The following is a 61,736-nucleotide window of genomic DNA, read 5'->3' as shown; positions in this document are numbered from 1 at the left end:
GTCTTCATGGAATAATACGCCCTTACTTTGAAATAGCATTTGACTTACCAATCCTAATATAAAAAGGAGACATCTTAAAGTCTAGTTTTAGAAGAAAAGTAACTTAGAAGTAAATGTTTTTAATAGGACTAGCATGTGAAGTATAATGATAAGAATGTTGATTCTTGGCTGTGTGACTGGCAGAATCAGTTTTGCTATTTATTAGTACCGTGTGCAAGTTGAGGAAAACCCTCAGGGCATATGGGTACAGCTCAACTTCACTATTCTCAGCATGAGCAATCAAGTATTTCCAGTAATTTCCACAGGTGACACACTGACAATTGGATTTGTGGAGCAGTGACCCAATTCAGTCAGAGTTAAAAAAAACAAACATGTCACAACACAAGCAAAAACAGGAAAATGACAGTGTGTGGCATGCAATCGTGAGGAAAGGGAGAACTTTAGGACTGAAAGGGATGATAAAGAACCCCAAGTTCAGCACCCTCATTTATAGGGGGGAAAAGGATTTGTAAAAACAGGTGCAAGCTTGTCTTTGACCTCATGATTCCCCAGCTGGAAGTGAGATTCCCCAGCTCCCAGCTCTGTGGCCCAAGGGTTACTTGGCTCATGATGGAGTTCACGCTCACCTGCCCCAAGGAGGGAGCCTCTGGGCGTCATTACTGCCTCCGAGGGTGGACCTGCTCCTCCACTGACAGGGTATTGCCTTGAGTAATTATTTCTAAAAATTCATATCTTTTATTTTTCATTCAACTTATAAGAAAACGTGCTCTTTTTTTAAAAAAATAACTCCCTAGGATCACAAATCTAAAAATAAAACATTGTACTTTGTAATAATGCTTTTTATCTTAACCTGCTTTTATCATTTATTATACAATGAGTGTTCTCAGTGCCTCAGGTCGCCGAGTGATGACGCCCTTCCTGCCCTCCTGGCGCTCGCGGGTCGTGCGCTCGCGCTCGCCCTCGGCTCTTGTTCTGCTCTCCGCAGCTCCGGGAGCGAGCAGCGGCCGAGGCAGCTGCGGAAGCGGAGTGGTCGCCGAGCCCGCGGGGGGCGCCGGCTGCACTCCAGGGCAGACGCTCTGCAGTGAGACCGTAAATGCATCCCCCGGTAATGCGCACGGCTCAGTCGGGTTTTCCTCTTCCTCCAGCTGCATGCACGCTGCCTGAATTCCTCGTGTCTTTTCCCTCCCCCTGCAGAAGGAAAATGTGGGTGGTTTTTTCCTCCCTTTTGCATCCCACCCCCTGGTGCTCTAAGTACCACGTACTTAGGCTTCTACGAGTGCCTGGGTGCACTGCGTTGTGGCATCCGTAGGTTGCGCGCTATCCTTTCTACTCCAGAGTTTGGAGTCAGCGACCTCTTGGAAGTCAGGCTGTGGGGAACCTTTTATTTATTTTTGAAAGAGACTGTGGTGTCTCTGCTTTGTGAAGGGGCAAGGGAAGGGTGCGTGTGCTGACCTACAATCCGCTGAGTGCAGGAATGTGCCAGTCTTTTTCCTTGGCGTCTTGCTGAAATGATGCCATAGTATTGAGGTCATGTCAGCACTTGGGGCTTCATTATTGGAGAGAATTCAGGGGATCACAGAAGTGGGAGTGGGGGTGGGGTGGGTGGAGATAGGGGAAGGTTTCTTCTGGGCGGTAGGTCCCCCCTGATGTCAGGGATTAGACCGGTTATTCCTCCTCCACTTCATTAAGTGCCTCCAGGGTGAATGTCAGCCATTGAGTTTACAAGATGTTATCTTCTTTGATTGCTGAGTTGGGATGTCTATGGGAAAATGGGGGCAGTGAAAATGACAAATAGCCTTGAGAGAGGAGGGTCATCTGCATGAATGCTATTTTCGTTTTCATTGAGTCCAAGAATTGTGGAAAAGACCCAGAGTCCAAGGTGTGCTTATCTAAAATTAGCATAACCAATTTTGGACAGAAATCAGCTACAGAAAATCCCCACCTATATTGTGAGATTCCAGTCTTACAGGTGGTACCCTGTATCACAGAAACACAGGCCTCCTTGGATTCGGCAAGTCGCTGTTTTTGCTCAGCCTTTGTACCCACTCATTATCAAGGAAATCGGAGAGCTATTAGAGCCTCCATTTTTGGCATTGATGTGCTTCAACCTCCAAAGGGAAAGTGAACTTGACCCTGTTGGATGGGGATGTTCTTTACAGGTATAGGCATATTGGTGTGTGTCTTGTATTCACTTACTGTCAAACTTTCTTCTGCAGGGTTTTTCAAACACTGTTCCCCAAAGTATTTTTAGGTGAAATCAGGTTTTAGAAAGATGTATGTGTGTGTGGTTTTTTTCTAGCCAAGTTTCTATCTTTCGTACCTCAGAATAATACTGATTCCCCTGCTCCTCCAACCCTCACTCCCAGCAGATGATTAGTCCCCAAGAGCAGTTAAGGATGGTTACAAGAAATGAACAATCTAAACTTTCACCAACTCAGAAAAAAAAAGCACATCTAAGCATGTATTTATTCATTTTAGCATTATGCTACATAAATGTATATGTCACATATTTTTGTGTATGTGTTAGACATTACATAATAGAAATTAACTTTAAAAAATTTTCTTAATGAAGTGGAAATAAAAAATTAAAGAAGTTTTATTGCAAACCCTACAATGTTCATTCCCACGTTCATTGCCTTAATATTTATCTAGTTTCTTATGCTTCTTTTAACAAAGTGTCATAAATTGTGCTTTGCTGCCTCTTCACTGATTCTTATTACAACTTCATGGTTTGATGAAAGTTCTTCTTTTTTTTCCTTAAGAAGACATTGTCACTTCAAAAGGTTAGAAAATGCTTATAAGTTTTGAAGAGCTGTCTGTCAATTTACTGGGCCTTGTTTTGTGTTGTGCGTGTTGTGGTGTGGCATGCCCAGACTCTTGGAGCAGTGTCTAAAACTTGTGATCTGTGACATTATTGTCCCAGAACTTTTGAGTCATAATGTTTTCTTGGAGATTTGGGGTGGTGTGTGGCCAATACAGGAAGTACTAAAAAAAGAGTTAAATAATTGAAAGTTATTTTTATTGGTTCTAAGAAATTTTAAAGACAAGGAGGAAAACTTAGTAAGCAGGACCAGAATTACAGCTTAACATACCCAACTGGTGCCTTTTTAATTACAGCCCTTTTTCCAGAACTTTTAATCCTATTACTTTTATATTTAATAAGGAGACTAGTTAAAGCATAAGCCAAACAGAACTATTACAAATAATGGAGATAAATGGTGGGTATGACCACATGTTTTGCCTAAAGTTAAAATAGTTAAAGAATCTGAATTGTCAGACTCCCCCTGCAGGCTCTCCCAACACCCCTCTTCCTAGTAAGTGGGAGATTTTGAGATGGAAAACAATCTTTGAGGGGATGGAGACAAAACAAACAAACAAACAACAAAAAAGAAACAAAATGCTTAGGTAGGTTTCTCCTGTTTATTCACCTTCTTCACAACCTTTAGCTCAGTGGCAGGTGCCATTTGAATGAGAAATGGTGGACAAGGCTGGGTACAAAATATTTTGGTTGTGAAAGCCTTGATATGTCACCCAGAACTGTGAATTAGGGTTGGGCTCATTTGCCACCCATTTCATAGGGAATTTTCGGAGTCAGTGCCAAGACCATAGGTTTGTTTTATCCTTAACCAGCAATTTAATTTCATCCAAAGTGATGCTGTTCTGAATATGTAGAAAAGTAATGAATATTTGTGTTTCCTTTCACTGTGTAGCCTCAGTCTTATCAAATGAATTTCCCTTAAGTCTTCTATTCCCTTATTCAGCACTTGGTTTTGAGGCTTCCTGAGTACTTCATGCTAAGAAGACATCCCTGACCCTCACCACACACACTGAATTCCAAAGGGATGATACTCTTTTGTACTTTCTCTATCTAATAGATTAGGGGGAGATGAGTGTGTGATTAAATAATATTTGAAGGACAACACTATAAAAAGATGAGCAAAGGATGGGAACAGGCAATCCCCAAAAGAAGAATTACAAATGGTCAATAAACATGGGGAAATATTCTCAACCTCCCTAAGGGTCAGGGAAATGAAAATGAAAAAACAAAGACACTAGCTTTCTGTCTATGCAATCGACCCACTTTTTAAAAGATTGGTAACATCCTTTATTAGATGTTTTAGGGGCAACTCTTTGGTAAGAATATGAATTGTAACATTTAGGGAAAACAGATGGTTTCTGCAAAAGTTTTGTAGGTGCATGACAATATGACCTAGCAGTCCCATGTTTGGAGTCCTGTCATGCAGAAATAAAAACATAAGCATTAAGGATCTGTGTGTGAGGGTGTTTATTGCAGGATTCTTAAAGTAAATAACCTAGAAGCAGCATGAATGTTCTTCAGTAGGATGAATTAAGTAGGGTATAGCCATACTAAGGATTTTTTGCAAGGGATGTTGCCTTGCCTGAGGGTTTCAGCCCCAGGCAAGTTCACTATGGATTTCGTGAGACTGAGAAATAACAATGGGATGTTCTTGGGTAAAAGGGTTTATACCAAGCTTTATTCTCATGGCGAAGTCCAAGCACTAGAATCAGTCTACATCCATCAGTTTGCAGGTCTGTAATCTGCCTCTGCTCAGAGCCCTGAATGGAGCTCTTCGTGTAGTGACTCACTCCATAATAGCTTATTGCCTACAGGTGTGGAAGCAGTAGCCTGGCAGGAGGCCAATTACATCATCAAGTAGTTTAGGGTCAGGTGAGGATCCTGGCCTTGGGCATTTTTCTATGTTCTCCACAGATGTTCATGATACAGTAAATGTAAATAAATCCAGTTGCACAGTATCATATGTAGTGTGATCCTATTCTGATTTTAAAAAAGAAGAAGCTCTATGTGTATGACTTTGGAGAAAAATGGGGAAAGACACACAAGACTCAATATTGTTTAAAATTGGCTGTGGGAAAGGGGTGGTGATTAACTTGCTCCCCATACACCTTGATTGGTTTACTTGCTGAAACATGTAAGCTTTTCTATAAGAAAACACTTTAAAATGTTATTTGGTTAGAAACAGATATGGAATCATTTTGGAAACAAAAGCTGAGCCATATCATGCCTGCTTTCTCTGATGCCTTCTGCAGCAATCTCCATCGTTGGAAACTTTCAGATAATCATCTTCACAAATTCTGAGGTTTGCCAATTTGGAGTAAATTCCTTCCATGTAAAGGATGGCTTCAGGAAAAGCTGTTTACCTCTGTGCCCCCCGAGAGTAGTGAAAATAAGAGATCATGAAAACTCTTAGCAAGCACTCTCCTTTTCCTGGACTTTCATGATCCCATTCTGGGGGAAGACCAATGGCAGACCTTGCAGGGGAGGTGTTTTGGCAAAGTGTGGTCTTCCTCGATATCAGCAGCCTGTTCTCAGACTTCGTTTTCCTATCTGAAGCCCAGAGAGGTGCTGCTTAATGGCTGGGCTGGTGACTGAACCCAGGTTTCCTTCCACACTACCCCCAGCTTAGCTGATTGCCTCATCTGTATCACTTTCAATCCTGCCTCTTACTGTGAGTTTTGAAATTTGATAGAATGTACGAGTTCTTGGTAGTTACCACTAAAACTTAACTTTCAAAAACAGTGGAATCTCCATCCACATTTTTAAAAGTACATACCAAGTGACCTTGTAAATCCTGCTGGGAGACTCAGAATCTTCACCTGTTGGAAGCTGGGGCCCTGCTGTACAATTTGAGACCCCTGGTTGGATTCGAGTGCATCAGAATCACCCAGAAGGCTTGTTAAAACCCAGGTCATTGGGCCAGAATTGAAGATTCTGCAAGTCTTGGGTAGGGACTGACAATCTGCATTTTTACCAAGTTCCCAAGTATGCTGATCATGCTGGTCATGGACTACACTTTAAGAACCACTGGTTTAGAGGAGATAGCTTGCTCAGATTTGCAGTTCTTGTGTGCTTGGCCAGCCAGTACTCTACCCTATCACAAAGGAAAATTAGAAGACCAATCAAGGCACGTTAACTCAATTTTATCTATTTCACCAAGTTGGGAAAAATAAATTAGGATTTGGGTTATACTATGTAACTGTTGTCTGTATCTGGTGTATGTGTTAGGAGATTTAGTGATATTTTATCAATACATGTTTGACCAACAGTGAAAGTCAGTTAGTGGGTATTGTTTTGAATATCTGGAATGGATTCTCTTGGAAAAGCCAAGAGGACTGTTAGAGGTTCTCTGGTTCCTGGTTTTGTTTTTATTTTTGATGCTTCATCATGCATATGTACATATTCAGGATTTGATGTCATCGTCTTGTCAATGGGTTTAGGCCCTGGGCAAGTTCGCTATGGATTCAATGTGACCAAAGAAATTGACAGCAAAATGTTCTCAGGGTGAAAGGGTAATACCTAGCTTTATTTCCAGGTGGCAGGTCAGTCACTAAAATCCCATTCACTCAGAGTGAGTCTGCATGCAACCAGCCAGTCTCGGCCTCTGGGCCTCTCTGCCTGCACAGCTGTCCTGCACAGCTGTCCCACATAGCCGTCCTCTGGGCCTCTCTGCACAGTCGCCCCACAAAGCCGTCCTCTGGGCCTCTGTCCTCAGTGCTGCCACCACTCGAGCCTCTGCTCTGCTCTCCTGCAGCCTTGCAGCCATGCCACCGTGTTGCCCACAGAGCACTGGACAGAGCTCTTTATATAGAGTCAACAGCCCTGTATTGCCCACAGGTGTGCAGTGAGCTAGTCAACCAGGGCCAGGTGAGAATCTTGGCCCCAGGAACTCTCATTTTATCCACATTGATTTCTTTTAATAAAAAGTTGCATACATGTAAAAGTTATTATGAAGAAGATGGTGGCCAGATGATACATGCTGTTTAAATTGCACTGTAATCTGATCATCGGTGCATTTTTGGGGGAAATTAAGTGCAATAGCCATGAATTTCAACAAGGGCTTATTACAGTGTTGCCAGAGAGGCCACATTTCTAACAGTGCTTATTAGTGACACGTAAATGCTTGGCTGTCCTTGGGGACCCTCACTTGTCTGGATGTCCTTAAGGGGCTTGGATGACCCAAAGCTCAAGAAGTTTCCCTGAAAGGCTCCCCTCCCCGCTGATCTCCTAATTCTAAAATTCTTTAGCAGATAAACACTTGTTCTCTTTTTAGCCTCTCAATTATTATACCTTTTATTTGTTTCTAATCATTTCACACCTAAGTTATAGCACAGCAAAATGGGTAGCAGTAGTGAGGTGTATGAAAAAAAGTGAAGTGGAAGAGAAGTTTCATAAAGGAGGTCGTACTTAAGCTGGGCTCACTAGGAGTGCGTCCCTTCTGTGGGGCTCTCTGCTGGGGCTGCACGTTGGCATCATCTGGGCACTCTGATGTGGCTGGGTTGGCAGGACCTGGACACTGTGGGCAAGTTCTGCAGGGAATTCTAATGTGTAGCCAGTGTAGACAACACCATCTACAGTTGTGTGGGTCACTTTGCCTCTTTTTTTGAAGATTTTGTTATCTGGCCCATAGTACCTCCTCCCATCAGGTTTCAGAATTATTTAGTTATTTATTTTTGCCAGAAAGGAACAAACCAAACACTGTTTTTTTCTGGGTAGTGAGATTATAGATGTTCTAAAAATTTTTAATACTTTTTGACATTTTCTGAGTTTTTATGTCTATTTCAGGGTATATTTCTCTTATAATCAGAAAATATTATAAATCTTATTATTGGCTAAATTGTGGTTTGTCAGATATATATTTGCATTTATATTTTTCAAATTATTGGAATCAATATCAAGACACTAACTTCTTTCTAAATGCTACAATAAGTGCAGTGCGCTTTTCCTTCTGTATTCCTTATCTCACTGCTACATGTTTGTTAAAATAATTTGGGGTTATAGATTAGTTTATTATTTTATACTTTTATATTATATATGTTGATTTACAGGAAAGAGAATACAATTTTGTAAACATCTTTAAAAACATTTTTTTTCCTGCTGAATTCTATGTTTTATTAGTTTTCCTGATAATCAGAAGGTTTAAACAGAGCAGAATGGTGCTGTCAACATTTTGGTGACTTGGACACCTATGCAGATTGTCCCCTCAGCTCAATCCCTTGACCAACTCCCAGTCATCCTTTTCTCTACTCTCCCTCAGCCATCTAACCCCACGGTTCTCTCTGGAGCACCCAGAGGCTGTTTGGCAACATCTAGAGACATTTTTCTCTGTCACTGGGAGGGGCTGTGGGAACGATGCAACTGGCACTAGGAGGAATGCTGCCAAAATCCTAGAATGCATGGGGCAGCTCCCAAAGAATTATGTGGCCTAAAATGTCAGCAGTGCCAAGGTTGAGACACTCTGCCCTAGTGTCCTTGAAGTTTTTATCTGTAACTCAAATCCATGGGAGAAATACATCTTCCAGGATAACCCATTACAAAAACATACATGCAGCCAAAAGTGGTCTCCCAAAACAGTATTTACACTTACTAGGTATAATGTGCTCTTAGACCTTTTGTCTCATTATAAAAAATTGCTGATTATGACCCACTAAATTGATTTTACTACTCACTAAACCTGCAACCTGTCATGTGAAAAACATGGTTATAGTCCTCATCATTATCTATATTACCTATAAATATACCTCCACTGAAACCTTGACAAGCATTCCAGGCAGACCCCCACTTCTTCTCTTTCATCTTACTCCCTTCTCCACTTTCCAGTCCCACTCAGCCTTCACCCTACAAAGGGCTCTGACCTGGTGACTCTTCTCATTGTCTATTGTCTCTTTCTTGTCCTCATGACACCCCCACCCCCAGCTCTCAGCTCACCCTGCCTGCAGACTCCCTCAGCTCCCTTGACCCTTTCCCCCTTCATCTCACTGTCTTGAGAAAACCCACCGTCCACCCACCCTGCTCCTGCCTCAGGTTGATGAACATGGCTGGAGAAAACACGCAGCCTTCTGTGTCATCTCCCTTTTGATTTATGACCACAAACCTCAAGGGGTCTCTTGGCACAGCTGGATCCATATGTTTCTGTGCCTAGCCCACCCTTGGCTGATGACTTGGTTTATTTCATTGAGAAAAAGGAAGCAATTAGAAACTAGTTTCATCACTTTCCCGTGGCGAGTCTGCTACCAGCCTGCAATGTAACCACACAGCATCGCATGCCCCTGGGCACTGGAGCCGGGCTCTGTGGGCACACAGGGCTCTCACTCCTGTCTGTATGCCCTGCCCCTTCTGCTTTGTCACTGTTCCCTCTGACAGACGATCCCCATGACAGAAAAGCTATAGTATCTGTCATCCTGAGGAAAGCAGCAGCCAGGACACACCGCAACCCTGAATCCCGTCAGCTGCCCTTAGATTCTGCCTCCCTTGTAGTAAATGCTTCTGAAAGAATTGTCAGGTGTTCTGCTCCACTTCCTCCCTCATCCTGTCCCGAACCCACTCGAGTCCAGCCTTTGCCCCCCTGATTCCCTGAAACCACACTTCCTCACACCAGTGATAATCCAGCAGTCAGTTCTTAGCTGTCATCTCCGGCAGGTTCCCAGCAGCAGTGAGCCCGCTGCCCGCTCTCTGAGGGACACTTCTTGCACCCGCTTTCCGTGCCCCACCCCCACCTGTTCCCCCTCCAGGCCCGAGGCCACTGGGACTCTAGCTCCCCTGTTCTCGGCACCCCAGTTCTCAAGGCACTGGGGGCACTCTCTCCACCTCCCTTCATTTAGGAATTTGCTCCAGTGTCCCCTCCGCATGGGCTGGCATCCCCCAGCCTCTGCCTCAACCTCTTCCTTTTTTATTTTCATATCATTTATCGTTCATAATTCATTTATTGCCTGCGTCATAGCACTACAATATGAGATCCATGAGAAATTATCTCTGGTGCTGTGTCTCCAAGTGTCTAGAACAATGCCCAGCACACAGTGGGTCCTTGGCAAATACACCTTAATGAGTAATTGAAGAAAATCTTGGATGAGGGAGAACTAATCTTGCCCAGGTTGGATCTAAGGAGGAGAATAATGAGGTGCAGAAGTGGTGTCTCATAGGGCAGTAGTTTTGAGGTCATGTGCTGAGAGTTAGAAATTCAAGTACTGAGTGAATGAAGCACTCCCTTGCTGAATACTTGCTGAGTGATAGAAGGTCCCTGCAGGGACAGCTAGATGCAGATGAATGATTGCCCCTCTTACTTTTATCTCTGAAGAGGGGCACTTAAGCAGTCTGTTGGGGACCTGTTGTCACTGGGTTGAAGACAGTAAATTCACTTGTCTGAGGTGTTTACCATTGACCTCAATGTTTCGGTGAATTGTTCTGGTGTGTCACTCATCCCCAGAGTCACGTGACCTCATGGCGCCATGTCCTTTTTTCTCATGCAGTGTTTGAGCCCATGGCAGAGTGAATTCCTGCAGATGGGCAGGCATGTTCCGTGGTTCTCGCAGCAGTGCTCTCTCAGGCACCCAAGGTGGAGAGCCCCGAAGCTTTGTGTGTTTAAATTAAAACCCCTCTCTTCTCTTTCTGTTTGTGTTACTTTAAGACAGCCCATTTAATTACTTAACACCCTTGTCTAGGACCTAGCTTGACATAAGCGAAGATATTTCCTGAGTGTGGCCTGAGGTCATGCATGGCAAATCTATGGGGAGTGTGGGTTATTCCTGGGTTTGAGAGATTCCATTGAGGCCACTTTAAGAGGTTTAGTTTTCTCCTTGAAGGACTCTCTTTTGGGCTCAGCACCTGTCACTCCTGGGCCCTTCCCCACAGGGTTAAAGGGTAACATGTCATTCAAGGGCAGCCTAAGGTACAGGCAAAAAGCATAAAGCACAAAGGTCTAGTCCATACAAGAAGGAAGGGCACATGTCTTTATGGGACATTTTAGGGTGATTCCAGGGAAGTTTATTTTTTAAAAAGGGAGGCCTGAATAGTTCTAGGTCAGTTTTTCCCTTTGTCAGGAAAAGAACTGCGCCTCAGAAAGATGAGACTTACGGGCATCACTTGGCAAAGCTGGACTGGAATCCCACTCTCCTGACCACCGCCATGTACTTTCTCCTTTCGTTGGGATGTCTGGTTGGACCTTGACTTTAATTCATGGCCATGGTTCTTGGTCCTGGGTGTGCATCAGAAATAGGAACACTGGTTCCTAAACCTTGTTGAACTCACTGACTTGGAATCTCTGAGAGTGTGACCCGGATACCTGTGTTGTTGTTTTTTTAAAAAATTTCCCTAGGGTGGCTCCTAGGAGAGGTTGCCCAACAGGGGGCAGCAGCAGCAAGGGCCCTGGGACAGTCATCCTGCAGGGGGAATGTCTGCTGGTCTGCGCACTGGACACACGGACGTGGTTCCTTCCTGCTGCAGGACAACCATGTCAACAGGGTCAGTCCGCTCCTTGTTCTCCCAGAGCCCCTCAAGTTACTGAATAAGACCCTGTAGGGTTCCAGTCTTAATGCATATTGAAAGGGCCTTTTATTTTCTTCGGAGGCATTTTCCCAATGTGTTCTGAGAAGGAAAGCTGCATTCAGTGTGAGAAAATCGTCTCTTGAGGGCCTTTCCCAGGTCCTCTTGATTAGAATCCCTCCGTGTCTGAGCGCTGAGGGTGGCTTGCCAGCTGGTAGCTGGGAGCTGAGCAGGAAAGCTGCTCTGAGAGGAGAATGACAGTTGGCTGTGCAGGGATGGGCTTGGGCAGTTTTGTAAGGGGCATCACTTGGTAAGTCACTTGCCGATGCTTGCTGGTGAGCTTGCAGGTGTCTGGAGCTCTGATTCTGTGACTGTTGCTACAGGCTCTCCATAGCAGAGCTTGAGTGATGTCCTGTTCCCTCCAAGCGGGCGCTAACCTAACAAGTAATTTCTGTGGAGCTTGTATGGAGTTTATATAAATGTACCTGGTGAAGATATTAGAATAAGCCCTATGGAATCTGAGAAGCATCAGGTAGGCACCCACGTGTCCCTCACAAAAGGAACTTTCCTTTTGAATTGGAAGCTGAAGGATTGTGTGAGTTTGTTAGGGCCACCATTATGCAGTACCACAGCCTGGTAGCGTAAACAACAGAGATGTGTTGTCTCAGTTCCAGAAGATAGAAGTCTGAGATCAAAGTGTCAGCAGGCTGGCTCTTTCTGAGGGCTCGGTGGGCTCTGAGGGAAGAATCAGGAAGAGGCCTCCCACCTTGGCTTGCAGATGGCCGTCTTCTCCCTATGTGTGTCTGTTTCTCTGTTCAAAATTTTCCTTTTTGCAAGGACACCAGTTGTACTGGATGGGGCCACCCTGATGGCCTCATTTTAACTTATTACCTCTGTAAAGACTCTGTTTCCAAATAAGGTCACATTCTGAGGTACTGGCAATTAGGGCTCTAGCATATTTTCACTATTCAGATAGACTGTCATTGTAGTATCAACAGGTCAAAGTACACAGTGACAATTCCTCATTAATGTTTGGATGCCTGCTTTCAGTGCGGTCCCCAGAGCAGCAGCTCAGGAGTTCTGAGTCCCACCTTTGAGAGAAAATCCCTGGGGGTGGGGCCAAGAGTACATGCTTTAAAATACACAACGCAGACTTCAACTGACTTATGACTCAGAATATGAATCTGACGTGGAATGCTTGCTGGTGAAGTAGCCTTTTTAGGCTAAGGGGACCCTAGTCCCTAATAGTTATGGAATTCTGCACCTGCCAGTTTTACTGACCTACTTGGCACTTTGCATTTTCCTAAGTCTTGCATATATATTGCCGTCACAACAGCCCTACAAGGCAGTTGGTATTTCTACTTTGAGGAAGTTGATGTGTACAAATGTTTACACACTAAGGCTTACTGGAAAAATTTGACTCAAGCTTAGATTTTCTATTCCATACCATAGGTTTCTTCCATAACACCAGTGATTCTCAAACATTGATACATATAAGAATCTCCTGAGAAGCTCGTTGAAAATACAGATTTGGGACACCCTCTAGAATATTACTGAATCAGAAGCTGAGGTTGCATCCAAGGAGTCTGTGTTGTATTGTTTTCCCGGGAGATTTTGATACACTCCAAAGTATGAGAATGAATACACTCTACCAGAAACATTGTACCAACACTACCAAGTTCCCATCTGATGTTTTTGTCTGCTGGCTGGCATATAGGAAGCCCTAGGAGGCATCATGGAAAGGTGCTCACTGGAATCAGGGGGTGCTTAGAGCCCAAGGGGATCACCTTATATATTATCCCTGCCACCATGCTGAAGGGCAGGGTCTGAGCTCTCTGGCTGCCCAGGCTGTGCTAACTGAACCTCAGCTGGTGGGAAATAAATCTGGCTTGAATGTTCAGTGCTGCACAGATGCACCTTGTGCCACAGTGGGGAAGGAGACAGGAGAGAAGGTGAAAGGGGTGGTCATAAATAAACATTACATCCTTTATCAAAACAAAAGTACAACCAGCAAGAGGACAAAGCAAGAAAATATGTGATAAGTATTGTTATAAAATGTATTTACATTAACTAAAAAGTGCTGGGGCACGCACAGTGCAGAAGAATCATCTGGAGATATTTTAATGCGTGTGCTCTTGGCCCCACCCCCAGAGATTTTCTCTCTAAGGTGGGACTCAGTACTCCTGAGCTGCTGCTCTGGGGACCGCACTGAGAGCAGGCAACCAAACATGAATGAAGAATCATCACTGTGTACTTTGATCTGTTGATACTACAATGACGGTGTATCTGAATAGTGAAAATATTTCTAAGCCGTGGTCTTTAGCCTGTAGATTATAACCCACACTGAAAATCAGTGTCCAAGTTATTTTACCATCTTCATTTTAGTGATTATATAACAAAACACATACTCTTTTAGCTAGGGCTGCATAACTTAGAGTGTAGTCCCTAGTTAGCACCATTAGAGCTACCTGGGATTAAGGTCAAACACTATACCTGCCTTATGCCCAGAGATTCTAATTTGGTAGGTCTGTGTGGAGCCCCAAAATGTGTGGTTTTCATAATCAGAAGGTTCTTAGGTGTACCAAAGTCGGGATGTTCCTGAGCGCAGGCTTGGAAATCAGTTCTTTACACCAGAAGCTATCCACGTAGTAAGGGTGTAAACATTTTAGATTGATTGTTTATGGCAGTAATTACTCTGCTGTAAAGGAACAAAAAACTTTTTCCCATTTTCTTGCTCATAATGCTGTTGTCTAGTCTGATGTTACCACAACCTCATTCTGAAGCAGGGATGAACAGACTGTTAGAGTTCTACTTGAATAATTATCTCTCTCATTCCCCAACCTCCTCCCTTTTTTTACATAAATTTATACAATTCATTGTAAGATAAGTCTTAAAACAAAAGTTATGTGCCTTGACCACGTAAATTCTTTTGGAATGCTGATAATATGTGAAACTTACTATAGATTTTTGGAGTTCATTCAAGGAGGCTTTGTGGTTTTAAGCTGCACAAGTGGTTAAGGATGACCTTTGGTAAAATATTGTTGTGCTCTTGGGCTCTGTGTGCATATTAAAAAGATTGGTAAATGCCTTCATATGAGAGAGGGAGGGCTGGATGGAGGGACTCTCTCCTACTTGTAAAGGGGATTCAGTTGCACTGACCAGTAGATCTTGGTATTCTGTGCTCCATGTCTTAAAGGTATTTCTTCAAATTGATTGTTTTTCCCTCTGGGAGATAAGAGTTTCAGGTCTATGTTCTTCCTTCTGGCAGAATGGGCAACTTCACCTTTAGAAAGAGGAGCTAAAATTAATTTGGTATCATTGGCACATGCATGCCCACGTCACTTTATAAAATATTTTCTTAAAAAGTTTGAGATAAACTATTTTTAAAACTGCAGCAGGAGCTGCTGCATGTGCTTGTCAAAATCAATAGAATCGTACATCTAAAAAGGGTGAAATTTACCATACATATTCATACTTCAATAACCCACTAAAAAAATACATTGGGGAACTTGTCACTTTAGCCATCTATTTTGTGAATTAGTTTGCTATGGAAAGTTTCTTTTTGTGATGGAAATGATTCCCCAGGACCAATTCGTTTCACACTTGTTTGAAAACTGCTCTGTGTGCCTTATCCTGGTGCCTGGTGGGGCAGGAGGAGTGGAACTGGCACAGGGCTACTGAGGGATGGAATTGGCCTTTCAGCCATTCCTCTTGGTCATTTTCTTCTTAGCTCCATATCTAGTCCATAGTGGGAGTTCACAAAGGTTTGGGGAATGAATTAAACCATCATGTTGATGGGGAAATTGAGGTGCAGAGACATTAAGTGGCTTGTCCAGGTGTTGGTAAGGTGGTGGCAGTGGGAGAAGGATCCTTCAGGCCTTCTGACCCCCAAGCAAGGGCCCTACCACTGCCCTTTCTCTAAATTGTGTCTGATAAATTCCTATTATATTACTTGGGAGTGTTTTAAAGCAGGGTGCACCGTATGCTTGTTGCGGTTCTGTTATTGTGGAGGAGCCCTGGCTTTGAAGTCTTCATCAGTCTGGCAAAACTTTTCCTGAGTGTCTGTGTGGTGCAAGGTGGTTACAGCCCAGAGCATGACACACCTGAGACCTGCCCTTGTGGACTGCAGTCTGGGAGGGTGTGTGGGGGGCTGGAGGCATTAAAACAAAGCAGAAGAGGGGTGAGTTGCAAAGGGTCATCCACGTGTGAGAGCCTATTATTCAGTGGCCACCATTCATAGCAGGACCTTGGGCATAGCAGGACCAAGTCACCTAACCTCTATCAGCCTTGGTATCCTCAGTAAAACAGACAAATCAAAGATTTGTTGCCAGGATTCAATGAGATGAATGTAAAGCAGGCTGTTCATGCCTCTGGACACATGGTAGTTAGTGGTGATGTTACAGAGGTTGAGCAAATGAATGCCTGTATTTTTCACCTCTGTGCTGTTGGTGAAAACCAGCCTTACAGACAATCTCAGGATAGGAGTTTATTCATTTCTCATCTCGCTTTGGATCTTCTTAAGCACAACGCAGGATGTATTGGGGGGTCGTGCTGGTTGGTTCTGCTCGCTGACTGATGAGGCTGAGGTGGGAGCAGGGATGTCCAGCCAGGGGCTGAGGTGTGGCTTATAGATGTGCTCAGGCAGTGATGTCGGTAGTGGTTCCTCAGCCCTCAGTGGCTGCAGAGCACAGGCCCTGATCGTTCTCCAAGTGTGCTAACACCTGGAGAAATTTGGGAGAGCCTTCGGCTGTCCAAGTGTGTGCTATGCGACCCCCCGGAGCAGGAGTCAGGTTAATAGATTTAACTGAATAGAGACATGGAAAGGAAACGAGGGCTCTGATAGGCCATGTGGGAGCTTTAAATGAGATATGCAGATGAGCTGACACAGCTTCCTGAACTTCTCTGATAATAAGACTCACCTGATTACTTGTTAAATTTACCATTTACCAGGCTTGCCCTGTCTGGTTCAGGGCCCTGGAATCTGTGCAGTTATCAGTTATCCCATGTGATTCTTACCCAGGGATGTTTGGGAAACACCGGATTTGAACATAAATCTCTTTGTCCTTGCTGTTTCAAGTTGATCTATAGATGAGCAATGCAGCACCGCCTGGAACCTGGAACTCTCCAGGTCCACTCCAACGTACCGAAATCAGCATTTTAATAACATCCTGAGGTCAATGTTGTGGATAAAATGAGAGTTCCTGTGGCTAGAATTCTCACCTGGCCCTGGTTGACTAACTCTGCACATCTGTGGACAATACAGGGCTGTTGACTCGATATAAAGAGCTCCGCCCAGTGCTCTGGGTGTGACACAGTGGCATGGCTGCAAGGCTGCAGGATAGCAGAGCAGAAGCTGGAGTGTTGGCATCACAGGGGACAGAGGCCTGGAGGATGGCTGTGTGGGACGACTGTGCAGAGAGGCCCAGAGGACAGCTGTGTGGGATGGCTGTGCAGGCAGAGAGGCCCAGAGGATGGCTGTGTGGGATGGCTGTGCAGGCAGAGGCCCAGAGGATGGCTGTGTGGACAGAGGGTGCAGAGGATGGCTGTGCAGACAGATGGGCCCAGAGGCAGAGACCGTCTTGCTGCATGCCGACTCGCTCTGAGTGAACAGGATTTTAGTGACTGACCTGCCACCTGGAAATAAAATTGGGTATAACCCTTTCATCCCAAAGAACGTTTTGCTGTCAATTTCTTTGGTCACATTTAATCCATAGTGAACTTGCCCCGGGTGAAAACCATTGGCAAGTCACCAACAAGCGTTGGAGTTCTTTGCTCAAAGGGCTCCTAGAGAGGGCACTACGATGCTGGTAGATAAGTACCCCACTTGGCTAGTGTGGGTGTTTGTGCCACACCACTCCTGGGCTTTTGGGTCCAGTCTCGTGCCCACCCCAAGATGGGCTAGGTGGTTATTACCTTTATTGGGGCCATTCCAGTGATGAGTTCTGTAGCCAGCAAGGCATGATACACGACAATCAATTGTTTTTCTATCAAAGTGTATCGTACCTCTGCCCCTTTCCAGAGTTGTGATCAGAATCCAACAGTTTGGTGAGTTTGTTCAAGCCTCTGCCAGAGATCCCAGCCATAACCCTCTTCAGCCACATGAACGTCCAGCTCACAGGGCCTTGTTGGGTCTATCACACTCAAGGCCTGCATGGCCTTAACTGCCCGTTTTGCTGTAGTAAAGGCAGATGCACATGTCTCGTCAAAATAGTGAAAATCTCTTCATCTGGGCCGTAGTTCTCTGGACTATAGATGGCATTTCTTATGCCTAGCTCTCGTAACACCTGTTGGAGCTCAGCATACATCTGTCATCTAATAGGAGAGGATGGTAGATCACCTGGATTGGGCCACACAGCACGAAGTGCAGCCATAAGCCAATCGAGGAGGGAGTGGCTCCCTGGGGTCTGATGTGCATTTTGTAATCGCTGCCTCAAGGCGGGCTGCACTGTCAGGGAAGACAGCTTTCCCATCTCTGATCCCCACAGAATAATTCCATCCACCCCCAAGTCCCACAGACCCAGGAGCCAAGCTGATATTGACTCCGAGGGCTTCTGCCTAAACTGGGAACCCAAATCCACCAGCTCAGCCCGAGTATAGGGGTGGCCATAGAGTGCTCCACGACCTGGGGAGGGGGCTGCTCCTCTCCTTGGGGAACTTTCAGCTTCTGGGTCTTTATTTTCTTTACAACCACTGAGCATGCTTTCAGTACAGGAGGCGCCAGTTCCTCCGGCACCACCCGTTCATCCTTCCCGGGCTCCTCCATTTCTGGGACTGGCACCTTTCTCTCCCCTTCCCCGAGTGCCTCCTCTGCTACAACCTTTACCTTTTCTACTGTGCCTCGCAGCTATGCTACCTCAGTCTTCAGAAGGTCTCTTACCTTCACCTCAATGCTTCGCATCTGACGTTCTTGTGCCACCTCCACCTGTACTTCCCTCAGGAGTTGTCTTTTTCCTTGATGGCCTCTTCCTCCTTCAAAACACCTGGCAGAGCTGCTGTCTTGTCTCCAAAGGCACCTTGCTGCTGGCCCTCCTGTGCTGCCTCCTCTCTTATTGACGCCCTCTCTTTCTTCAGGGAATCCACACATGTTTGCAGCTCACATTCTTGTACCACCTCCTCTTCCATCAATGCTATTTTCCTCCTCAGGGAATCCACAGAAGTCTGCAGCTTGCGCTCTTGTGTCACCTCCTCTCGCATCAATGCCATTTCCTTCCTCAGGGAATCCACAGAAGTTTGCAGCTCGCATTCTCTTGCCACCATTTCTTGGGTCTCCTCTGTAGACCTTTTTAAGACTGTGAGAAGCAGCCATCCCACAGTCCCCGCTGCCTCACGGGCACTCTGCTTCTCAAAGGATCTGCTTACTATATCAAGAGCCACCCCTACAGCCTCAGGTGTCACCTCCACTTGCCTCTGGTCCTGGGGTGGGGCCCAGTCCTCTAGGAGGCAAACCACCTCAGACCGCATACCCATTGGGGGACAATCCTCTGTCTCCCCATTCACAGGGGCAGCCCGCTGAAGCACCCCTCCCATAAGGACAGCCTGTCTTTTTCCTTGGTCAACAATGAACCCTGTCGACTTTTGCCAATTGTCTTGCCAATGGGTTTCCGGCACGGCAAGTTCGCTATGGATTCAATGTGACCAAAGAAATTGACAGCGAAACGTTCTTTAGGGTCAACGGGTTTATTACCCGGCTTGTTCTCCCAGCAGGAGGTCGAGCACTAGCATCTCTGCCTCTGCCCAGAGCACTGGGCCGAGCTCTCTATATAGTGCGATAATAGCTTATTGCCTAAAGGTGTGGAAGTTGTAGCCTAGCAACAGGGCAGTTACATCATCAGGTGGTTTAAGTCCAATGAGGATCCTGGCCATAGGAACCCCAGCTTCCCCAGAACATGCATATGTCTATTTACCTCTCTTCCATCTAAGAATTGTGGATTCATGGATTACAGAATCTGTTGGTGGAATTAAAAGTTTTAAAAGCTGACCTCATTTTCCTTCCCAGCTATGTGGTAAATTCCATGTAACTTGTACAACAAACCCCAAAGGCCCACCTCCAGCTGCCTCAGGTACTGGTAGATGTCGTTAATATAGTCACTGCAGAGCTGAGGGTTCTCCCAATCTTCGTGATCAATATCCTCAATTTTGCAGAGCAAGGAAGGCATTAGAGAAAGCTTTGCAGAGGTTCTCTTTTTTCATGGAGATATCCTCAGGTGTGGGAGAAGCACCCTACATCAACAAATTACAGCACATGTGTCCCTACCATAAGGATTACGGAGGAGCCTTAATCACAAATACCTGCAGAGCCAACTGGTTTAAAAGCGTCACATGTATTTTAAAAATAAGTACGTTATGGCAAAAACAAATTTCTGAGTAAGAGAGTAAGAGGTGAATAGGTTAGGATGTAGTAGGTAAAGTTTTAAGATATACTCTACTGTTTAAAACTAATTTCACCCCAAGTGAAAAAAAAACCTAAATCGTCAAAATGATCTATGGCCTCTGCATGATCAGGCTCCTGCCCCTTCCCTTGCTGACCTGTCTCCTACTTCTCTTCGGTTCGCTGCACTCCAGTCCAGCAGCCCCCGGCTGGGGCTCCCTCACTGCAAGCTGGCTCCCTCTTCCCAGAACACACGGGTCCCTGTGTCCACGTGGGTAATTCCCTCACCTTCTCCAGGTTTCGTTTAAATGTTTCCTTCTCAATGAGGTCTATTCTGATTCCTATTTTAAATTACCATCTCTCCTATCTCCCCAACATATATGATTCATTTCTCCCCCTGTGCTTTTCCCCATAGAACCTACAACTTCTAATAAATTATAAGGTTTATTTATATATGATGTATATTACTTTATCTACCTTTGCTAAATGTAAGCTCTTATAAGCTTACATTTATTTAAATTGATTTTTTATCTCAAATACCTATATCATCCCTGACTCATGGTAGGTGCCCAAAAAATATTTATGGGGTGAAAAAAACATAGACTCCTGGACTCAGAGATTCCTTGAGGAGATAGTTAATTTTAGTAGTAGCCTTTCCTACAAATGTAATACTTTTTTCTCATTATTTATTCTAAATTGAGAAATTGGCAACTAAAAAGCAGAAAAGCACATTCCAGCCTATGAATAAAATAGGAGGAAGCAAAAACTGAGCAAGTATACACCCAGTATTTTCTTTACTATTTATAAAAATCACACAAATTAAAAATGCATAAAGAAATGAATATTCATATTTGGCCTGATTGTTTATAGTTCATAATGCGTGATCAAAACCGAAAGTTTCTGTGATGAGTGCCCTTGTACTGTTCACCATGTAAGAACTTATTCACTATGTAAGAATTCGTTCACCATGTAAGAACTTGTTCGTTATGCTTCAGAAGATTGGAGACTGACGAGAATTAGGCTGGGGGTGGATTAATGATTGTGCATTGAGCATTGACCCCCTATACAGAATTTTATTGTTGTTAACCATTTGATCAATAAATATGAGAGATGCCCTTTCAAAAACAAATGCATAAAGTTATAACAAGTTTAACAATAAAGTATAAATAAACCATTACTTTCTAAAAGAATAAGAGGTACTTCTCAAAATAAAACCTAACTAGACTGCTAGGCTATAAAGAATATGTATTAAAGTAATAAAATACAGAAAGAGAAGCCTGCATAATAAACAATTTGAACTTACATTAAAGCTCAGTCATCATAGTTTCCAGTCTTATATAAGAATAAAACAATAACAACAACTAACTATATATACAGCAGTTCAAAACACATCCTGTCCTCTTAAATCAAAGGTCTTAAACTGAGAAATGTCCAGGGGATCAAGATGTATGCAGGTATGCATGCCACTTATTCAAGAATTTAAGAACCTCAAGGGACCAGAATGAATAAAGAGAGCTACTTGGGGTGTCATGATAAGGTGACCAGGGAGGGCAAGACCTCAGGGAAATGGGTAGGCGAAGGCACACCGTGCTGAGTCCCAGGTGAAGCCAAGAAATACAGGCAAGTCTGGGAATGGCACATTGATTTGTGATGGCAGGAGGTAACGCATGAGGTGTGAGAAGATGGGCTGGAAAGGTGAGCAAGAACCTGGCTAAGGAGTTTATATTTTATCCGGAGGTAAGTGAACCCACTGAAGGAATCAGGCAAAAGTGACTAGAATCAGATGTGCATCTGAATATGCACAGATAGCTTCAAGTCAAGGTTATCTTTTTCAAAGGTAAGCATCCTCACTCTCCCTGGGAAGGGCAGTCAGGACCAGGAGGCCTGATAAAGGAGGCAGAGGTCATTGCCATGTGCTTCCCAGGCTGCCTTCAAAGCTTAACCTGTTTACCTGTGTCTGTTCTGAAGTACACCTGAGTGTAGCCATATCCAAAACCTTCCAGGATAATGCAAGGATAATTGCTCTAGCCCTTAATTCACATTTTCTTCTGAGCATCCCTTTTGAACTCCAGCAAAATTTAATCATTCTAAAATCCTTCCTAATAACCCATTCATCTGTGCAGGTCATAGCCTAAGACCTGTGAAAGTCTCAGTCCAGGTTCTGCTGCACGCAGTTTAAAAACTATCAGCTAATAACCATCACAAACTTTTGACTGACAGAAGTGGTCTGAGAATAAGAACCTTCAAGTGAGATTAATGAATGAATTCTGTGGGTTGTCAGAGACAACTGAAAAGTCATACCAGCCACAAAAAACATGTGAGATTTTGCTGAAGTTGAGAATTTCCTGTTTGTTAAGAAGCTGGGTGTAGTGTCAATAAAAGTGACCACTTCTCATGATGCCAACGTGTACTGAGTTGGTCTACTGAGAAACGGGTTAATATTCATTTGCAAATAAATAGGGATTTACACAAGTTTTGGTAAAACAGAGTTCCTTTATTTGCTAAATTTATGATAAGCAATGTCAATTAAGTGCAACACACAAAAGGACTCTGAGAAAACCTGTTGATGCGCATCAGACGGTTGATGATTTGTGGAAGTGTGTACACATGACATGGGTGCACACACAGTTGCAAAGACAAAATCAGTTCCCGTGATTAGCTCTTGGGAATGCAATGGGAGGGAATTTTGGGGGTCCAGAGCCAAGTAAAGATGAACTAACCTTTTATTCTATGTACTCTATTTCTGTTTTGTTTTCTTATGACTTTTTCTGTGTAATTAAAAATAAAAGGCACTTTTTAAAATGTGATAGTGTGCTTATTTCCCCTTTATATATAGTTTTTATATTAGAGAAAGTTACATCACAGTCTTATACTTGAATAACGACTCTCACTGAATTTCGTGTTTTCACCTGTGGAATTAAATCTGTAATTTCCACCTGTGACTTCCCAGTACCTCTCCTAATCTTGCATTTATCTCCTTAACACATACAGTAACACATGCTTTTGCTCTGACCGTCCCCAACTTGATTGGAAGCTACTTGAGGACAGTCAGTGGTTCATTCAATTTGTTTCCACAGTGCCCAGCAAACAAGGGGCTAGTAAAAATCAGTCTCCTTCTCTTTCAAATAAACTACTCAGTGTTTGTGGAAGCCTTATTAGTCAGCAGAAAAGTTTTCTCCAATAATTGCAAGATAATAAGCTTCTGCAGACACCTGTGGATGGTCTCAGCCAGGGCGTGATTCAGGTGTCTTACTTGCTGTAAGGAAAACCTGCCCCCCAGTTTCACAGATAGCATGTATTTGGTTAGAAGTCTGGGAACATCCACATGCATGAACACATGGCTTATGTTATAAACTATGAAACACAAGTCTTATTGCTGTGAGAAACCCTGTACTCAGCTGGCGTTTCCACACCTCCAGGACTGCCTGTAAATGAGAAGCAATGATTGCAGATACAGCAGATGACAAAGTAAAAAGCAGAGTTCCGATCAGAGGCAGGCAGAGGGCTCAGCTGCCATGAGGTAGGGCATCCCCTAAATTGTGGACTTAATGGTCTCTTCACTACCATAATTCTCAGAGAAAAGTGTATTTGAAGTGAAAAGTCTGAAAATTTTCAGGAAGAAAATGAAAGTGAACATTAAGCCAAATGTGATATTCAAAAATAACTACCACCAGTATTTTGCATATTTTTACACATTTTTAAAAGCAAATCTGGGTTGCACTGCATTATATTGTGTTACAATCTGATTTTTCCATTGATGTGATAAGCCTTTTGACATCTTTAAGTTCTACTAAAGCATGTTTTGGTTGCACAGTATTTCAGTAAATGGACTGAACCAATCTAATATAGAATATTTCTCTTTTATGTAAGAGATGTTCATCACAACACCATTTAAAAGTCCTCAACTGTCCTTCTGATCATTAACTTAGGATAACTTTTGAAAAGAGACTTACTGGGTATGGAGAATAACCATTTGAAATATACTGCCAAACAGCTCTCCTGAAATGTGGGTGGAACCACATTCAAACAGTCACCCATATAAAATGCAGCTTAATGGTCAAGACATCAAGGTCTGAAAAGCTGCTTTGAGTTTGGCCTTTAGAAACCTTCCTATTAAAGAAAGGCCAATTTTGAGTATTTGTTCTGAGCTTTAGTTCTTGCTCTGAAGCCTGTTTCCTCTTGTCTTATAAACAGCAACATGCTGCAACCCTCACCTCTGAGTAGAAGGCTCCGGAGTCTGTCCTCTCCCTTCAGATGTTGCTGGCTTATTTCCAAGTGCCTTTCCTGGTGGATGTCTGTTACCTCAACGAATCTAAGGCCAAATGAGACCCCTTGACTTTCCTTTTTTAAAATTTATTCCATAAATGGGTTCTTAAAAACTCAAGTGTTTAAGGGTCTCACTCCTCCACACCAAGCAACATATCCAAAGAATTCCTTCTAAATGCAGGCCGGTGTCCCTGAAAGGCGTCTGGCCCATCCTCCCCTACTGAGTGTTGTCTCGGCACCTGTGCACATCGGCGTCTGGGTGAGAGCTGACCGTCATCAGCCCTCAGAGAACGGCAGTGCCTCCTCATCGATGTCCCTTCCCACCCTACACTGCTTTCGTCACTTCTCAAACTTCTCACAGGTTCATCACTGCCAAATGGGGAAAAAATCCTCATTCCGAGGCCTTCAAATCCAACTGCAACCTTCTTCCCAACTTTATCTTCTGCTTCCTCACACAAACCCTGTAAGCCCAATGTAGACCTGCTGACTCCTTGCGCATAGGACAGGATTATAAACTTATCTCCACTTGGTGCTTTGACTCCTGTTGTGCTTTGTTCCCTAAGAATATGCTCGTTCCAATCAGCATCTCACCATTCTTAAAAATCCTACTTATTCCATGAAGTTCGCCTTGACTCCTCCATTCCTGGGCCTTCTTCCCTCCCTAACACATACTTTCTGAAGGAGGGCACGTCCATCTGCCCCAGTCAGCCGCGCAGTGCAGGGCCGTCTACCATCATTCCCAGGATCACTAATGTAATTTCCAGGTACACACACACACACACACACAGACACACACACACACACACCCTCTGCGCTGATCTGCGCAAGGTGCCTGCAGCACACACACACACACACACACACACACACCTATGCTAAAGTCACTGGAAGACTTTAAAATTGCTGGTGTGGTGAAGTCCTCCGAGCCTCAGACACTCAAGTGCTCTGGCTGCGCTGATCTGCGCAAGGTGCCTGCAGCCTCCGGCAGCAGGTTCCCGCCACCGACGCCAGGCAAGCACTCCTGGGACGGGAATCTAGGGCAGGCAATGGAGAAATGAGTTCATAAAGACAACCAAATGTCTGCAGTGTCTTCCAGAGACAAAGCACAAACAATGTAAGACTTGAGTATGTGCTGACGTTATGAGGTATGACAGAGACTGCCGGAGTCCAGCTCCCGCGGGGGGGGGTGGGGGGGGTGTGAAACCCGAAAGGATGAGACGGAGTCGGCGCATGGAGAGACAGGACACAGAGTCAGATGGAGGTGGTCTCTCGACAAAGTGCTGATGACAGCTTTGTTTATACCATTTTGCACAAGGATATGATTATTTTTTATTATTCTGATGATTAATTAGTATAGGCAGTTGATTAATAGGTACAGGCAAGCTTTTTCCTTTCTTTTTCTTTCTAATCTATTCATGGTTGGTCAAGTGTTAAGACAGGTGATTGTTTTTCTGTTCCTTGACTGAAATTTTTCCTATCAACATGGACTCTATTGTGTTTTACGTTTCTATGCAACAATTTCTTAGTAGTGCATGTGACTGTAGGGGCGTGCAGTATGCAGCAGCAACTATGGAGTCTATCAGCTCAGGGTGAAATACAGGTCACCTAGTGCCACAGTTAGCTAGGATTCTTTCCCCAAAAAATATTCTTAGCAGCTTTAATAAATTTATAATCAATCTAAAATCATAAACTCATATCTTCACTTTATACCCCTTTATAGGGCACAGTAGGCAGCAAACTAAATTTCCCCTTCTTATCTACATTTCTCTTTCTTCTGTGTGGATACCAAAATCTCCCTGACATATGCTACACAGCTCTCCATGACTCCACTACTGCAGGGACTAAACAAGTTCTTACATGGTAAGCAATGCAAGGGCATTCATAACATAGAAACTGTTTCTGTTTTAACTACAAACCTTAAATTATAAACAATCAAGTCAAATATGATGTATGATTATTCATTTGATTTCTATACTTTATATATGAATCTCACATTTTCTCCTTTACGTTTCTAATAAAATGCTGAAGTAGTAGGTAGATGCAAGACATAGAAAGCATGATTTATTGCTGTAAGAAGGCAAGGGTAGATGATCAGGTCTGTGCCTATAGACTAGGTATTAATCCAAGCCAAACAAGGGCAACAAAACATCCATGGGTGTAGACAATTTCTCTCAAAACTGGGGGGATGAGGTTCTAAGCCTCACCTCTGTTGACCCCCTTTTTCTCACCTGATGGACCCCCTGTGACTGTGCCTGTCTTAGGTTGTTCCTCCCATGAGGAATCTTACCCGTCTCTGGCTAACCAGCCATCTTCTGGGGCCATACAGGGAGATGTAAACCTGGTAAGTGAGAGAGAAGTAATAGTCTTTGAAAAGGTTAGTTTTTCACTTCTTTGCAGATTTATGCTCCGTGGCTTCTATGCCCAGCACTTGTTTTGAGGTATCTTTACTTCCTGGAAAATTATGGTATTTGGTAATCTCACATATAAGGAACAAAGTTTAGCAAATGGCTGTAATTAGGAAAGAAGAAAAACAAACTATAAAAGTAGTAGAGGGAAGAAAACATGAGATGATTAATTGTCAACAGGGTTATTCCATTCAACATTCTCTCATAACTCTATTTCTAGAAAACTTTCCATCACTAGTTTCACTAGCATTGTAAACAAGGGGGGCATTCTCAGTGTAAATGGGGTGGTCAGTGTTTGACTAACAGTAGGTTTCGGTACTTTATGCCAAGATCGCTATTTGTTCCCTGCGTGTTCCAGTCTTCAGGAGCACTGTCCTGAAAAGCTCCTGGGAAACTTATGTTCTCATCTTTTCCACACTGCTCAGCAAAGATTAGCTTAGCCCTTGGAAACAATGCAAGCAAAAACAAAGCCAATAGTATAATGGAGAATAACAAAATCAAGGTGGGTAATAGAGGGAGCCAGCTGCGAAGGCCCCTGATTTGTGGGGGTCTTCCTCCAGCCTGAGCTTTGCTACACAGCTTGAGTAGCATGGCTCCCAGCAAGAGACTAGAAAACAGGGCGGCCTGGGTGCGTTCCGAAAGCGGCGCCGCGCTACATTTCACTCAGCGCGGCCAGGCAATCTGCGCCTGCGCCTAATGACAGCGCTTTGACTCCCACGGCCGCCAGGAGGCGCTATCACGTTCTCGCTTTCCAGGAACCCGCAGGAACGAAGACGCTCGCTTTTTCCGGGGTGGGAACTGGGGAGAGAATCATTTCCTGTGACGGGGTACGTCACTTCCTCTCAGACTCGGCGCTCGTCCGGCGGTCACACACGAGGATTCAACATGCGTGTAGAGAAGTGTTATTTCTGTTCCGGTCCCATCTACCCCGGCCACGGCATGATGTTCGTCCGCAACGACTGCAAGGTGAGGCGACCAGGACCAGTGCGCGCCCTCTGCTTTCCCGCGGGCCTAAGGCTCCGTCCCGGGCTCGGCTCCGGTTTCCGCGCTGTTCCCGCGGGAGGGTGGAAGCTCAGTCCCTTTGGATTCTCTCCTTGGGGGCGTCAACAGAGCTGGCCGACAGGCCATCCTGGGGCGAGGCTGGTGCGGGAGGTTCAGGGGCCAGCCAGCGCGGAAGGGGATTCTGAGGGTCTGTTGGGCCTGCTCTTGTACTTAGACCAGGTTCTCGAATTCACTACGCTTTGTAGAGCGCGTGCCCAGTCAGGCGTCGTTGCTAAGGTCGGTGTCCATAGAGATGAGTAAGATTGGGACCGTCTGCAGTGTGTAGAGGTTGAGAACTGTTGTATATGGCTCCATAGCAGTTATGTATCACAGAGTTATTGGAGGAGTGCACGGTAGGGTCGTATATGAAAAGAATCAGAAAGGAGATGACATTTTATTCCGGATCTTGAGCTTTTCATAAGAAAATGAGAGGGCATTCAAGGTGGGAGGAAATGAACAGTTTGAGTGGAGACTCATAGCGGATCAGTGACTTCTCTGTTTAAGGAAGTGACTGGAGTGGATGGTGGAAGAGGCTTGGGGGTACGGCTGTAAACACGAATGTAAGTCTGTACAAAAAGATAAGTCTATAAGCATAAAATGTAAACATATAAATCCTGGTTGTGAAAGACTTTAAATGTGAATACATTTCTCATCAAAATAAATCTCATTTCTGTAACACATTGCTTCTCAGAATTTGATCTTCCATATGTGCTTCTGAAACACCGGGCAACTTGTAAAAAATACAGGTTCCTGGTTTCCATCAGATCTATTGAATTTGAATCATTGGCATGAGGGGAAGAAGATCTAGGAATTTATATTTAACGAGGTGATTTTGATGTGCAAAAAATTACAGTTTCGGCTTCATCACCTTTTATTTCTATTATAGCTGGAAGATACTAACCTCGTTAAATTTAGGAGCAAGGGTTCTTTTTGAAAGTGAGGGACCAAAACTAGAATTATATAGAAAGAAGATTTTTTCCCTTTTTTAAATTGTTTCAGATGTACAATGTAGTGACTGATAATTATGTACTTACTAGATGCTTGCCACAAGTGGAGTTACCCCATTGCCATAATAAGATGTTACGTTATTGGTTATATTCTCTACGTTGTACTTCCATTCCTATGACAACTTATTTTACAATTTGTAGTTTGTATCTCTTTGTCCTTCACCTGTGTCACCCATCCCTATGGTAAGAAACAGTCTGTTTCCTATGTTTGTGGGTCTATTTCTTGTTTGTTTCTTAGATTTCACATATAAGTGAAATTGTATGGTATTTGTCTTTCTGTGCTTGGCTTATTTCACTGAACATGATACTCTCTAGGTCCATCCATGTTGTTGCAAATTGAACGATTTCCTTTTTTTATATAGCTGAGTAATATTTACTGTATAAATGTACTACATCTTCTTTATCCATTCGTATATTGATGAGCACTTGGCATGCTTCCGTATCTTGACTGTTAAATAATGCTGCATTGGACATAGGTGTGCATATCTGTTTGAATCAGAGATTTTATTTTCTCCTAGTAAACACCCAGAAGTGGAATTACTGGGTTGTATTGTATTTCTATTTTTAGTTTTTAGAGGACCCTTCATATTGTTTTGTACAGTGGCTGCACCAACTTACATTGCCACCAACAGTGTAGGAGGGTTCCCTTTTATCCACATCCTTGGCAACATTTGTTATTTCTTGTCTTGTTGGCTCTACTAGCCATTCTGACTGCTGTGAGGTGATAACTTCATTGTGCTTTTGGTTTGCATTTCCCTAATGATCAGTGATGTTGAGCATCTTTTCATATATCTGTTGGCCATCTGTATGTCTTCTTTGGGAAAATATTTATTCAGGTCCTCTGCCCATTTTTTAATTGGATAATTTGTTTTTCGGTGTGAGTTGTATGAATTCTTTGTGTACGTTGGATATTAGCCCCTTACCAGATATGTCATCTGCAAATATATTCCCCCATATATTAGGTTGCCTTTTTGTTGAGGTTTTCCTTTGCTGTGCAGAAACTTTGTAGTTTGATACAGTCAGTCCCACTTGTTTATTTTTGTTTTTCTTCCTCTAGAAAGAAGATTTTGTATACCTGCTATCAAGAACATGACAAAAGTTTATAGAAATGAACTAAATGATTGCTAAGTTGGTGTATAATTCACAGTGGGCAGTGTGCTTTTTAGATGATCTGGTCATCATGAATTTATGATTTTTCTCAAGCAGTGTTTATTAATGGGTTATTGAAATTAGAACAACAGATTGTGGGAGCTGTCTAGAGTTGGGTGTTGATCTGAATCTTTGAATCTTCCACCTTTTCATCCAGTTATCAAGTCCTGTCCATCTGCCTTTGCAAAAGATGGTGGTGTCTGCTTTCTTTCTGCTCTCTTGCCCTGGTTCTAGATTAGGAACTTGTCACTTTCTGCCTTATTCTCTTAGCTTTTGAGATTTTCACACAGCCCTCTCACACTTTTTAGGTACCTTCTTAAGGGTAGAATTAATGTTAATATTTACTATTTTCACATACTTTACAAACATGAAAAATACATGCAACCTTAATGAATGCTTTGTAGTGTTTGTTGAATTAGTGGAATAAGAAAGGGTTAAAGAACTTTGAGGCTGAGATATTAGTTGGATCATTTGTTTGCATGTTGAAGGCGGAGAATGATGATAAAGGGCTGGATTAAAAGGGAAACATGAGCCTGCCTGTGACGCTTTGCCTCATACAAAGTCCATCCACCATAATTCCTACCTCCTTACTGTGTGTTTTCATGTTTCTTTGTACATGATTATTGTATTTAACTTTATCCCAATATTTATATCCTAGTCTGATCTCTGTCTCTCATTTGTAAAGTGAGACTTTATTTGCAATGCTGGCCTAGGTTCTCAAGGTAGGGTGTTACATTTTCACTATTCTTGTATCCCTAGCACCTATTAAAATATCAGACACATGGTAGATGTTTCTTATTTGTTGATTGAATCCCTTCACATATCCAGTGACTCCATTCTCTTCAGACACTTCATTGTGCTTTTTAGATAACATCTGTTAGAAGCAGAGTCCAAGTGGACTTTCCTATAACTTTCCACTGGATCTTCTTTGGAATTGAGAAGACACAGGAAAAGTTCGAACCTCCCATCAGATATATCTCAGAAATGGGGATTTGTCTAGGAATTAGTAGGTATTAAATGTAGGAGATGTTTATTTAAAAGAGTAATAATACTTTGGACTGAAAACACTAACAAAAAATTTACTGATAATGAATTCATACTGGGTTACTCCAGGATATCCACTCATATTAAATTTCTAGTTGCTTTGAAATTAATTTAACAATATATACATGCAAGTCTGTTAGGAGAGAGCTCCCCAGGATCTGTATCAGGTTAAACTAGTATTGACCATTTCTGAGAAATATGTATATTATCTGCTTAAATTTCCCTGCAGAACAAAGCTTATTTAAAATGTAAAGTATTTTGGCTTGTGATACATATACACAATTTGAAATTTAATATTTATTTTGACCTATTTTTTCATAGGTCACATATTATAGGTATGATAATTTAATTTTCTTTGCCAAGATCTGTACACTAAAGCATTATCTTTTCTCTTCAGATTTTCTGTAGTAACACACACAAATTGTAGTGTATTTTAAGATGTTACAAAGTAACAAAATAATGTGGTTTTAGACTTACATAGTGAGTCTCAAATAAGCCATTTCAGGAGTACATTGAAGCATTAAATTGGATGCTGTTAGCTCTATTAATGGACCACATCTTTTGGGATGAAAATAATTAAAGTAGTGAAGGATCTTTTTAGTAGACCTGTGAATGAATACTTTAGAAACAAATCTATAGTCAGATTTAATTGTTTTTTTGAAAATTACTTTGTGCTTTTAACAAAAAGGGGGAAGGAATCAAAGGAGATTTCAGAATGATTGTTTGAAACTACCACCACTAAGATATATATAGGAAGTGAATTTTGAGGATTACTCTGAATTGAGAAGGGATTTAAATAAGTGACTTTCCTTAAAACTATTCCTTTTATTCAAGATCATTGTAAGGCTTGACTGTAATTCTATAATAATGATTGGTTGTTTTAACCATATTTTGGGGGCACCCAGCCTTTAGTTGTGATGATGTTTGATCGTCAAAAAATAGTTCAGTTTCCATTTAATCTGGTACATCTCACAACATTTCTAATGGTGACTAAGTTGAAGGAATTGTGAGAACTTTTATTTCCCAGACTTTATTTCTTTGAGCGGGGCTACATCCTATGATAGAAAAATCTTTAATGTTGACTTTTCACTACTTAATTTTCTTGTAGGTGTTCAGATTCTGTAAATCCAAATGTCATAAAAACTTTAAAAAGAAGCGCAATCCTCGCAAGGTCAGGTGGACTAAAGCCTTCCGTAAGGCAGCTGGTAAAGAGCTTACAGTGGTGAGTATAGTGAACTATCAATATAGTTTTTATAGTTTAAAAAATTTTAGATTTGGGATGGGGAATATGTCATTTAATCAGTAATTTTGTGTTGTACAGTTATAGTTACATCTATAATTTTGGGTGACATTCATTGGTTAACAATAAAGTGACAAAAGCTCAAAAAAAATTCCTAACATGATTGATGAGTGATTTATTTGTAGGTGGCTGTGATAATCTCATTCTTACGTGATCCTGAAGACTATAAATCTGTAGAATTTCTCACATTCAGTTTGTAGAAATGGTATTTCTTATTCTCAAAAAGCTATTTTTAGTTCTTGCAGACAAAGGGGGAAATCATTTAAGTGGATTGGGGTGAAGTTGGAAATTGCTACTCAAGGATTTTAAGAGGAAGTTGAGAGGAATTAAAGGATTCCTTTATGGCAGTGAGGGCTCTGATAAGATTCGTAACAGACTCATTTATTGGTGTCTAGATTTTCTCTGCAGGACTTTGTGTCTGAGAGCAGAGAAATCAGTTAAAAGTGGTGGGTATGAGGAGGAACAGTGGAAGTCAACGGTTAGGGAATTTCATGTGTGAGTCCACATGATCAGGTTGTCGTTTCTGAATTGGTGTAAGTACTTGGTGAAGCTTGTCCACATTCAGTCCTTGTAAAGGAAGGAGGTGAAAACTGCTGCACAGACTACCTTTGAGGAGGGTCTTTATAAACTGTCATCTATCTTCCTCTGGGATTTCCTCTTTTCTAAAACCCATGACCTCTTTCACCTCTCTACTTAAAGGCAGTATCTAAGCACTTGTGATGAAGCCCTTTTCTGGCTTACTTAACACCAGTGGTTTTTGTGATGGAAAAGAATATTTTTTGGCAAGATGCCAGGCCAAATCACAGTTACCATCACAAAAATTGTTTTTTTTGGGGGAAGTATTGTGTAGTATAGAAAGAGAGTAAACCTAGCACCTCAAGTGCAAATGACAATTGTATGAGTGAACAAAGGCTGCCAGTCACGGTCATTTGCTGGTAGCCGGTTACCTTGTCGTTGCTGAGGTTATTGTGATCTGAAAAGAGGCATGTGTATACAAATGATATTGGTGAATACAGAGTTCTTGGTGTTCCATGAATCTATGTCAGATTTGTAAACCAAGAAATATACCTGTAGTTTTTCCAAGAAACCAGTAGCTTTTTGAAAGTTATTTTGCATGTTTAAAGATAAATAGGATTTAACTATCAAAATATCAACTGCATGTAGAGGGGACCTATGGATTTCCACGCCACACCTGTGTCCTGTGGAGTAGCACCACATTTATTTGAAGATACATAGTTTCACACCTTTATGTTACAACAAAGGAATGTAGGTATTGAAATATATAAACACAGTAGGCATTTAGTTTGAACCATATGAAACTCTCAATGTTTGACTTTTTTTCATCTATGAAAAATGGTAAGTCATGGTTCAGCCTAATACAAAGTTTTCTGGCTGTAAGTCTCATCTAGGAATAGGAGGTTATGGAAGCTTTTTCAGTTTGTTTACAATTTCCATGATTGTTATATGCCCCTCTAAGGGGTGGGGGTGATACTCTCCCCTCCTCTCCTTTTGAGAATTCACTCATGTACAGAAAGATGTTTTCAGCAGAGCTATCTTGTACATCATGGTGTATAAAGGAGAAAAAGTTTGAAAATTTGTGTTCTCTGCAGTCAATGAATAGAGCAGGAAAGGAATAATGTTCTTTTTTTGGGGATATTTTTATTGAGGTGTATGTAATTTTATCATGTAAATAATTACAATAAAGTGGATAAATCTTAAATTTTGACGAATTTGTATATCTGAATTGAGACAGAATACTATCATCACGTTGGAAAATTGATCCCTTCCCAATTGATGCCTCACCTTAGAAAATCAACCTCTGTTTGGATTTATCCCCCCAAATTAGCTTTGCCCATTTGCCTCTTCTTGAAATCACATAAATGGAATCATGCAGTGTGGACTTTTTTGTGTCTGGCTCCCCAATTATCCTCTCAACACATTGTCCTTGAAACAATTCATCCATGTTCTTGTACACCTCAGTGTTCATTCCTTTATTGTTCAGTCATACAGTGTTGGATAAATGTACCACATTTTTAAAATTCACTTTCCTGTTGATGGATATCATGTTTTAGTTTTTCACTATTAAGAATAAAGGTGAAATGGAAAAAAAAATTGTGTTCTCTGGGAATCTTAATATGTCCATGATTTGAAACCCTCAGAACTCTTGTGAAAGGAGAGAATAAGTTTTAAGAAATGCTTCCTCTGTATCTCTCTAAAACTGTATTTTCTTTCCTGTTACAGGATAATTCATTTGAATTTGAAAAACGTAGAAATGAACCTGTCAAATATCAGCGAGAGCTGTGGAATAAAACTAGTAAGTCAGAAGGGCATACAAGGAATTTTCAGGAGATACTGATGTGGGATATTGCCATAATTGCATTTCTTCTTTTCATTGGTTAACTTATTCTTTTGTCCTCATGTTAATCACTCTGTAGTATCTGTGTCTTTTATTATAGGCTACCCAAAGTCCTTTTCAGAATTGGCTGATGTATCCTGTATAAAAATAGTGTAGTTACTAGATTGGATATTTGAAGTGCCAACACAGAGATAAAAAAAATAAAAAAATCTGAGAAAATAGAGAAGGGAGAATACTTTTTTGGGGTGAGTGTGGCATAGTTAAAATATACACAAAACCTAACACACTCTACAAGTTTAGATAATTTGGTTTAGAATACATCTTTGTATTCTGTGTACCTTATAAAATTTAGTGCTTTTTTAAAACTCAGAAATGTGACACATACAGTGATAATTACAAATTTACCAAGACTACTACTGAGTGTTTGACTTAGGTAAAAATGAAGCTATATGGTACTGGAATTAAAAGCAATGATACTACTTTTTGGCCTTTTTTATCTGAAGTAGGCATACTTTAATTAAAATAATCCCATAATTAGTAAAATTTAGTTCCTTACACTAGCTTGGATTCCACTGTGTATGTGTGTATTTGAGGCTCATGGCCCTGCCTTTTTGTCTCTCATGGCCGTCTTAGCCGCCTTTAGTCATTTTCCAGTCTTTAGTGTGGAGGTGATGTACTTTGTCAACTAGAAGTACTGAAGGCCCAGAATTCTACAAACTTGATCGGTTTCTAGTGGATCACAGGCAGGGCATCGTTTTGACACTTGCCCCCTGTCAGTCACAAGACTTCAGGGGAGGAATTGAAAAGTTAGGAGCCTTTGTAGTAGTATTTGACACTCTCTGAAGCGTTGTTTATCTTCCTGGGTCATGGGGAGAAATCAAAGAGTTCAGGTTTAGTATTGCCTGTTCCACACAGCCCTAAGTATTCTGCCCCCTGGTATTTCGTTTTGTTTTGTTTCCTCCTCAAAAAAAAAAGCCTTTTCCCTCTGTTTTGTAGTTAGAGGAAGAGTTAATTTTCTAAAAAGCATTTGCTTTCATTGGGCTTATTTGGTAAGGAAGTAATACTGAAACAAACTCAAGGATTTCTAAAGAGATTAATAATAACTTAATAGGATTCTTTTTTAAATTGAGACTTAATTGACATCTAACATTTATTTCAGATGTACAATATAATCATTTGATGTCTGTGTTTATTGTGAAATGATCACCACCTAATCTGGCTGACATCCATCACCACACATACTTAACAAATTTTTCATAGGATTCTTAAAATCTTGTCAAGCACATGATTAGATGGTTCTAAAGCATATATGGATGCCATTGAGTTCCAATTCATTTTGGCCTTTGTTTTCTTTTTTGTTACTGGTTGAAGATAGCAGCTCCAGATCATTTTTTACATATTTCTTAACTCCTTGTATGTGTTGGATAGTCAATTTGATGTTGAAACTGAAAGTACATATCTTATTTTAGTCATATGTGGACATTTACTGTGACCCTCCATGCTGGTTTAATATTTTTACATCATTTGTGAGAAATACTGTTCTGTAAGACTTCATATACCTTAACAGTAAGTGCTTAGTCTAGTGTACAAAGATGAATAGGGCATACACAGTCCCTGCCCTCTCAGTGCATTTTACTGAGTACTCCTATTTATTGTTTCTCTTAGACAGTAATTGGATCAGGTATTATCACAGAGTCTCATTCCCTTGGCCCACTCACTTATACACGTGTAAATTCTGTAAGAAGGAGTGCTCTTTTGAGTTTTTTCCCTGTACAGCTACCGTTATCCTCTCACATTGGGATCTTAAAAATAAACCTCAAAGATCTGCTAGGTAGACAATATGAGTCTTTTGGAACTAAAAACTGTATTTCGTACTGGTTTACACAATTATGAAAGTTTGTATTCCAGAAAAATGTATTACTCTTCTAAAAGATTTGTTGATTCCCCGTATCTTCTATTTCAGTATCATTTTGTCTATAAACTAATCTGTTGATGAGAATTTTATATTCATTGCTTACATTATTAAAGTGTGTGATGATACAGACTGAGCACCCTTTGTTAAGATACCAGTGTCCACAGAAACAGCGGTGGAACTTCAAAAGCAAGAATACTAGGAAGAATAGTTTGTATTTTATTCCTCATGTCGCTCTGTATTGCAGATCAGTTTTTAATAGCTGTTAGATAACTCTTAGATTTGCGATTTTTCAGTCGTCTGGAATATTTGGAAATGCAGTGTCTTATTCTTTGGAAAGGATTTATCTGCCCCTGTGTGTTTATTTCCTTCCTGAGTAACTTTAAGGTGTGGAAATGCTTTTGAGTACTAGAACTTGGCCATACCATTGTTGCTGAATGATAAAGAAAGTTATATATCCCCATATTATTAATTTTAAGGTATAGCATGTGCAGATTTAAAATTGACATTGTCTATACCATGGGACCTTCTGGGGAATTTTGTTAAGTGCAGATTTTGATACAGTATGCCTGGGTGGGGCCTGAGATTCTGCATATCTAAGAAGCTTCTAGATGATGCCAGTATTTCTGGCCACCGGACTACACTTAAAAACTAGTTACTTTGACATAATTTCAGGCTGAATAGAAAAGTTGCAGGGGTAGAATTCTCTAGTCCTTTATTGGATTCCCTCAATGTTAATACTTAGTTACCACTTTGTTAAATTTATCTTTTCTCCTCTCTCCTTTTCCTTCCTTCTATACATTTTTTATGAATTGTTTAATTTGCATACATAATGCTCCTTTATCCCTAAATACTTTAATATGTATTTCCTAACACTAGAATGCAACCACATACAACCACAGTGCAATTATTAAAATGAAGAAAATAACAGATAGAATATTATGTAATCCCAGACCTATTTAGAATCGTCTAATGTCCCAGTAGTATCTTATATTGCAAAAGGTCTAAGAATACCAGCATGTCAGTCTCTTTCAATTTGGAATAGTTCCTAGTTTTTTTTATATTTCATGACATTGACAGTTTTGAAGAGAATGAGCCAGGTGTTTGATATAAAATCCTTTAGCTGGGTTTTGTCTGATGCTTTCTTAAGATTGGATATGGCAGGAACACCATAGATGGGATGCTGAGTTCTTGTCATTGTGTCCTGTTAGGAGGCCCCTGCTGTTCATTCGTCCTATTACTAGCTGTGCTAACTTTGATCATTGCTTAGGGTGTCATCTGCCAGGTTTCTCCATTGTAAAATTAATAATTTACTGTTTGTAATTAATAAGTGTATTGTGGGGAGATACTTTAAGACTATGTGACTATCCATCAGATCTATAGACTACACTTTAAGAAGCTAGATTGGAACTGTGCTGTCCAATGTGGCAGCTGCTAGCCCCAGGGGCTACTGAGACCTGCGATGTGGCTAGTCGAAATTGAGATGTGCTATAAATATAAAATGGATGCTGGCTTTTGAAAACTTAGCATGAAAATAAGCATAAAATAAATATTTTTTATATTGATTAAATGTTGAAATGACAGTATTTTGGATATGTTGGGTTAAACAAAATATATCATTAAACTTTAATTTTGACCTGTTCCTTTTCACTGTATTTTAATGTGGCTACTAGAAAATTTAAAATTGCATATGTGGTTTATCTTATATTGGACAGTGCTGGTAGAGATTTCAGAGCACAGTTAGACTTAGCTTTTGTACCTGTTTTCCAAAACAGTTGAATTTTAGTGGTTGTGAAAATTGCAAATTGATTGACTCATTCATTCTGTTCATATTGATCACCTACTCATAATATCCTAGGCATTTGAAGAAAAAGTGGTCTTTTTGACAGAAAGGATGCTGTCTTTTATTTATGCAGATGACAAGCAAAGAATGGGATGAGGTACCATTAATCTAAATTCTCTGTAGGATAAAATCTGAAAAGCATTGGACTGGTTTAAAGTAGAAGGAAAATTATGTGGCTTTTGCAAAAAAAAAAATCAGAGAAATGATTACTTGTGAAAGATAAAGAGTTAACAGTGATAATAGCCAGTGACACACATCTTCAGCAATTTTAGTAGGCATTGTTTCTGCAGTGAGTTTTGCATTTAATCCATTTCTAAATCAGAATAAAGAAGTGATTGTTAAAGCTCTTGGTTGAATTACATAAATTTGCTAACTCTTACAAATTTTTTTTTGTAGTTGATGCAATGAAGAGAGTTGAAGAGATCAAACAGAAACGCCAAGCTAAATTTATAATGAACAGGTATGAATGCATGTGGAGAGTAACTCTTAGAAAAATAATTACTGGTAGAAATCTGGAAACATTTTTTTCTTTCACTTCTAACTTTCACATAATTTCAGAAAACTTGCAAGGGTATTATAAAGAACTCTTGAATGTTCTGTTAGCATTTTACCACATTTATTTTATCCTTGTCTCTTAATAAGTGGAAGACATGATGCCTTTTCCTCTTAAGTATATTTCAGTGTATATGTCCTAAAAGTCAGACATGCTCTTACATAATCATCGTATATTTATAGTATAATACTATTACATAATCTACTGGTCTTATTTACTTATTTATTTTCATTAGAGATGGATGTCTTTAAAAATTTTTTGTATTTTAACTGAAGTGGTTGCCATATACTGTATTTGTTTCAGGTGTATAACAGTGATTTGACAATTTCATATATACATTACAAAATGCTCACCACAATAAGTGTACTTGCCATCTATCACTATGCAAAGTTACTACAATATTATTCACTGTTTTCCCTATGCTGTATTTTACATCCCTGTGACTTTATTTACTTTATAACTGGAAGTTTGTATCTCTTTGTTCTCTTCATATATTTTGCCCATCCTCCCACCTGTCTCCCTTATGGCAACTATCAGTTCTCTGTATTTATAAGTCTGTTTCTGTTTTGTTTGATCTTTTGTTTTTTAGATTCCATAATTAAGTTGTTTGGCATTTGTCTTTCTATGACTTAATTGAACTTAGCATAATATCCTCTGGGTCCCTCCGTATTGTCACAAATGGCAAGGTTTCATTCTTTTTTATGGCTGAGTGATAGTTCATTGTATATTTGTACCAAGTCTTTCTTTATCAACTGGTGGATTCTTAGGCTGTTTTGATGTCTTAGCTATTTAAGTAATGCTGCAATGAACATAGGGACACAAATATCTTTTTGAATTTATATTTTTGTTTTATTACAGTAAATATGCAGAAGTGGAATTACTGGAATGTATAGTATTTCTGTTTTTTAATTTTTTGAGTAACCTCCATACTGTTTTCCATTTTATATTCTGCACCATTTTACTTTCCCAACCAAGGAACACAAGAGTTACCTTTTCTCTACATCCTTGCCAATACATATGTATTTCTTGTCTTTTTCCTAGTAACCATTCTCATCTGGTGTGGTGATATCCCATGTGGTTTTGATTTACATTTCTCTAATGATTAGTGATGTTGAGCATCTTTTCATGTATCTGTTGACAATATGTGTGTTTTTGGAAAAATGTCTATTCAAGTTCTCTGCCCATTTTAAAATTGGATTACTTGTTTTGGTGTTGACTAACATGAGTTCTTTATGTATTTTGGATACTAGCCCCTTATTGGATATGTCATTTACAAATATCTATTCAGTGCATTGGCTTTTTGTTTTGTCGATAGTTTCCTTTGCTGTGCAGACGCCTTTTGGTTTGATGTAGTTCCACTTGTTTTTGTTTTTGTTTCCCTTGCCTGGGAAGATGTATCTAGAAAAAAATTGCTAAGGCCAACGTCCATGAGTTTACTGCCTGTTTTCTTTCAGTAGTTTTGTGATTTCAGGTGTTATATTTAGGTCTTCAACTCATTTTTAGCTTATTTTTGTGTATGGTATAAGAAAGTGGTCCAGTTTCATTCTTCTGCATGTAGCTGTCTAGTTTTCCCAGCACTGTTTATTGACGAAACTGTGTTTTCCCCATTGTATGTTGTTGCTCCTTTGTCATAGATAATTGGCCATATTAGCATGACCATATTTGCATGGGCTTATTTCTGGACTTTTTAGTCTGCTCCATTGATCTGACTATTTTTGTGCTAGTAACATATTGTTTTGATTACTATAGCTTCGTAGTATAGTGTGAAATCTGGGATCGTGATACCTCCAGCTTTGTTCTTTTTCAATATTGCTTTACTGTCGAGGGTCTTTTGTGGTTCTGTACAAATTTTAGGATTACTTGCTCTAGTAATCATTGGTATTTTGATGGGGATTTCCCTGAATCTGTAGATTGCTTTGGGCATAATGGACATTTTAACAGTATTAATTCTTCCTATCCAGAGTATCTTTTCATTTATTTGTGCTTTTTTCAGTGTCTTTCATCAGTGTTTTACTGTTTTCAGAGTACAGGTATTTCTGCTAGTTTGTTGTTAGTACATAGAAATCCAAAGATTGCCATGTATTGCTTTTGTATCTTGCAATTTTACTGAATTCATTTATTAGTTACAATAGTTTTTGGTGGAGTCTTTAGGGTTTTCTATATCTAGTATCATGTCTCCTGCAAATAGTGACAGTTTTACTTCTTAACCGTTTGGATGGCTTTTATTTCTTTTTCTTCTCTGATTGTTGTTACTAGCACTCCCAATACTATTTAAGTAAAAATGGAGAGAGTGGACATCCTTGTCTTGTTCCTGGATCTTAGAGGAAAAGCTTTCAGTTTCTCACCATTGAGTATGATGATAGATGTGCATTTGTCATGTATGACCTTAGTTATGTTCAGATATGTACATATCTTTGGGGTATTTTTGAATTCAGTTTGCTAATATTTTGTTGAGGGTTTTTGCCTGTGTTTATCAAGGATACTGGATTGCAATTTTCTTTTTTTGTTGTGTCTTTTGTCTGGTTTTGGTATAAAGGTGATGCTGGTTTTGTAGAATTAATATGAAAGCATTCTTCCCTCTTCAGTTTTTTAGAATAGTTTGAGGATAGGTATTAAATGTTTGGTAGAATTCACCTGTGAAGCCATCTGGTTCTGGTTTTTTGTTTAGCCAAAGTTTTTTAATTGCTCATTTAATTTTACTAGTAATTGGTCTGTTCAGATTTTCTGTTCTTCCTGATTCAGTCTTGGAAGATTGCATATTTCTAGGATTTAGTCATTTCTTCTAGGTTGTCTGATGTGGCATATAATTTTTCACAGTAATCTGTGTTCATTTGTATTTCTGCATTACCAGTTGTAATGCAGAAATACAAATTTCTCTTTTACTTCTGATTTTATTTCAGTCCTGCCTTTTTGTTTAAGAGTCTGTCTAAAGGTTTATCAATTTTGTTTATCCTTTCAAAGAACCAGCTCTTAATTTCATTGACCTTTTGTATTATTTTTTAGGCTCAGTTTCATTTATTTTCATTCTGATCTTTATTATTTTCTTCTTTTTACTAACTTTGGGCTTTTAACTACCTTTAGGTATAATGTTAGATTGCTTGAGATGTTTCTTGCTTCTTGAAGTAGACCCCTATTGCCATGAATTCCACTGTTAAGACTGCTTGTCTTGCATCCCAAAGATTTTGACCCATTGTATTTCTATTTATATTATCCTCCCAAGTATTTTTTATTTATTTGATGACTCACTGGTTATTGAGTAGTGTGCTGTTTAGCCTCTAGGGTGTTTGTGTTTTTTGTATTTTTTTCTTGTGATAAAAGATGCTGCTCGATATGATTTCAGTCTTCTTAAATTTATTGCTTTTGTCCTAACGTGATCTGTTTGGGAGAATGTTCCATGTGCACTTGAAAAGAATGTATATTCTGCTGTTTTTGGATATAATGTTCTATATATGTTAATTACATTTGGTGTAATATATCATTCAAATACACTCTTTCCTTAATTTCTGTCTGGATGATCTATTCATTGATACGTGGAAGTGGGGATGTTAAATTCCTCTGCTATTATTGTATTACTGTCAGTGTCTCCATTTGTCTGTTAATGCTTACTTTATATATTTAGATGCTCCTGTGTTGAGTGTGTAGATATTTACAGTGATTACATCCTCTTGTTGGATCAATCCCTTTATCATCATGTAATGCCCTATTTCTTGTTACTGTTCTTATTTTATAGTATATTTTGTCTCATGTGAGTATTGCTATTCCAGGTTTTTTTCCACAGTCATTTGCATGGAATGTCTTTTCCTATCCCTTCACTTTCCAATAATGTCCTTCGTAGCAAAGGAGAATTGTGGATCTTGCATTGCTCATAGTAGTCATAGCTCTTCAGGCTCCTTTAATCTGGATACTTTCTCATAATTGTCATAAATGACATTGACATTTTTTGAGAGTATAGATCAGTTACAGAATATTCCTCAATTTGGGTTTTTCTAATGTTTTCCTCCTATATTCAGGTTAGGTCATTTGGCTAGAATATAGAAATGATGGTGTGTCATCTTAGGCATCTTATCAGGATGTAAATACCATCCTTAGTGACTTTGATCACTTGGTGAAGGTGATGTCTGCCAGTTTTCTCCACTGGAAAGTTACTCTTTTTTTCCTTTTTAATCAGTACGTATTTTGAGAGAGATACATTGGGACTTTGCCATGAGTTACTTCTCAAACTGGTACCTACTGGTTTTAGCATCCATTAAACTCTTGTCCGAATCTGTTCCTGTTGTGATTGTTACTGATAGTGATTTTTCTAATTCAGTCATTTCTTCTACATTAATTAGCTGGCTTTCTCATATAAAAGAGCTTTTCCCTTTTCCCTCAATTTCAAAGTTTATTCATGTGTTCATATTATATCTGTGTGTATCAGTTATTCTTAAAGTATTCATTGGGTAATAATTCTTTGTCATTATATTGTTTATCATTTTGATAATTTCCCATTATCATTTGAGTGTTTAGCTTTATGTCTGATAAGATCTTATACTTCCTCTGCCCCAGCCTGTAATTGGTTATTTCCTTACAGTAGGGGCATTTGATTTTGATCTAATCACTGTTTAAGTCTGTTAGAGAAAAGAAGTATGTGGCAACAGATTTCTGGCTTAAAAAAGGTTACAGCACTGTAAAAGTGGGGCCTAAATGTTGAAGAGAGCTGTTAGTAGTTTTTTTGACTGTCTTGTGTGTTTTGTGTTCTTGTAATTACTAAATGATTAAAAAATTTAGGGTTACCAAAGGGAAAGGGAGTGGGGAGGATGGGTGGGAAGGGAGGGATAAGGGGGTAAAAAAAAAGGCATTACTATTAGCAGACATAATGTAGGGGGCGCACAAGGAGGGCTGTACAACACAGAGAAGACAATTATTGATTCTATAGCATCTTAATATGCTGATGGACAGTGACTGTAATGGGGTATGTGGGGGGACTTGGTGAATGGGGGAGTCTAGTAAACATGATGTTCCTCATGTAATTGTAGATTGATGATACCAAAAAAAAATTAGATAAAAAACAGAGACTATTCCCAATTTAAGGAGAAGAGACCTAGACATTTTAATAAGTATATGTTAATAGATGTTGATCTCTGAGACTTCTTAATTCTTTGCTTTGATTACATGCCTTCATTCACTCAGCAAATACATATTGAGCCCCCATTTTATTCCCAGCTAGGCACTATGGGTATAATGAATGAGCAGGTTGGTATTTGTAGGAATCCCATTAAGCTAATGAGGAATTAGAAGATAATTTTGAGTTTCCATTCCTCATCTGTGTGGCTAATCAATAAAATATTAAAAATTATGAACTAATGTCTTTTAAAGAAGTTTTAGTAACTGAAATTTTGGTCTTGGTATGTATTATCCTAGATTGAAAAAAAACAAAGAACTACAAAAAGTTCAAGACATCAAGGAAGTCAAGCAAAACATCCATCTCGTCCGGGCTCCTCTTGCGGGTAAGTTCTCTATTACATAGGAGTTTTTTGCTTTAAGTAGAGAGATGAAGAATCTAGATTTTCCTGGTCTATTAAGTGGGTGTGAACCAACTTTTAAAGGGTGTTTTTTTCATGTAAATGTTCTCTCAGTGCATTTATAATATAACTTGGTTTATAAAAGTATAACTTACTCAGTGTATTTCCCAATATCAGTCAATTTACTGCATGTAGTGTTTCTTTTCCCTCTTCATAAATTCTTATCTTCCACATAAGATCTCTCCCCAAGTTAGTCAGAATGAGTTGAATAATAATTTAATATATTTTGCTACATACTAGTTTTTATTAAGGGACAATGTTTTATATTAATGGTTTTCGAATTTTGGTTGTTAAGGAATTACTTGAGGAGCTCTACAGAGGCCCAGGCCCTTGAATCTGAGCCTGTGTTCTTTGGTAGCTCTCCATGTGATTCTCATACTTAAGTTTGAGAACTTCTGTTTTATCGTAAAACCTTCTCTTTGTGCTCATGTAACTTACCAGTAGTCACTTATTTGGGTAGTTTGTGTGTATAGTTGCTTTTGTCAGGTTCTAGAAAACCAGTCTGTACTCAGCTGGTGCCAAGTACAGTTTACTTTTGCAGATTACTTAAAGGGAGAGAAATTTTGGTGAGATTTAGTTGGAAGATTTGATTCATGAATGACTCCATGCCTAAACCTTAGTAAAGGTCAAATTCTGTAACCACGTATTGAACAGATTTATATAAAAGTCTTATTACCTGGGTTATTTTTGTACCAAATTTTATTAAAATAATATCGACAAAACCCTGAAGCATGTATTTCACATATAAAATGATACAAACTGATGCCTAAAAAAAATCAACAAGAATGAACCATTGTTATCTAAGTCTTCAGGTAACCCTCTGAGGTAGGTTACACAGTGTTAAGAGCAGAGGGCCAGGGTCCTTATCCCAGCTCTTTCCCTTACTAGATTTACTGAGTGACGTGGGGCAAGGTCATCTGTCTTTGTTTCTCAGTTTTCCCATCCTTGAACTTGAGGTTGTTCTAAAGGTGAAATGAATTAATGCTTATAGAATGCTTACTTCTTACATAGCATATCGTAAGACCTGCGTAAGTTTAGTTACTATTCTTAAATGTCTTAGATATGTCTAATGTTATTTTAAAATATCCAAGATCCTTTATGAAGTCTTTATGTGAGTTTTGCAAGTTCAAATTGATAAAAGTTTTTTATTTTTACCTATTTTTTTTTAAAGGCAAAGGAAAGCAGCTGGAAGAAAAAATGGTACAGCAATTACAACAGGATGTGGACATGGAAGATATTTCTTAAAAATCTCACTCTCTGTAACCATTTCTATAAGTGTATTTGGAAATTTGGAAATCTCCTTTGGAGACTTAGAACTTCTAAATTATCAGCTTATATTTTACATCAGGTCACTCAAAGGTAATTAAAAGTACGTCTCTCCTCCATTGCTATCTGCAAAATACTACATATTTTGGTTGTTAGCTTGTATCTAAAACCTTCACTGATCAGTAGAGATGTAAATTATGAAAATCCTTCATCAATACAGAAGCAAGTTGTAGACATAAAATGGTCATGTCATTTGGATAATGACACAAGGCAACATTTGTGTAATAACTAATGACAAAAATTCATGGCTAGTGATCCATACAATAAAGTTTCCTTTGTATTTATTAAAATATTTTGTTTGTTAATGTTATAGAATGGAGGCATACAACAAGGAACTAAAACTGTGGTAATTAGTCTCAAGTAATACCTTGTTTGTTTTGGTTTATTAGCATTATCTTAGAAGAGCATGATGACCACATTTATTGAAGTGTAATTATGTTGGACTCTTTGACGTGGTTTAACTGTTCTGATAGGCAACTATGTATGCTGGGGTGAGAGCTGAATAGTCTGTTCCTGAAATGGCACTATACTCTATAATTTCCATTTTGGACAATACTCAGTTCTAATTTGAGATTCCTGACAGAACAAGCTTTATTTTTCCAGCTTAGCAGTCATTTAGAAGCAGAAGAATCTGAGTGCCATTTAAGGTTTGTTGTGTGGTTTTCTTTTAAGAAGCTTCTAATTATTTTTGGAAAGTAGAACTTAGGGTTTGAGCATCTGCCTATTATTTGCATATAAAATGGAGTAGTTTCTAAAGTAAGTACCTACAAATTATTATTTTAAAAAGGAATGAAATGTTTATTACTTGGAAGCAAATAATTTCTCCCATGTTTAATACTGAAGGAGGAGATATTTAAGAAAAATCTATACTGAATACTTAATGTTTCTACATTTTTATGTTACTTATGACTAATGATACATGCAATCAAAGACATTTATAAGTTTACTTGAAGTTTTTACTCCATAGTATGTACACATTTGTTTTAATATAAATATGTTTAAAGTTACATATTGTTAGTAACAAGTTTCCTACTTAGCTAAGGAGCAACTTGGTATTGGCTTGAGAGGATTGACTTGGGGGATGTTGAACTGAAAAGAACTGACATTGTATCTCAGGTTTAACATCTAGACAGTTTTCTTAACTGTCAGGATTTCATAGTATTTTGAGACCCCAGATCTCATTACAAGCTATGTGTATGCACAGTTTTATCCCCTAGTTCTCTAAGCATGGTTAGATCACTGAGATGAGTTGTCTCTTTGAAATGTTGCTTGAGAAGTGTTGTGGTATAATGCTTTTAGGCTACTTTTGTCTCCCTTTCTCTGACTGAGACCTCTGTAGGTAGTTAGCATAACACAAAAGCATAAATTTTGCAGATATTCACTACATCAAATTTTTATATTCTCTAATTGTTTAGCAGTAAGGATTAGAAATAGAAAAGAGTTCTCTTACACATAGATCTTATACAACCTTTTAGAAAGGGAGGAAAAAGACTAATTAAAAAACCTAATTTCTTACAAATTCTAGGAGATGTTTATCTTTTAGAAAGGAGCTTGAGAAGGACTGGACTATTTCACAATATCCCATGAAGTAGCAGTATTATTCTTTTTATAGATGGAAATATTTTAGGTAACTTTTCCCTTTATCACATAGCTAGAAGCCAGGAGGGATTTATTTTCATACACGTCTGTCTCCGAAGTTACCCTGTGTATATGTAGAAGCGATTTATCCAGAGCCTCCTAGATTAAGTTTTGATAAGTCCAGTCATTTCAAGGCAATCAGCCTAGGAAACTAGTGTTAAAATGTTAGTTGTTAGGACTGGCTGTGTGACCACATAAAACTCATTAATAGCAATGGCCTTTGACTTGGAAAAAAGGGGAGGGTTTAGGGATTTGGGGGTAGTTATATCTAAATTGAGTAGTGTACTGAGTCCACAAGTACAGGGACAAGTATAGTTTAAAATGTTAACTTTAGTTACATCAGCTGGAAAGTTCATTCCCCATTCTCTGTTGTGGAGATTGGCAGGGGGAAGTACATTTTTGGTTTGTCAGCTAGTAGTTTAAATGATGAATCATAACCCATAATTTTAAGGGCTAATTTATATAATATAAGGAAATTAATTTTTTCCCCATGTCCTGTAGCTTTACATTTTAAATGGTGATCTGGGAAATGACAAACTTGAGTCACTCAGATTTATAGTGTAAATTCTAATATTGAATGAAGACTATTTTGCAAAAAATTAACATGGCAGCCTGCTGAAAAATGTTGAATGGGGGTGGTTAGAGTCAATATTTTTAAAAAACCAACTACATTTGAAAAGTTGTAGAAAGAATTTTCCAAAAATATATATTCCTCTATTTATACATATACATAAAAGAATTCAAAAGATAGTTCACAAATTTTACCCAGTATGTCTTTATACTGAATATCAGTCAGCCTCATGTTGGTTTGAATTATTTTTGTGTCTGTTGAAAAGCTCCTTTTTTTTTTTTTTTGGTATCATTAATCTACAATTACATGAGGAACATTATGTTTACTAGACTACCCCCATCACTAAGTCCCCCCCACATACTCCATTACAGTCTCTGTCCATCAGCATAGTAAGATGCAATACAGTCACTACTTGTCTTCTCTGTGTTGCACAGCCGTCCCTGTGCCCCCCCCACACTATACATGCTAATCGTAATGCTCCCTTACTTCCCCCTCCCCTTATCCCTCCCTTCCCACCCATCCTCCCCAGTCCCTTTCCCTTTAGTTACTGTTAGTTCATTCTTGGGTTCTGTGAGTCTGCTGCTGTTTTGCTCCTTCAGTTTTTCTTTGTTCTTATACTCCACAGATGAGTGAAATCATTTGATACTTGTCTTTCTCTGCCTGGCTTGTTTCAGTGAGCATAATACCCTCTAGCTCCATCCATGTTGTCAATGGTAGGATTTGTTTTCTTCTTATGGCTGAATAATATTCCATTGTGTATATGTACCACATCTCCTTTATCCATTCATCTACTGATGGACACTTAGGTTGCTTCCATTTCTTGGCTATTGTAAATAGTGCTGCGATAAACATAGGGGTGCATTTGTCCTTTTCAAACTGGGCTGCTGCATTCTTAGGGTAAATTACTAGAAGTGGAATTCCTGGGTCAAATGGTATTTCTATTTTGAGCTTTTTGAGGAACCTTCATACTGTTTTTCACAATGGTTGAACTAATTTGCATTCCCAGCAGCAGTGTAGGAGGGTTCCCCTTTCTCCACAACCTTGCACATTTGTTGTTTGTCTTGGATGGTGGCGATCCTAACTGGTGTGAAGTGATATCTCATTGTGGTTTTAATTTGCATTTCTCTGATGACTAGCAATGTGGAGCATCTTTTCATGTGTCTTTTGGTCATCTGAATTTCTTCTTTGGAGAACTGTCTGTTCAGCTCCTCTGCCCATTTTTTAATTGGATTATTTGCTTTTTGTTTGTTGAGGTGCGTGAGCTCTTTATATATTTTGGACGTCAACCCTTTATTGGATCTGTCATTTATGAATATATTCTCCCATACTGTAGGATGCCTTTTTGTTCTATCGGTGGTGTCCTTTGCTCTACAGAAGCTTTTCAGCTTGATATAGTCCCACTTGTTCATTTTTGCTTTTGTTTCCCTTGCCCGGGGAGATATGTTCATGAAGAAGTCGCTCATGTTTATGTCCAAGAGATTTTTGCCTATGTTTTTTCGTAAGAGTTTTATGGTTTCATGACTTACATTCAGGTCTTTGATCCATTTTGAATTTACTTTTGTGTGTGGGGTTAGACAATGATCCAGTTTCATTCTCTTACATGTAGCTGTCCAGTTTTGCCAGCACCATCTGAGCAAGTATTAAAGGCAGTCCATCTGATTAAAAGGATTTTCCATTCAAAAACAAGTGATAAAATATACTTATACTATGTTAAGAATGTAGGTTCCTATTTTGCATTGTCTGCTAGTTTCTCTTCACTACTCCCAGATCCTTTGTGTTGCCAGAACACCAGAGCTAAGTAGCCTTTTGACTACGGTTTCCCCATTTCTGAAAGATATACAACACCAGAAGGTAGAATGATATTCAGTAGAAATAAAAGTGTGTAGGGGAGAACATTTCAAAGGAGGAAATTTCCAGGTCACAACATCTTAGTTATCTTTGATCACACGTTTACAGGCATACTTATACAGTCCCAGAGTTGTGAAAATCCCATGATACAGTAATTACCACAGCCAAGTACATTGCGTGTATTATCTCATATTCACAGTCCTTTAAGTCAGTTTTTGTTTTGCAGGTGAGGAATGTGAGGATAAGAAATTGAATGGCTTAACTAGCAGGGTTTAGATTCAAGCTCTGTCTGACACTCCTAAATAGCATCTAGCATGATGCCTGGCACAGAATTGGTGCACAATGTTCGTTTATTCATTCAAGGAAAAAATCCAGCAGGAAAAGAAAGTATCCTGGAAAATTGGATAGATTTTATGGAGTAGTTTAAATTTTCTAGTAACTCTAAAATGGATACTTTTTCTTACCAGTTCTTCCAGGACTGACAGGTGATCATCTGTCCCAGGAAGATTTATAGTTCATGTTTATGGGACTGTTTAAATCTAGTAGCTATTTATTGCTCTTGTGACAATTTGTTAATACTCCAAGACTGTTGGGATTACTGCATACAGGAGTTTATCTTTGTTCCAAGGGCTGAAAGTGCTGATGTTGACAAGTCTCAGGGTTCATCTAGAGGTGAGAATTGGGTTTTAAAGATGCCCAATGTGCTATTTGAGTTGTCTTTTTAATAGCTGATGTGGAAAAAAAAAATCTAAGATCATGTTCTCACAAAACATAACATATACATTACATTCCCACTATTCAATGGAACCTCACATATGGCATGGGCTCCACTGAGCAACTCCTTTTCCTTTGACTTCATGGGAAGTTCCCCACTAGGGATGGGGCATCCAGGGAGATTTGGACCAAAACAATTGAGGATGAGTTACAGTAGCATCTAGTGGGCCTCAAACCTGATGGCATAGTAGAATAATCTGGGGCATCTATACAGTTAACCATGCCAGGGCCCTGCCCCAGACCAATTAGATGAGAATCTCTGGGATTGAGACCCAGGCATTGGTATTTTTTAAATGAATGTTACCAAATGAGGGTCGATCAAGATGGCAGCAGAGGAGGCTCCTGAACTCCCATCTTCCCGTGGACACCCTGAACGTGCAGCTACGTATAGAGCAATTACCTCTGAAAGGAAGAAACTGGCCAAGTGACTCAGCACCTTGGGTGAATGAGGAAATAACCACATTGAAACAGATAGGAAAGTCTGAGAAAAACAATAAACTCCACCCCCGGCACAATGCTATACAATAAGGAAGGAACTTAGCACTCCCTGCTTCTTGCTGAGGAGTGAAGGGTTTGGACTGTTCACCTGGTACCCCTACTTACAAGATTTCCACCTGAGGGATAAGCCCCCCAAACACCTAGCTCTGAAAGCCAGTGAGGCTTGTATCTGTAAGACCCACAAGACTATAGCAAAAAAGCAGTTGTAACCTGCCAGTGAGCACTTGCTGTGGCAGTCCCCACCGGGCTCATTGTAGAGGCAGGCAAAATCACCCATCTCCCATTCTTTCTCTGAAAGGAGTTCACCTGCATACTTTGAAGGATGCCTAATGATGCCTAATGCCTACTTTAGCACATATCTAGAGGTTAGTTGCATTCTCAGGAGACCAGGGAAACTTGGATATCTCTTCTGCTGTCTGCCTGTAGCCCACTCAAAGTTGCCAGTATCACTGTGGGAGAATGTTCTACACACCTTTGTACCCCATTAATCTGGCTCTGATAGTAACAGGGCTTGCATTGATGAGTCCTGCAGGACAGAAGCAAACAAAGGAGCAGCTTTTAATGGGCACAGGAGCACCCACTTGTACCTGTGCAAGTAGGCATAGAGCAGGGGGAGCAGGCAAAAATGCCCATCTCCCAGTTTTCCCCTGAAAGTGGCTTAACTACTTACTTTATCAGCTGTTGCCTGAGGGCTTGCCTTCTAATCAGCCTGCATCTAGAAACCTCTTCCTCTTTGGGATACTGACAGGTCCTGGCATACCTTCAACTACTGGCAGTCACTAACAAGAAAGAAGCCAGCCTGGATAATCAGGAAAGTCTGAGACATAACCCAGGTGCTGGGACCAGGCTGACAGACAATGTTCATCTGTACAAGACCGCTCTGTAAAGACAGAGGTGGCAGTTTTACTTAATACACAGATATCAGCAGGGAATGAAGGAAAATGAAAACGGAATATGTTCCAAACAGGAGAACAAGGTAAATCTCTAGAAAAAAGATTTAAATGAAATGGAGATAAGTGACTTGCCTGGTAGAGTTCAAAGTAACAGTTATAAGAATGCTCTCTGAAGTCAGGAAAGCAGTACATGAACAAAATAATTTCAACAATGAGGAAATACAAAAATGTGCCAAAAGAGAAATCACAAAGCTGAAGGGTACAATAATTAAACTGAAAAGGTCAGTAGAGGTGCTCAACAGCAGCCTTGATCAAGCAGAAGAAAAGATCAGCAACTCAAAGGGCATGGAAGTCATCCAGTCAGAAGAACAAAAGAAAAAAGTATGAAAAAGAGAAGATAGCTCAAAGGACTCATGAGATACCAACAAGAGTACCAATATTTATGCAGTATTAAGGGTCCTAGAAGGAGGAGAAAGAGACAAAGGGGAAGACAGGTTATTTAAAAAAATAATGACTGAAAAGTTCCCTAACTTGGGGAGAGAAACTGACATACAGATCCAGGAATGACAGTTTTCCAATTAAGATGAATACACAGAGACCCACCCAAAACATGTTGTAGATTGCTGAAAGTTAAGTACTTACACTCTTAAATGTAGCAATAGAAAAGCAACTTTTTATGTGCAAGGCAATTACCATAAGTTTGTAAGTGATTTTTCAGCAGAAACTTTGCAGGCCAGTGGACAGTGTTATGATATATTCAGAGTGCTGAAATTTAAAAAAAACCCTGTCAACCAAGAATACCTGGTAAAGTTACTCATCAAAAATACATAGTTGTACAGGCAAACAAAAGGTGAAGGAGTTCATCACCACCAAACTGTCCTTAAAAGAAATATTACAGGAAGTTCTTCAGGTGAAACAAAAGGAGGCTAATTAGTACCAGGAAAACAAGAAACTATAAAGTTCACTGAAAAGTAAATATATAGTTCAACTCAGAATACTGTAAAGTTGTAATAGTGGTAGATAAATCACAATTATAGTATGAAGACTCAAAGACAGGAATATTTAAAATAACGAATGATTTATTAAAGGATACACAAAATAAATGAAAATTGTGAAATAAAATGTAGTTGGGAAAATGTAAAAATGTAAAGCCTTTATTTGCCCTTAAAGTTATGTTGTTAGTTTAAAATAGACTGATAAAAGGCATTTTATGTAAGCCTCATGGTAACCGTAAAGCACAAACATAGTAGTAGATACACAAAAGACAAAGGGATCAAAGCATACCACAACAGGAAAATGATCAAATCACAAAGGAAGGGAGTAAGAGAGGAACAGAGGAGCAGAGCAATTACAGAACAACCAGAAATTAACAAAATGACAATAGTAAGTCTAACCCTATCACTTACTTTAAGTGGATTAAATTCTTGAATCATAAGATATAAAATAGCTAAATGGGAAAAAGAAGAAAAGACCCAACTTATATGCTGCCTATAAGGAACTCATTTCAGGTTTAAGGATACACAGAGACTGAAAGTACGGGGATGAGAAGAAATATTTCATGCAAATGGAAACAAGGGTAACTAAACTTACCAGACAACAGACCTTAAGCCAAAGATTAACAAGAGACAAGAAGGTCATCATATAATGATAAAGGCCTCAATTCATGAAAAGAATGTAGTAGTAGTAATATGCAGCTAACATAGGAGCACCAAAATACATAAAGCAAATAGTAATAGATCTGAAGGGAGAAATAGACTGCAATATAATAACAGTAGGAAAGTTCAATACTCCACTTTCATTGAAGGATAGATCATGCAGGAAGAAAAGTCAATAAAGAAACATTTAAATTACAAAAAAGTTCAGGGGAAAGATGACAACACAGAAAGAGCCTGAACCCACCTCTTCCCACCTACACACTGAATCTACACCTACAGACAACTTTTCATCCTGAGGATGGTCCAAGGCTTCACATAAAGGGATCACATAAAAAGTGGTATGAGCTATCTACAGTAGGGAGGGATACTGTGAAGGGACTTGGGCACATATTCCTTGCCCTGGGGCACAGAAAAGAGCCACACCTTAAAGTGCATCTAGAGTATAAGTGAAAACACCCAATTTTTAGACTAAAGCACCCACTGTTTGGTGAGGGAATTGTTGGAAATCTCTCCAGGATCAGAAGTACTGGGGAGCGCTATTGTTTGCATTCCTTCTGCACATTGATCCATGGGGAGCAGGGGCTGGGTGCCCACACTAATTTCATACTTGGTTTAGGTGGCCTCCCAGCTCCAGCTCACCCCCAGAAGTGCCCAGTGGACAGTGGAGATCCAGCAGTCTGGTAGGGGACAGCAGGGGTAGTCCTGCCAAACTCACCCTGCCCAAGCCCACCCATCACCTGACACCCATCCAGAAGATCCCCAGAGCACACTACCCTGCCACCTGTTGCTCTTTGCCAATGTGGCTCTCATCAGCAGTACTTGGGAATTCCCTGGAGAGTGTACCATCCTGTTGCCTCTCTGCTGGTACAGACTTGGCCACTACTGACATGGGGTTTTCCTAGACGGCACACGTGGGCCACTGCTGCTCACCTAGTGCAGTCCCACTGCTGCTGATGCAGGGTTTAGTGCCCTACCTGCATACACTTGGTCACTGTCATTGCTGTTGGGATTTCCCTGGAGAGTACACTGGCCTCTTGCCTCCCTGCCAGTGTGAAATCCACCAATATTCACACAAGAACTCCTCCAACTTGGCCTCTCTGACTGTGCCTTCACCACCATGCCCTGTGAGCCCAGACCCTGGGACACTCCCATCTCATGCTTACTTGGTCTACAGCCAGCCAAGCAAAACCACCAGGCACACACAGACTATCCAGGGGACCTTAACAACACAAGGCCACTCCTTCAAGACTAGGAGAAGTAGCCCCTTTGACTAATTAATAAAGTCAAGCACAGAAAGTCAACCAAAATGAGACACAGGAATCTTGAAAGAACATGACAAAACTGTAACAACTAAAAGAGTTAAGCAATCTACTGGATAAAGAGTTCAAAGTAATGGTTATAAAGATGCTCAGCGAACTTCAGAGAAGAGTTGATCAACTCAGTGAGAACCTCAACAAAGAAACATGAAATATATAAAAGAACCAGATGAATAATGCAATAAATTAAATGAAAAATGGATATGGTAACAGATTAGAGGATGCAGAAGAATGGGTCAATAACTTGGAAGGGGTTAATGGAAAACAATCAAGCTGAATAGCAGAGTAAAAAGAAATGAGGATAGGTTAAAAGTGCTCCAGGACAACATCAAAAGTCCTGACATTTGCAATAGAGGAGTACAAGAAGAAGAGAGAAAGGGGCAGAAAATTTACTTGAAGAAATAATAGATGAAAACTTCCTTAACCTAGGGAAATAAACAGATGTCCAGTTTAAGGAAGCACAGAGAAACCCAAACAAGATGAACAGAAGGAGGTCCACACCAGTATACTTAACAATTACAATGCCAAAGATCAAAGACAGAGAAAATCTTAACATGAGAGAAAAACAGTAAGTTCCTTAAAAGGGAAACTCCATAAGGCTGTAAGTTACTTTTTCAGCAGAAACACAACAGGGCAGAGCAGAGTGACATGACATATTCAAAGTGCTGAAAGAGAAAAACCACCAACCAAGAATACCCAGCAAGGCTGTCATTCATAACTGAAGGAAAAATAAAGAGCTTCATAGATAAACATGTTAAAAGAGTTCACTACCACCAAACCAGCCTTACAAGAAATACTAAAGGGACTTCTTTGAGTGGAGAAAAAAAATGACTCTAACCAGAAGCAAGAAAATTATGAAATCAAAGAAATTCACTGGTAAAAGCAAATATGCAGCAAAGGCAGAAGGGAATCACAAAACAAAATGATGTAAAAGAAGATGTCATATACATAAAAAGTGGAGGAGTAAAAGATGTATTGCCATTAGGTAGTGTTCAAGCTTAAGTCATGATCAACTCATCATAAATTGCTGTATATGTAGGATGTCATATATGAACCCCATGGTAACCACAAAACAAAAACATATAATAGATACAGAAAAAATTTAAAGGGAAGGGAATCCAGCATAACACTGAAGAAAGTTATAATACACAAGGGGAGAGCAGGAGAGGAAGAATCAGTAAAGAATTACAAAAATAACCAGGAAATATTTAACAAAATGACAGTACATAACCATCAATAATTACTTTAAATGCAAATGGACAAAATGCTCCAATCAAAACATATAGGGTGATTGAATATAAAAACAAGACCCATCTATTTGCTGCCTGTAAGAGACTCACTTCAGACCTACAATCACACAAAGACTGAAACAAAGGATAGAGAAAAATCTTCCATGCAAGCAGGAATGAAAAAAAGCCTGGAGTAGCTATAGTTGTCTCTTAGTGTCATAGAGAAAATAGACTTTAAAACAAAGACTGTAACAAGAGACAAAGAAGGATGTTACATATTGATTAAGGGCAATCCAGCAAGGATATATAACAATTTAAAATATCTACACACCCATCAGAGGAGCACCTAAATTTAAAAAGAAAATTTTAGCGGACATAAAGAGGGAAATTGATAGTAATGAAATAATAGTAGGGGACTTTAACACTCCATTTACATCAATGGATAGATCATCCAGACATAAAATCAATAAGTAAACTGTATTTGAATCACCCATTAGACCAATTGGAATTAACAGTTGCATATATAGAATATTATATCCATAAACAACAATACACATTCTTGTCAAGTGTGCATGGAACATTCTTCCAAATAGATCACTCACTAGGACATAAAGGAAGTCTCAATAAATTTAACAATATTGAAATCACATCAAGCATCTCCAACCACAATGGTATAAAATTACAAATTAATTGCAAGAAAAAAAGGTAAAATACACCTAGAGGCTAAACAGCATGCCACTAACCAACCACTTGGTGAAGAAATCAAAGAGAAAATTTAAAAACATGGGAAAATAATGAAAGCAAATAAAGTGGTTCATAATCTTTGAACTGCAGGAAATGCAATCCTGGAATAAAATTTATAGCAATACAGGTCTTCCTCAAGAAGCAAGAAACATCTCAAACAATCTAACCCTATATCTAAAGAATTAGAAAAAGAAGAACACACTGAGCCCAAAGTTAATAGAAGGAAGGAATAATAAGGATCAGACTGGAGATAAATGAAATAGAGACAAAAACAATACAAAAGATTAAGAGTTGGTTCATTGAAAAGATAAAATCAACCTTTAACTAGATTCATCAAGAAAAACAACTCATATAAATAAAATAATAAATGATAAAAAGCTGCAACTGACACCACAGAAATACAAATCATTATAAGAGGCTCCTATGAAAAATTATATGCCAAACACATTGGACAATTTAGTAGAAATGGATGACATCCTGGGAACATACAATATTCCAAGACTGAACCAGGAAGACAGAAAATTTGATGAGACCAATAACTAGTAATGAAATTGAATTGGTAACCAGTCAATTCCCGACAACAAATGTCCGGGAATAGATGGCTTCACAGGTGAATTTTACTGAACATTTAAGGAGGAGTTAATACCTGTACTATTCAAACTATTCCAAAAAGTTGAAGAGGAAGGAAAGCTTCCACATTCATTCCACAAGGCCAGCCAGCATCACCCTGATACCCAAACCAGAAAAAGACATTACAGAAAAAGAAAATTAGACACTAATATCCTGGATGAACAGGATTTTTTCATCATCAAAATATTAGTAAACTGAATTAAAAAACGCATTTAAAAAGATAATTTAGCATGACCAAGTAGGATTTATTCCATGGATGCAAGGATGGTTCAGTACCCTCCCCAAATGAATCAATCACCACATTGACAAAAGGGAGGACAACAACCACACAATCATCTCAATAGCTGCTGAAAAAGCATTTGTCAAAGTTCGATATCCATTCCTGATACAAAGTGGAGATGGCACGTATTGCAAGAAAATTAAAGTCATAAATGACAAACCCACAGCTAACATATTAAATAGTGGAAAACTGAAAGCTCTTCCTCTAAGATCGTGAACACAGCAAGGATGTCCACTCTCATCACTTTTATTCAGCATAGTATTAGAAGTCCTACTACAGCAATCAGATAAGAAAAAAATAAAAAGCATCCAAATTGGTAAGGAAGCAGTAAAATTGTCACTATTTGCAGATGACATGACACCATATATAGAAAACCTCCAAAACTCCACCAAAAACTATTCGAATTAATAAATGGATTCAGTCAAGTTGTAGGATACAAAATTAATACACAGAAATCTGTTGGATTTGTATATACTAATAATAAACTAGCAAAAAAGAAGAAAACAATCTCATTTACAATTGCATCAAAAAGAATAAAATACCCAGGAATAAATCTATCAATGGAGGTGAAAGACCTGTACTCTTAAAACTTTAAATCATTGATGAAAGAAATTGAAAATGGCACAAGTAAAAGGAAAAATATCCATGGTCATGGATAGGAAGAATTAATACTGCTACAATGGCCATACTACCTAAGACAATCTAGAGATTTGGTGCAATCCCTATCCAGTTACCAATGACTTTTGGCACTAGAGAAAATAATAGTAAAATTTGTATGGAATCATAAAAGAATGTGAATAACCAAAGCAATTTTGAAAAAGAATTAAAATGCTGGAGGTATCAGCTCTCTGATTTCAACCTATGCTATAAATCTATAATAATTAAAACAGTATGGTAGTGGTACAAAACCCAGTGCACAGATCAATGGAACAGAACAGAGATACCCAGAAATAAACTCATGCTTACATGGTCAATCAATCTACAACAAAGGAAGCAAGAATATGCAATGGGAAAACTGTTATTAAGTGGTGCTGGGAAAATTAGCTATATGTAAGAGAATGAAACTGAATCACTGTCTTACACCATTCACAGAAATAAACTAAAAATGGATTAAAGACCTAAATATAAGATCCCAAACCATAAGACTAAAAGAAAACATAGGTAGTAAACTCTTGGGCGACACCCTTAGCAATTATTTTCTGGATACATCTCAGGCAAGAGAAAAGCAAAAATACATAGGTGAGACTACATCAAACTAAAATGGAAACCATCAACAAAAGGGAAAGGCAACCTCCTGAATGGGAAAATATTTTTGCAAATGATGTATCTGGGACTAATATCTAAAATATATAAAGAACTCATATAACTCAACACCAAAAAAAACAGTCTGATTAAAAACTGGGCAGAGGACCTGAACAGATAATTTTTCCAAAGAAGACACACATGACCATACAGATGGTGGACACACATGAAAAGATGCTCAATATCATTAAATATCAGGAAAATGCAAATCAAAACCACCATGCAATACCATCTCACACCTGTCAGGATGGCTAGTACCAAAAAGAATAGAAATAGCAAGTGTTGGCAATGGTGTGGAGATGAGGGAACCCTCATGCACTATTGGTGGGTTCGTAAATTGGGGCAGCCACTTTGGAAAATACTATGGAGATTCCTCAGAAAATTAAAAAATAGAAATGCCATACAATCCAGCAATTCTACTTCTGGCATTTACCCAAAGAAAATGAAAGCATGAATTTAAAAAGATACATGCACTCCTTTGTTTATTACAGCATTGTTTACAATAGCCAAACTATGGAAGCAATCTAAGTATCCATCAGTAGATGAATGGATAAAGAAGAGTTGTACATTTTCACAATGGAATACTATTTAGCCATAAAAAGAATGAAATATTGCCATTTATGACAACACGAACTGACCTAGATAATATTATGCTAAGTCAAATAAGTCATAGGGAAAAAGACTAATACTGTATGATTTCACTCACATGTAGAATCTAAAAAAAAAAAAAAGCACAAATGAACAAATAAAACAGAAACAGGATCCTAAGTACAGAGAAAAAACTGGTGGTTTCCAGAAGGGAGGGGAGGTAAGAAAATGGGCAAAACAGATGAAGGTGATTAAGAGTTACAAACTTCCAATTATAAATAAGTCAAAGGGATGTAAAGTACAGCAAAGGGAATATGGCTAATGATAAAGTAATAATTTCATGTGGTGACAGATGGCAGCTACATTTACAATGGTGTGCATTTTGTAATGTATATAAATGGTGAATGACTATGTTGTACACCTGCAACTAATATAATATTGTATGCCAACTACAGTTAAAATAAGTAGGTTGATGTACTCGTCTGTTTTATAATGAGCTATATCTGTCAAGGGAAATCATCTGTTCTGGGTGTTGGTGAGTATGTTCTGAGATGTCCATAGTTTCTCTTCTAAGGAAGCAAGGGGACTGTCATCTTTCAGCACAGGTCCCAGAAAGGTGAGAGTGCACAGTGAATGCCTCACTGCCCAGAACTCTGATCTGGCAGGAGCAATCCAGGCACATCTCCAGAAAAACTGTAGTGTAGTTAATTGTTCCTTTTTTGTTTGAGATATTGTGGTTTTTAAGGGTCTAAATGAGCTTGGTTATTTAGCTACCTCTTTCTTAATTCCACCTTGGAAATAAAGATTAGTCATAAAGTAAGTACCTTTAATGAGCCCCTGATTTTTATCTGCATAGAACCCAGGGTCAGGGGCATTATGCTGGTTTGTGGAAGGCTATTGTGGTCTCTGCAGAAACTTTCTCAAGATTTCTGTTACTTTAGATGTGCACGTTTTGATCATCAGAATTAATTGTCTCCATTCTCTTTGATTAAAAGTTACATTACCTTGGTAGAACGAGGATTGTGAAATGAGCAAGGCAGATCATACATTTTCTTTTTCACTGGAATCCTCATTTTTCTAAGTAAAGCCTTTATATTTTGTTAGAAGAACTTCTTGTAATTAATTTATTTACTGTCACTTTTGTAACATACCCATTTATTGGAGTGTGAATGTGTGTGTATTCCACGTGATTATGCTGAACATTCTCCCCCAAATGAGTACAGTAAATTCATTAGTAGTTGGTTTGTTTCCATGGTAAGTGCAAGTTTTTATGACGATTCCATCAACACTTGTGCTACATTAATTTATTTCCCATTTAATCAGTGTTCAAATTAAAATGGAATCAGGCAGAAAAAAACGTGGTTTGCATTATAATGGAAATAGTCACAGGATTTTAGCATTAGAAAACACTGCAGAAGCATAGATGGGTTAGGAGGTGTTAATAAAAAATATGCCCAGGAATAATTCTGTAAGCACTGTATTAAATTCCTGATGCCTGTTTGACCATTAACTTTACATTAGTTACTTTAAATTTTCTTATTCAGCTCCAAGTAGGAATTCTACAGACTGAGCAAACTGGAGGCGCTTGTCGTGTTCTGTTTAACTTAAATCATTAGATTTCAGAAAGACATTTCTTTCCAGACTTGTCTAGGTGATAAGTTCAATATTTAGGAGTCGTCCCTCTGTGCTTCTCTAACCTTCTCCAAGACTGTGTTGAAATACGGGTTTGCCTTGCGGGAAGATGGGCTACCTTGGAAAACTGATTTCCAGATTGAAGCTTGTCTAGAAATTCTTACCTCCCTTGCTTGTTTGCTTCATCAAAACTCCTAGGAGAGGGGAGTGGTGTTCTCCTGGCAAGGACTTCCGGACATGTAGTCAGTTTAACTGCCTTTTTTGTCTTGGAATTTTTTTCCTCTCGCTTTTCCTACCCTTTGTCTTCATTAAATTATTGAAAATATTGTTTTTCTCCCTGTCTGTTGTCACTCCATTTCTCTCCTTCCATCCCCAGAGAACACTTTTTCCCAAGTGGTTGTATAGTTTTTCAGGCAAGACTTTATAATTTCACTTGAAAGTGTATATCCACAAACTATATTATGTTATTTTACATGTAAACTTTTAAAAAATGGTCTGTTACTAAAGGCATCCTATTATATAATATCTTTCTTGTTCACTAAGCTTTTTAGTTATATCCTTGTACACACATGTAGATATAGTTTGTTCATTTAAATGATGTACAATATTCTATCATGTGAGCATAACACAATTTATCCATTACCCTAGTAAGGGTAATTTTGAAAAATGTTAAATTTTTCACTACTACAAACAACTAATTAATGAAGATCCTTC

General features: G+C 39.4%; 1 protein-coding gene across 2 annotated transcripts; it reads left to right on the top strand.

Annotated features, from left to right (window-relative positions):
- The first annotated feature begins 993 nt into the window (after positions 1-993).
- Positions 994-45,714, top strand: RSL24D1 (ribosomal L24 domain containing 1). Of its 2 annotated transcripts, none has more exons than XM_037021062.2 (6): positions 994-1,105; positions 31,682-31,795; positions 34,115-34,187; positions 38,381-38,444; positions 43,938-44,023; positions 45,270-45,714. In XM_037021062.2, the coding sequence occupies exons 1-6, from the start codon at positions 1,094-1,096 to the stop codon at positions 45,341-45,343; spliced, it is 423 nt and encodes a 140-aa protein (XP_036876957.1). In that variant the 5' UTR covers positions 994-1,093; the 3' UTR covers positions 45,344-45,714. The 2 variants fall into 2 exon arrangements, with proteins under 2 accessions (XP_036876957.1, XP_017536858.1); XM_017681369.3 differs by lacking the exon at positions 994-1,105 and adding an exon at positions 27,144-27,298.
- Positions 45,715-61,736: the final 16,022 nt, after the last annotated feature.

This window comes from Manis javanica, chromosome 8 (genome assembly GCF_040802235.1).
Source record: "Manis javanica isolate MJ-LG chromosome 8, MJ_LKY, whole genome shotgun sequence".
NCBI classification, from domain to species: Eukaryota; Metazoa; Chordata; class Mammalia; order Pholidota; family Manidae; genus Manis; species Manis javanica.
The sequence above is the reverse complement of the archived record's forward strand: the minus strand, read 5'-3'. Positions and strand labels throughout refer to the sequence as shown.

Bases quoted from the DNA above. Each gene is read 5' to 3' on its own strand.
- RSL24D1 (XM_017681369.3), top strand. From the start codon at position 27,218: ATGCGTGTAGAGAAGTGTTATTTCTGTTCCGGTCCCATCTACCCCGGC. The intron at 31,796-34,114 runs GTGAGTATAGTG...TTCCTGTTACAG, and splicing joins CTGGTAAAGAGCTTACAGTG to GATAATTCATTTGAATTTGA. The intron at 38,445-43,937 runs GTATGAATGCAT...GTATTATCCTAG, and splicing joins GCTAAATTTATAATGAACAG to ATTGAAAAAAAACAAAGAAC.